The sequence below is a fragment of the Ictidomys tridecemlineatus genome, chromosome 2, assembly GCF_052094955.1.
Source record: "Ictidomys tridecemlineatus isolate mIctTri1 chromosome 2, mIctTri1.hap1, whole genome shotgun sequence".
Lineage (NCBI taxonomy): Eukaryota > Metazoa > Chordata > Mammalia > Rodentia > Sciuridae > Ictidomys > Ictidomys tridecemlineatus.
Window position 1 is genome coordinate 115143400 of NC_135478.1, and position 72089 is coordinate 115215488.

At 35.4% G+C, this 72089-nt stretch overlaps 1 long non-coding RNA gene and 1 pseudogene across 1 annotated transcript; both read left to right on the forward strand.

Annotated features, from left to right (window-relative positions):
• The first annotated feature begins 28989 nt into the window (after positions 1-28989).
• On the forward strand, positions 28990-31776 carry LOC144375308 (MAP/microtubule affinity-regulating kinase 3 pseudogene; annotated as a pseudogene).
• A 4791-nt stretch (positions 31777-36567) lies between these two features.
• On the forward strand, positions 36568-41182 carry LOC144375309 (uncharacterized). Its single transcript, XR_013434989.1, has 3 exons — positions 36568-37755; positions 39302-39369; positions 40400-41182. It is a non-coding gene; the product is annotated as an uncharacterized LOC144375309 (long non-coding RNA).
• Positions 41183-72089: the final 30907 nt, after the last annotated feature.

A 72089-nucleotide genomic window follows, 5' to 3' on the forward strand; every position in this document is an offset into this window, starting at 1 on the left:
CTCATTGTAGTTTTAATTTTAATTTTTCTGATAATTATTGATATTGAGCATTTTTTAGATATATTTGTGGACCACTGATATGTTTAGAGAAATGTCTATACAGAGCTTTAATCAGTTTTTGTATAGAATTATTTGGCATGCTGAGTTTGAGTTCCTTATGTATTCTATAAAATTAATTTCTCATCAGATATATAATTTACAAATATTTTCTCTCATTCTGCAGGTTCTTCCTTTACTGTTGATGGTATCCTTTGCTGTGCATGAGCTTCTTAGTTTAATATGATCCCATTTGTATGTTTTTACTTTTACTGCCTATGCTTTTGGAATTCTAGCCAAAAAATCATTGCCCATAGCAATGCCCTGAATTTTTCCCCTATATTTTCCTATAGTAATTTTATGGTTTCAGGTCTTTCATTTAAGTTTTTGATCTATTTTATGTTGACTTTTGTGTATGGCAGGAGAAGGGATCTATTTTCATTTTTCTGCATGTGTGTATTCAGTTTTGCTTTCTTTTGTTCTTTCAATGTGCCAGAGGAGATTAAAATATGGAAAGCTATTATTAGTTATACAACCAGAGGGCATATCATCATCATCATCATCTTCTTCTTCTTCTTCTTCTTCTTCTTCTTCTTCTTCTTCTTCTTCTTCTTCTTTTAGATATCTATGTTTTGATTCATATAGCATGGAATTTTTGAGGGCAGATCACTTCTTTTCTGGTACAGCATGTTATCAGAAAATGCTGTGTACTGCACAAATGAGAAACTATGATTAGTACCTAGAAATAGGGCAAATCTGGTCCTAAGAGCCAGGATCAGAATCAGTGTCAAAAAAAGGTGTTTTGAGTGATTTTTAGCTCTTTATCTCTCTAGAAATCTCCATTAGCTCTTCAACCTACCACTTGATTTGGATAATGAATTTCCCTCTGATTTTATTTAAAATATTATGCATATGCAGCCTCAAAACAACTCAGCTAGCCACTCTTTTCATTCTGACCGCTTCTCTAAGCTTTTTCTAGAGATAAATATGTATGAGGATAGAAGTGATGACAGAGTTCAATAGGCAAGACCGTGTTCTGAAACTCAAGTTGGAGATTAGATTTGGGCTTGGGGGAGATCACCCTATCTAAAAGGAGAACAAATACAAGGTTTTGATATGAGATAATTTATTTCTAGGTCAGGTGAGGGACCTGAGGAACTATTCTCAGATGAGGCCTGGAGCCAAAAGAAATTTCAAGGAGGCTAAGTTATAGGCTTTGGTATATGAGAATATGTGCCATGATGAGAGGAAACTATGAAAAATGACTTCACATTTTCTGGTCTATAAAGGAAGTCATTTGTGGAAGAGAAAGGAGAATCCAACTATAAACATGTAGAGGTCTCAGTGGTCTTCTCTTATTTTAGATGGATATTGTTTAGATAGTTTTAAATGTGGGTTGAAATTTATGTCAGAGATTATAGTTGGAGGCACATATTTAAATATAGTTGAAAGGTAATACTCTTTTCTTTATCTTCTTTCCTACAACCATATTTCCAATTATTTGTTCCTTTGACAAACACAATGTGGGTTGGGATTTTTGCCATTACTTTTAGTTCAAACTAGTGTAGCATCTTAACATTAACGATGCATCTCTTTCCTAAGTCTTGTACACCTGGACAGGCATATGCCCGCAGATGATTCAAGGAAGCATAGGCTATAGTATTCTTTCTGCCCCAATAAGTTCTTTCAAAACCTCATGGCAAGTTTGACTAGTTCTAGAAATTTGAGGGCAAAATACCTGGAAAAAAACTTTCTTTTTTCTTTCAAAGGAAAAAAAACAAATCAAAATAAATATTTTTTTGTACATTGTATGTACAAAAAAGCAACCACATAAATAAAATGTTTTTATGATTTTTTTTAGCAGGAATGTATGCTGTCATCCAGAATATATTTAATATTTTCTGGGAGTCTATATATAAATGGTAAAAACCATTTGTTTATTTTTTTCCAGAAAATATGATGACCTTTATTTTGATCTCTAGAAAAAGAATGGTAGGGAAATCATTAAAAAATAGATAAAAATCCAAATATACAGCAAAATACATACTAACCAATAAATTTAAGGTGATTTTTAGGTAGAGTGCGGAACATAACATGTAAGGTGGAGTAACCTAGTAGAGGGTTTCAGGATGGTGGGTTTGAGTTGGAAGGGGTAGTCAATAAATGAGTGAATTTAAATTGAGAACTGAAAGACAAGAATGCACTAGCAATGTGAGGACATGGTGTCAGCATTCCAGGGACAGAGAAAAGAAAGTACTAAGACTCCAAGGTAGAGACACATTTGTCAATTCAAGGAACATAAAGAAGGACAATGTGGCTAAAGTTTAGAAGGAGGAAAAAAAAGGACGGAGATGTGGTTGGACAAGTAGCTGGAGAAAAGACAGATAGGATCTGTGGGCTATGAAAGCCATGATTATATTCCCAATGCAGTGGGAATTTATGTAGAAGAGTAAGATATTATGTTAATTCTCATTAATTACCCTTTTAGCAACAATGTTGTTTTCATCATGCATGAATCTATGTTTCCATTTGAAAAAGTTAAATAGCTTTTATGTTCTAGGATTTTTGTGTTAGAATATCCTAACATATGGTCAAAAATATATACACTGTAGTGTATTAATAGTATGTAAAAAATATAATAGGTTCACATTGTTCCTCATAGTCAATACAAGCTTGTGCTTCATTTCATGTTTTGTTGACCCAGTGAGATTGTGTGGGAGATTGTTCACCTTTGCCAGGCAGAGCCGTAACATAAAGACAGAGACAGGTCAAGATAAACATGCTATCATTGAGTGATGTGTTCTTGACTAATCTCTCTCACACATACAAAGTCATAAAATGGGTGTTTTAAAAACTATGACCTGCACCCCAATGTGAATTAAAATATGCTTTTTAAAACTGGCACTGGAAACCTGTAGGACTATTTTAAGGGTTGGGAAAATAGTTCAGTATTTTCATTTGATTTCCCTTCAGTTAAATGGACTTTAAAATGATTTCCACAAATGATTTGGCAAGGCCTTCTATTTAACAATCAAAAACATTCTGCCCATAGCAAAACAGTTTTTCCTTCTATGTTGGATTGGAGCTGACATCTTCCAATGTGAATTTTGGGACTAATGCTTTTCCATTCAAAAAACAAACTGTGCTGAGACTGTGTTCTGTTTGGAAGCATAGAGGATTTTGCATGTTTGGGGCTATGATGGGGGCATATGGGGTTCTTGATTCTTGAAGGTTCTACACCAAAGCCTCTTTGAACGGGAAGGTGTTTGAGTGGGAAAACTGATCTTCTCAGAGACAGGAAATTATGCAGCTCAAATCCCAGGAGCTGTGTTTCTGGAGGTTCCCTGCTTGAACCTGAGATGAAAGGGTTAAAAGAAAAAATGACCATGTTTTAGCATCTTACTCTATTCCCAGAAATGAACTCTAAATGGAACTCTGACCATTGAGAATACAATTAGTCAAGAAATACATTGTAAGTAATGCTTCTTAAACTTGATCTTCTAAATTAGTTGTTTTATATATATTTGTACATGTATATCTTCATACATATGCATATGTATAGTCAATTCCTGTTATTTGTGATAGTTATGTTCTATAAAATTGCCAGAAATACTGGATTAGTGAATGTTGAACCATTGTGCTGGGGAGGTTCTAACCCGTTTCTGATTAAGACGTGTTCATCAAATGATCAATACCGGACCTTGTTTTACATGCTTTTCTGTTTAGATAGCATATTTAATATTATTTAGTGATTCATTATTACTGAATTCAGAGCCAGCAGCATTAAATTCATGATTGAATGAAACATGTCTGGCACATGTAGTTCTCTCTAAGGTACTTCACAGCCTTCTTGCCCCTAGGAACTGTACCTAGCACTTCAGAACTATTTTTGGAGCCTATTTTAAAAAGCAGAATCACCAAAAAGAGTCCCTAAATGAACAAAAAATGTAGCACTAAAAAGACCATGATAAAAGACACTTATTTACACCAGGAGGGCTAAAACTAGAAGGCAAAGCATGGTATTGTTCAACATTTGCTGAAAACACACCTGTGGGGACAGACAATTTTTTTGACTCTGCACATGTCTATTAATGATGGTGTAAGTCCTCCTCATGTTGCTTTTCCAGTTAAATTATATATTAGGGAGTAGGTAAATTCACAAATACTGATTCTAGGAGTAGTGAGAATTGATTGTGTATACGAATACATATACATACAAATATAAGTTTCACTACTGTATTCAGTTTACCATTAGTTCTAGTAGGAAAAAATACTCATTTTATGCTTTCTCTGAATTATTTTCTAAGAGTGATATAATGAGAAAGATTGTTGTAAAAGTATGTTCTGAATACATTTTTATTTTTTGCTTTGAAACTGACATTTTATTCTTTATAATCAAAGTGAAAAGCATCAAATGATCTATGGAAGAATAGCCATAAAGTGTCAGTTCCCATCTGCAAATGTACAAAGCAAGCCAGCCTTTTTTTCCCCCCTGATAACCTGGGAGAATAATTCAGAAATATATCAAGTAGATTTTTCAGCAGAAACTTGGAACATATTGATTTTCAACCCCACTCATATAATTGAAATATAACACCATTGAAGACAGCTTGTTTTTTAACTTAGTGGTTATTTTCCCTCTTAAAATACGAATATGATTTCATTCTCTATAAATCAATAAAAACTTGAGTTGTTTTTTTAAATGTTTTTTATAAAGGAAATTACATCATAATAGTAGTCTTCAGATAAATAAGAACTACCCATTCCCTAATGTCAGCATATAAACCACAAATTGAATATCGAGATCTTAAACTGTTATTTTCATTTAATTTAAGTTATGGAAAAAGTTTAGAATGATCTAACACCCCGCACAAAAAAATAATAATAATAATAAAAATAAACCCAGAAAATGATATGCTTAATTATGTCTTATCAGTACAACTCATGAGAAAATTCTTAGGTAGAAATACGTTTGTAGAAATGTGATTTTTGACTTGAATATTTGTAAATTAACATCAACAAAGACAACCATATAATTATCACAGTATGGAGTATTTTTAGAATAAAAGGGGATCCTAAAATAATTAAACATATATTAGCTTTATATTAATTGACAAATTGTGTTATTTTGGTGAATCTATATAGTAATTCTTTAAAAAATTGTGCTGAAAACAAATTTTTAAATAATATTTATGCATGAAGGCAATGCAAAATAATTTTCATATAGCTTATCTTAATTTTAGAAATAACAGAGTAGAAAATTTATTCTTGGTCCATATTGAAGAACTTGAATCATTTTTAAAAAATCATATTCCTCTTTAACATCGTGTCACTGGTATTTTTCCAAAGAATATATTTCTTATTGCAGTATGGCATTATTAGTATTAGTTTTCCATGAAATTATGTTCAGTATTATTTTTCTAAAAATATTTGACTCTGCTCTAGATAGTCTTAATGGAGAAAATATTTTCTCTGTAGATGTTGGTTACCTGGAAAGTTCAGGGCACATTCTTGCTAATTAGAAAACACTTTCATTTGTAATTTTTAAAATGAAAATTTGAAAATAGTCCAGTCCAAATATTTTCATTGGTACTGATTTTTTAAATTTTAAATGTTTACTGAGCAACTTTGACAAATATTCTTATAAGAAAAATAAATTGGTTATTATTTATATTTCTTTTAACTTTTGCCAAATTTAGATGCTACAAAATTATAAAAGTATACATGTGTCCAGTTGAATATAGAAATTGTATTTTAATGACTCCTCTTTCATGCCAAGATACTTCTAAGAGAACTATAAAATTTCAGATTTTTGTAAACTTTGAGTTGTCATGATATATTTGCTGCAGTTTGTCCAATGTTTTTGTAGGAATAAATGTTGATGTCTTTCCCACTGAAAACTCAATTCTCAACAAATGCAGTAGATTGAAAGCTTTAACTGCTATATTTTAATACTCCTCTATAATTTGATTAAATTAATGCATAATAATAAATAATTTGATTAAAGATTTTCAACTAATTTTGAAACCAATGTATTAGAGATATAAAGGACTCATTTATAAGATATTTCATCTGAGTTATATGATAATTATGCTGATTTCCAAGATAATTCTTCAAAGTTACAAACATTTTAAAGTCTGATTGATGACAAGTAACATTGAGTGGAAGTGATTCTTTGCCACTCTGAAGAAATTATTTTAAATTCATCAACTGCTTTGTCACAAAATTTTGAGGCACACTCTTTGAAAATATACTAAAAACTGTAAATTTTGACAACTGGAACTTCTATTTAGATAGGATATTTCAACTTGTTTGAGCACAATTGTGAATTTTATGTGTACTGCAATTAACTCCAAGTATATTTCTGCCATTTTTACAAAAGAGTATTCTTCACCAAAAGTGTCCACAAAGTTACCTATTTTCAATGGAACTGGTGGCTTCTATCTATTTTGTCAAGTCCACTGGTCATACTCTGTCCTCCTCCTGCTTGAGTGTTCAAGTGTTTGAACACAACTGAACAACCTGTCCACTTTCACCTCATACTACCTGTGCAAATTATGAAAACCTTATATTCCTCAGCATGTTCATTTGCAAAATAAAGATAACACTAATTTTTTGCTCAGATGTTGTGGTTATCCTCTTTAATTCTCACACTAATATTCTTTTAGAAATGATTTTGCTTATACTCTTGCCTCTCTAAAATCTATTTTATGAAAAGTAGAAGGCATATGTTTTTTAAAGTGTGTATCATGTCAGAACCACACTCCATCCTCCATTGCGTCATTTACTTGCCCCAAGAATGAAATATCTAGCCCCATTTCAGACTGTGGTCTCCTTCATTCATTATGCTACCATCACACTGATCTTTTTCTGCTAGGAATGTTTGCATTTTTTGCTGTATAACACACTTCTCCAAAATTTAGGGATTTAAAACAAAAAATTATCTTATGTTTGCAAGTTGGGATTTCCAGTAGAGCTTGGCTGAATGCTCCTTTTGTTGTGTATGGCATATTCAAATGGCCACTGCACTGGGGGCTCCAAAGTACCTTTTATGTTCAGGTCCCCCAGTGGATTGGCAGAAGGGCTGTAGTCACTGGGGCTTCTCTTTACTTGTCTCCCATATTCTCAGGCCCTCTTCTTATGGTCTCTCCAGAAGGAGTAATGAAGGTTACTTGTTAGAAAACCAAGCAGAAACTGCCAGTCCTCTGAGAGATTAACCTGGAACTGGCCCAGCCTCATCTCTAATATACTTTATTGGTCAAAGCAGTTGCAAGCCCATTTAGACTAAAGGGGAGGGTAAATAGATATCACCTCACAATGGGAACAAGGTCTAACAATTTGCCACCTTCTTTAATTTACAATAGAAGTATTCCAAGATCATTCCTGCTAAGTACGTTTCAGACTTGTCCCTGACTCCAGGACTCATGACCCCAAATCTTTCCGTGGCTGAATTCTCCAAATCTCAGCTCAATAATCACCTCCTCATTACAGAAAAAATTTTCTAACTTCCATGTCTAACTGTACTTCCCCTCAACATTATATGTTATACATAATCTGTTTTCTTTTCTTCTGAAAATACCTTATGATCTGCTGCCTTCCACTGGAACGTCAACCTCGTAAGAGCAGAAACTCTGTATTGCCAATCCTGTGGTTCTAGAGCCCAGAATGGTGCTTGACAGAATTTGTTCTGTAAAACTTTTCTGAGTGAATAAATTATTTATGAATATATAATCTGTCTATAGATGCTTATATATACATATATACCCATATTATATATGACATTCTTTTTATTTAAATCTATTTCCTATTGATTAAAGATAAAATGGACATAATAGGTGGGAAGGTAATACTTTTACAGTTATATAATGGTACATTTTTCTCTATTAACATATTGACATGAGATGGCTAGGATTGTGGCTCAGTGTCGTAGAGCGTTTGCTTGGCACTTGTGAGGCAGGAATATTGACAGGAATTTATTTGGATGACACTTGTGTCCAAAATTACTTCTTGCTTGTAAGGAAAGGAAGAGCTTTTGGGAAAATTATACAAATTTTAAGTGTCTTTTCAGAAGTAATGCTATAAATTTTAAAGTGTCTTAAAATTAATGTCACCTATACATACTGGTTTTCAAATTTTTCCTTGCTGTGTTAAAGAATACTTACTAGTATCAGGGAAAAAGCTAAGTTATTTAGTACAATAAGTAGTTCTAAAAAAGCAGTATGTACTAAATAAAAGACATGGGAAATGTGGCTTCATGTTTCTTCAATATTAACAAGCATCTGATGTTTTCTGAGAAAATAAATTTAGATTTTACAGAAATAATAAAATGCCGGGAAGGTGTTTTGAATTGCTTATTTTGTTATGCATTTGATTTCACCTTCCTTTTTTACACCCAACACATTCAAGACTTTCTAAACAACCAAGTAATAACTTTAAGTTTATAAATAGGAATGTATTCAAGACCAAAGACTAGTGAGTAGAGGATAAATCATCTTTTATTTTATAATATAGCCAAAGCTGTGGCAAATCACTAATCATTTATTAAAGAAATGAACTTGTTTTTTTTTTAATGATTTCCTCTAGAGGCTATTGCAGCTTTTTTTTTTTTTTTTTTTTTTTTTTTTTTTTAGAGAGAGTGAGAGAGAGAGGGGGACAGAGAGAGAGAGAGAATTTTAACATTTATTTATTTTTTCTTAGTTCTTGGCGGACACAACATCTTTGTTGGTATGTGGTGCTGCTGAGGATCGAACCCGGGCCGCACGCATGCTAGGCGAGCGCGCTACCGCTTGAGCCACATCCCCAGCCCCCTATTGCAGCTCTTATTCAACACTTATTCAATTTAAATGCTAATAATACACTGCCTTGCAAATGAGACTCTTAAACTTAGTTCAACTTACTAGATATTAATTTAGTTGAATAATTATTTACTACCTCATTTTGTTCACAGTGTTTTCTTTCACAGGTTTATGCTGGCTTATTAAAGTGAGATACTAAACCAGCCTTGATTGGAATCATATGCACAATTACATTAATGTATTTGAAGCTTTAATTAACTCTTAACCTCCAATTTTGTGAATTTTTTGATTCATATCATTTTTATTGTGACCTTCTCATTCAGCTCTTTTTCTTCCTTTATCTCCCCTTTTTACTTCATTGATAACTTGTCTTTTTGAGTAAGTTATCTTGATGTTTAACTTTAGAGTTAACATTAAACCTTCCATTTTTGGTGAGTCGGTCAGACAGATTTGAAATATGACATAAAACATTCCCCCAAAAGAGATGAGCTCATTAGTGTCATTCAAGTACATGCTAGACATATAGTCAGGAAACAGTTTCTTTTGGCTTAATGAGAAAAATAACCTGGCACTTGGTTTTAAGTAAAGTAAAATTTGCAGGATAACATCTCCATAAATGCTGTACTAGTTGGCTGAGGAAAATATAACGTGTGTTAAAACATTTCTGTTTTTAGATCCAGGTTAGCAAAATGTTTTTGCAATTAGACATAAATGGGCTCCATTTTTCTATAATTAATTTGCTTGCACATTATAAAATTATTGAAACTAAAAGTCATTTCTAGTAAAATCATAAATTTAATAGAAAGTGTGACCACAATGGTGCAAAATTCTTATTGCCTGGGAAAGAGGAAAGAAAGAACTAATATTTTGAGCACATACTATGAACAAACACTGAGATAAATAATTTCTAACATATCAATAATATTATTTTATTTACTACAACATTGGAATTAGCAGTTCATAGTTCATATAAAGAAATGTCAAGTAACTTGCCTAAACCCCAGAAGTGGGAATTAGCCAAGGGAAATCTTAAGCTTTAGTCTCCTCAGTTCTAAAGTTGGGGAATTTTCTTATAAAACCAGATACTTCCTATTTACTTTATATATGATGCACTCTTTTATTATACTGTGCATGATTGTTCATGCAATTACTTATCATGGATTATATCAGAAATTCAGGTGAGTTTCATGTAAGAATAAATTATGAATTTTTTTTAAAGATAAGAGAGAATTTTTAATATTTAATTTTCAGTTTTTGGTGGACACAACATCTTGATTTTATGTGCTGCTGAGGATTGAACCTAGTGCCCCATGCATGCCAGGTAAGCACGTTACCGCTTGAGCCGTATCCCCAGCCCATGAATTTTTTAATGCAGGTATGATAGTATTCTTCAAAGTTATTTCTATAGTGCTCAGAAATTAAGGGCAATTTTACAATGGTACTGAAAAAACTGTAAAAATGATACTAAATTGCAGAGAAACAATTATCAATTTGCATGTTGTAGTATTGTACAGAGAACCTGAAATTAGTTTTTAAGCTGAAGGAAACTATTTCTCTTAATATAGAAAATAACATAGCTCATGTCTAAGTAGCATTTGCTAAATCATGAGCTTAGGCAAGATGATTCAAGAAAAGTATAAAATTCTGCAAAAGATTCTTCTAGCTAAAGCTGAGTTCTTCTAAGTACTGGGTCAGCCAGGTCTTGGACAGACTTTTCTGCTCTTGAGTTAATTGATATGAGGTAATTGATTTCCTAGCCAGAAGCCAAGATTATTTCCAAGATAGAACAAAGGCTTATGGTCTCTTTCAAACTAATTTAAATCAGGGTTATAACTTTCCAGTGCACTAAAGATTGCAAGCTTTGTGTTTTTAAGCTAGGTCTGTAACTATCCTCATATATATACCTAAAATACTCACATCTTTCCTGTATCTCAGTATCATCATCTCTAAAACACTACATTTCTCTAAGCAACATCTTTCTGATCTTTAAAACTATTGAATGTAAAATTGCTGAGGAAGCCATTTGGGATAATTGCATAAAAATGAAAAATAGGGAGGAGAAGAGGAGAGAGGGGGAAGAGAGAAGGGGAGAATGTAACAGGTATGTATCAAGAGAGATTTAAATATGAAACTAGGGATTTTTCTATCAAACAAGGATTTACATATTGCACAAAAAATGTTGTCTTTCTATGAATTTAGAATATTTTGCTGTTTTTCGCAGTCATCATCAGAATACAAATTAATTGGATTACATGGCTTAAAATTCATTAAAAATATTGGGAGCAGGAGGCAGGGAATGTGGAATTCTGTTATAGGAGTAGGACCTGGTATTAATCAAAACCCTGATTTTTTTCAACTCAACTTCACAGACAAGTCCTAAATAATTCTCTTTATTCTCTAGGTTAGATTGAACCCTGACCCAGAGAGTTGCCCTAATCCAATTGGGATAAAATATAAATGCAACCTGGGCTTTGAAGGACACTTTGTAAGCACAAAGGCATGTTGTGTTTGAAGCATCAGGACCAGAAATTACTTGAATCTGATTTTCAGGTGTACAAGAGGCCAATGTAATATGAGGATTACAAGAAATGGAAAATGTGAGATGTGCTGCAGAATCTTGGATGGACTTGAGCATGTGATGGATGTATGGAGAAGAACAGCCAAGGAGCTGTTAAGTGAGGACTGGAGCCACAGCCCAAATCTTGGCAGTCAAGGGAAAACATCAGCAGATTTGGAAAAGATTAAACAAATCACAATAAAAAGGTAACTCTGGGGATGAGGTTTCACAGATAACCAGTGATAAGCTGGATTACACAGGTTCTGAAGATCTAAAGAATATAAAGGAAAATATCAGAAAATCTGTTATTTAAATATAATATAAATAATAAATTTGTCTTTTAAAATTATAATTTTCTATTTAGAAGAGACTTCACCATTTTCCTACTAAGAATCATTTTTCTTGGTTCATGCTTGTCTACTAAAATAAAATGAACTCTTTCATAAGCACTATAAGCCTTCTAGGTATACTCTGTTTAACTACTACTCCACCCATTCTTTATTTTTCTTGAGAGAGAGATTTTTAATATTTATTTTCTTTTAGTTTTTGGCAGACACAACATCTTTGTTTGTATGTGGTGCTGAGGATTGAACCCTGGCCGAACGCATGCCAGGTGAGCGCGCTACCGCTTTAGCCACATCCCCAGCCCCTCCACCCACTCTCCATCATCTTTCACAATATTTTCTGTAAAAAACCTGCCTTTGTCAATCACCTCCCTGTCCTCCCTTGCTTACAGAATTTCCTTTATTTTTAATTTTGCTTTATTTTTGTCTAAATACTACTCCCTACTTGAGATTTCTTGCATAAACTCTTCCTTGATTCTTGCAAAAGATATCACCTTACCTCTTTTGTTCAATTGCAAGACTATAGTTTCTGATTGTAGCAGCTTAGGAGTGATCTCCTTACATTTCCTACTGACAGACTTGTACAGCTGTCAGTTTCTCCAAATGGCCTATATTTTGCTTAAAACATAAATTGTCTTGTTTATCTCTGCATTCTCAAATGCTTAACAAGCATGTCTCTCTAATTCTGCTTCAGTTGATGTGGAAGGCTTTTGGTTTAGGAGATGACAATTTAAATTAAAAAAACAAGAGCCTCTGGTTACTATTATGGCTTTGATTTGTCATCCTGTAATCTCAGCATGTGGTAAAGTATTAAGCATGCATGGTGATACCAATGTTTCCAAAACCTTAGAAGACAGAATGAGGCATATGTGTAATTTAAAAAACTTATCTCAGTCTTTTTCTTGATATTTTCTTTAATAAAAATGGTCATTCTAAACATCAAAAGAGCTGAAAATACAGGTTGACAGTGTTATACCTGTGTCCATTTCTACCTTGATCATGAATTTTGAAAAGATATTAATCTTTTCAAGATTCAATTTCCTAAGCTAATGATTAAAGGTGTCACAGCTCAGTTTTACACTCCCATGATTCTATTGCATTCAAACTAATATAAATAGTAATTTAAGATTTATATTCATCTTCTTGGTTTTTATGTTGTATATGTATTCATGTTTAACAGACATCCCAGTTCAAAGGGGCTTGGTGAGGAAGAGTCATGGCCTAGACACTGGAGGCTGACAGTTAGGCACCACCTAATAATCAAAGAACAATGATCATCTCTCAGCCCTCAAAGCACTGACTAAAATGATGTTTGAGGTACCCAAGGTGGGTGAGGGAAAATGCTTTGGGCTGGCATTGAGGGAAGCCTAGTTGTTCCATATCTTAGCTCAGGCTGCAGTAACAAATACCGTCGAATGGGTGGCCTAAATGACAGATATTTACTTATCACAATTCTAGAGGCCTGGAGTCCCAAGATCAAGGTTCTAGTGAGTTAGGTTCCTGAAAGAGCCTCTCCTCTTGACATGGCTTCCCTCTTGTTGTGTCCTCACAGGGAGGGGGCACATTCAAGACCTCATCTAAACCTAGTTTATTAATCAGCTTTGTGTGCTATGACTAAAATACAGAAAAAAAAAAACTTAAAGGAAGAAAAGTTTATTTTGGCTCATGATTTCAGAGGTCATGGTCAGCGAGTTCCACTGTTCTGGGCCTGAGGAAAGGAAGAACATCATGGCAGAAGGGCATGCAACAAACAAACAAAACAAATACTCTCTGCTCATGGCAGCCAGAAAGGAGGCAAATACACAGTGACCTCTTTCTTCCAGCCATACCCCGCCTGCCTGGTTATCACCCAATAGTCCATTTACATCATTAATCTATCAAATGGATTATTTCACTGATGAGGTTATAGCCTTCCCAACCCTATTATTTCCTAAAAACCTCACTTCTAGACCTTGCTTCATTGAAGACGGTGCTTTTGATACATGAACTTTTGGGGGAAACTCTCCATATTCAAATCATAAAACCCAATGACTTCCCAGACTCCCAATTTACACTGAGTTACCATTACATTGAGGGTAAGGGCTTCAACATATGAATTTGGGAAAAAGCACAAACATTCCATCATAATATTCCATGATTACTTCCTTCAGATGAATGTAATAATCCTAGGCTATAATTAAGACAAATAAAAGCCAAGCCACTGAAGATGTTTCCTGGGAAGTGTAGAGCTGCTGTCTGTCACATAGACACAGTGAAGATGGCTAAAGCAAGTACATTCTTTACTGGGTCAGTCCCTAACTATACTGGAGTTGGTTGCTTGAGGACAGGAATCAGTGAATCAACACACTAGGTAGGAACATGAAGGCAAACCGTGATCCTAAAATTCCCGATTCACCTTCTCCACTTGAACCAGAAAGGGACAAGAAGAAAGTGGCCCATGTCTTAAACAGGTGTGCAGCATCAGTGAGCAAAGCAAAAAAATAAAAACAAACAAAAAACCCTTATTTTGTTAATTTTTTAATCTACTCATTGGACTTTTCCTCTAGCTTCATTAATTTTTTGTTAGTGTTTAGAGAAAATGAATGATAAAACACCATAAAGATGATTTTAAAGATGCTTCCAGCTTTAATTTTCTTTATTTTCAAAATACAAATATAACAATAGGAGTGAAAATAGAACAGGTAGACTTCTGTTAACATAATTAAATTTTCTACAGCTCTGAAATTTGTCTTTAGGAAAGGGAAGATTAATGAAAGGTGAAGTTAAAGTCAGGCTGTGTGCAAAAGAGAAATCCTTTATAAATTTCATTCTTATAGCTTATAGTACTTTATTTTTATATTCAGCAATATATTTGTATTTAGAATATGAATTTTAAAAAGCTATTTTTTCAAAAAAGAAAATCTCTGATTTATGTCTTTGGAACATGAAAGACAACTCTGGAGGAGAAAAGCCTGAATGATATACCTTGCTTATGGTGTGGATGCTCCTAAAACTTAAGAAAAATAATCAGACTTCTAGGAGATTAAAGACTTAAGAAATGCCCACTTCCCCCCATAACAATATAATGTCATTGTTTTTATTCCTGGTCCCAAGTTTAGCTTGATTTATGACTTACCATTTGTTAAAGACTTTGGATGTCCTGCCTGGACTCCCAGAAGTTGTTTCCGTTTTTCTATAGTCAGCATGTAAAATGTTATTTAAAGCCTATATTTTGCTGTTAAATATTACCCAGTGGTTTCTGTTCTACTAAGGTCAAATTTTAACCCAACTCCTTAGTCTTCCAGACCTGGAAACCTTTTATCAAGCTCTATTTCTGTTTCCTCCTCCTGAAAAAGTTGTTCTGCAGACAGAGGTTTGGCATCTGTCTACCTTCCTCACATATTATATATTACTTATGGAACCTCTGGAAACCTGAAGTGCCTGGTAGATGGAAAGCAAGGGATGGATGAGAACCCCTGCATGTCTGCACTGGATATTTAATGTTTCTCTGTTCATGAAGTGAAAATGTAGAAATGGAGGCTTGAAATCAGATATTTTAAAAGGAGTTAATATAATGCATTTTAAATGTTCAGTGAATTCATTGCTGAACTTCAGAATCAACTTTGAAACTTGTTCTATAGTGCATTTCAATGCATTTTTGGAATGATCAGATTTATTTTCTGGTGATCCTAATTATTTTTTCTAGTTATGATATGATCCTTTATTTTTAGTCACATTAGGTCAAAATTCAGTTAATTATTGCTTATGTTGGCCATGTCCACTTCAGTGTGTGATTATATCATGTTCTGTGTACTGCATTGCTGACATGGTTTGGTAACCTGAGGGTAGGCACTGGAAAAACCAATCATGTCTATAATTGAAAGAAATATTAAAAATTATTTCAAAGGTTATATGCAGTTTTAAAAAGTACAATACTATTTTAATGCTTCCTATTTTCAATAAGCTTTGCTATACTTACATTTTATTTATCTTCAGAATCCTCTACATGAAAAAATAACTTAATGTTGCTATGAGTCTTATTTTAGGGGGAAGAAAAAATTTACAGATAAGTAATTCTGTTTTTCTGTTTCCTTTTTCTCCAGGCCACTACCTACTCAAGAGTATAGGTAATACTGAAATCTTCACCTCTTTTTCTGATTTATTATGATTATTTACACTGTTACAGTAGAAACATGATTAGTAATATGACTAAATAAAAAACATTTCTGGCTTAATTTTCACATGTATAAAAATAATACCAGTGGATTGTGTGAATATGTGTACCATTTTGTAATAATCTTAAACTGTAATTTATACCCAATTTTAGTACTGTTTTCTTATTTTTCTCTTGTTTCAATTGTGCCAATTCAAGCTTGTGTGAATTACTGTAAACCTTATTTGGGGTCACTCAGATTTGCTGTTTTCAAATTTATATATTCCAACTATTTTGTTTTAGATTTGTTTATTCAGTTATCTTTATTATATCTTCTTCCTTTCCTCATATATGTTCTATAGCTTCCTGCATTTTTCTTAATAATAACAACAATATGGGTATGGATTTGATTCTGAGAAAAACTTTGACCCTATATCCCTATTATATATAAAGCTTTTAAGTTGTTTTTTTTCTAAATAACCTAAAACTGCAGCATTATTTCTTATTTCTTCCAAAACTCCTTTGGATAAATTTATCTTTATTTTTGAAAATTTATTTTGTTAGTACTTCATAGTTCATTGTACTTTTTAAAAAAATTGTTCTCTATACTGTCATTCCATTTTTACTGATATTTCTTGTATTTCTGAATTTTTTCCCCAATTTTAATACTATGTTGTAAGCAAATTAATAGATTTTATGTGTAACACTATTTTGAAAACTTCATCCTTCTTTTTCTTTTTTTTTATTAGCTACACATGACATTACAATGATCTTGGCAATTCATATATTTGAATCAATTGGGGTATAATTTCTCATTTTTCTGATCATCCTTATTTTTCTAAATTATTATTATTAACTATTCTTCTTGAGGTTATTTTGTTCATTGCATATTTTCTTCCTGGTTAGCCTCATTTTCAAACAACTTACTTTACATATGGCTATTTTTTAATTTATTTTTTAAATACATGACAGTGGAATGCATTATTCTTATTACACATATAGAGCACAATATTTTCATATCTCTCTTTGTATATTAAGTATGTTCACACCATTTCATGTCTTCATACATGTACCTTGGATAATGATATCTATCAAATTCCACGATCATTTCTAACCCCCTGCTTCTCTCTTCCCCTCCCACCCCTCTGTTCTATCTAGAGTTCCTCTATTCCTCCAAAAAAACCCCACCAAATGCCTAATGTATTCTCTGATATAAGGTGATTGACCCATAATGGGAGAGGGAGGGGGAGCATAGAAGGAATAAATGTGGCTATTTTAAAAATCTTATTTTAAGATTTTGTTTTGTTTTTGATTTTGTTTTGTTCTGGTGGATTCAAGGAAAGAGTCTTTGTGTTTTGGTAGAAAAATTAAAACGTTTGTTCATGATGTGCTAACAGATTTATTGGGTTTTTTATTTTTTAAATTACAAATAATAATTGTGTATATTTATGAGGTGCAATGTGATGTTTCACTACCTGAAGATCTTTGAGGAATATTTTCAGCATGTGTCCATTGGTAGAATATTTCCTTAATTCTTACATATCTGATGTTTCTCTTTTGCTTTAGAAATGAAAAATAGAATTTCTTAGTAAAAAAGAAAAAAAGATTATTCATTAATAAAATTTTCCACTGAAAACTCTAGTCTTTGGTATATCAATTTCAATTTTTATGAAATGAAGAAAAAACATGAAGCAGGCTTTATTTTTTAAAAAATTTAATTATTTTTACTGGCTCATAAAAATATAAAATTATACATATTAGTGGGGTACTATTTAATATGTTGATAAAGATATGCATTATATAATGTTTAGATCAGATTTAAAAATATCTGTCACCTTAAACATTATTTTTTTATGGGGAAAACATTCAAAATCTCTTCCAATGCATGTTCTTAGCATTTTTGTCAAAGATCAGTTGATGATTACAGCTTTCTAGTATATCTATGTATATCTTGTGTGTGTGTATATGTGCATTTCATGTGTATGTATTTAAATTGTTGTAGATGGACACAATACATTTATTTTATTTATTTATTTTTATGTGGTGCAGTGCTGAGGATTGAAATATGTGCCTCACATGTGCTAGGCAAGTACTTTACCACTAAGCTACAGCCCCAGCCCCTTCACAGTATATTTTGGAGTTAGGTAGTATTATGTCTACTACTTTGCTCTTCTTTCTCAATATTGCCTTGGTTAGTTAGGATGCTTCTGTTCCATACAATTTTTAGGATTATTTTTTCTAGTATCTTGAAGAATGTCATTGGTATTTTGATATTTCATTGAATCTGTGAATTGCTTTAGGTAATATGGACATTTTAATGGTATTGATTCTTCTAGTCCATGAACATGAGATATGTTTTCATTTTTTGTATTTTTAAATTTTCTTTCATCATTATTTTATAATTTTCATTGTAGAGATCTCTCACCTCATTAAAGTTTCCTTTTGTTATCATTTTTACAGCCGTTATAAATGGGATTGTTTTCTTGATTCCTATTCCATATCATTTGCTTTTGGTATTAAGTAAAACTACTGATTTTGTATTGTGCAACTTTGATGAATTCATTTATTATTTCTAATAAGTTTTTTTGGTGGATTCTTCAGGGTTTTATATACATAAGATCAGCTCATCTGCAAACAGTGATAATAAAACTTCATTTTTGCTAATTTGGATAAAATTCCCCCCAAATAACTAACAGTTTGCATTTTTCTGGTGACTGAATTTCTTATGTTCCTAGAAGTAATAAAATTCACTGGATTAAAAGACCTAAAACCTTTGAGTCCTAACTCTATGTTAGTGAATCAAATCATTCTCCTCTCATTTTATACTAAAGAAAACAAACACAAGTCAAAAGGGAGGAAAATGCATAATTAAGCCAAATTACATATAGTCAGGTGATATTTAGTACAAGCCTAAAAGTGTATTAATTTAGACCAATAAGAGTGATAACAGAGAAGAAGAAAGAAGCAAAACGTGAATTTTGGTACATGACTTATTTGTACGATATTGAGTACAAAAGGTATTAAATCTCATGTGTTGAGATGTATGCCTGGTACCAAATATATAAACTTTTCCTCTTGAAATTAATGCAGTCAAAAGAGAAACACCCACAATACTCAAAACAATTTTTTTTAAAAAAAAATGTCTTGTCAGAATGATAACCAGGGTTATTCCCCAAAGGAAAGACCATGGTCAGTTCTGAACTGGAAGGTCATTGGTCTCAAGGACACTTCCAATATATCTGAAGTTTATGCAGAAGTTTCACTCCTTAAATGAAATATTGCTCTGATGAAGTTCAAAACTTCAAAAATGAAACCAGGAATGTTTGTTCTTTACTGATTTAATTAATACAATACCATCACTGAGGAATTGGGTTACACAAATAGAGAATATGTTTTCTTTTTTTGTTGAAAACAAATTGTACCCAAGTTTCAAAAGGCAGAGAGAGCACTAGTGTTCACCATATGAAACCACAAATAAAATAATGAAAAAGTTTGTTTTGCAGTAACTTTTTGCTGGATTTATTTTTATTATAAAAATTTGACAATTATAAGAAAACATTTATTGGAACTATTGGTACAAGGAGAAAATGTCTCAGTTATGTGAACTTGTATAAACCAAAAGATGGGAATACTGATTGACACATTCCATCCTCTTCAAAGTGTGGATGGAATTATATAAATGATGGTCAAATTAAAACTTTAAGTTTGTGTTATTCAGTTTTTCATTGCTGTGTCTATAGTAACTGACAAGAACAATTTAAAAGAGAAGAAGTTTATTTTGACTCATGGTTTCAGTGCATTGACTACATGGGGCTGAGGCAGAACATCATGGCAGAAGGGTTTGACAGAAGAAATCTTATCAGCCAGGGCAGCTGGCAAACAGAGAGGCAGTGGGAAGAAGGGTCCAGGGGCAGATATAGTCCCCAAAGACATGCCCCCCAGGACCTACTTCCTCAAGCCATGCCTCACCCCTTGATAATTTTCACCATGATCCAGTAAATCCATTCACATTATAAATCCATCAGATAGATTAATCCACTAATGAAGTCAGAGTCCTCATGGTTATATCATTGCCTAAAAGATCCATCTCTGAATCTTTCTGCCTTGGGGACCATATTTCAACAAATGAGCTTTTTGTGGGGGGCATTCTAGATCCAAAAGATAATTAAGTTACTCTTTTTTTTCCTCATAAGTATCATGCCCAATTAATTTTTAGTGCTGAGTAATATTCCATTGTGTACAAATGCCACTTTTTTTTTATCCATTCATTTATTGATGGACATCTAGGTTGGTTCCACATTCTAGCTATTGTGAATTGTGCTGCTATGAACACTAATATAGCTCTATCCCTATAGTATTCTCTTTTTAAGTCTTTTGGGAATATTCTGAGAAGGGGAATAGCTGGGTCAAATGGTAGTTTCATTCCCAGCTTTCCAAGGAATCTCCATATTGCTTTCCAAATTGACTGCACCAATTTGCAGTCCCACCAGCAATGTACAAGTGTACCCTTTTCCCCACATCCTGGCCAGCACTTGTTGTTTGACTTCATAATGGCTGCCAATCTTACTGGAGTGAGATGGTATCCTAGGGTGGTTTTAATTTGCATTTCTCTGACTGCTAGAGATGGTGAACATTTTTTCGTGTTTTTGTTGATTGATTGTATGTCCTTCTCTGAGAAGTGTCTGTTCAGATCCTGGGCCCATTTGTTGATTGGGTTATTTGTTTTCTTATTGTTTAATTTTTTGAGTTCTTTGTATACTCTGGATATTAGGGCTCTATCTGAAGTGTGAGGAGTAAAAATTTGTTCCCAGGATGTAGGCTCCCTATTTACCTCTCTTATTGTTTCTTTTGATGAGAAAAAACTTTTTAGTTTGAGTAAGTCCCATTTGTTAATTCTTGATTTTAACTCTTGTTCTATGGGTGTCCTATTAAGGAATTTGGAGCCTGACCCCACGAGATGGAGATTAGAGCCAACTTTTTCTTCTATCAGACGCAGAGTTTCTGGTTTGATCCCTAGCTCCTTGATCCATTTTGAGTTAACTTTTGTGCATGGCGAAAAAAAGGGATTCAGTTTCACTTTATTGCATATGAATTTCCAGTTTTCCCAGCACCATTTGTTGAAGGTGCTATCCTTTCTCCATTGCATGCTTTTAGCACCTTTGTCTAATATAAGAAAGTTGTAATTTTGTGGATTGGTCTCTGTGTCCTCTATTCTGTACCATTGGTCTACCTGCCTTTAATTTCTTTTGTCTGTCTAATTGCTCTGGCCAGTGTTTTGAGAACTATGTTGAATAGAAGTGGTGAGAGAGGTCATCCCTGTCTTGTTCTAGATTTTAGAGGGAATGCCTTCAATTTTTCTCTGTTTAGAATGATGCTAGCCTGACGCTTAGCATAGATAGCTTTTACAATGTTGAGGTGAGTTCCTGTTATCTCTAGTTTTTCTAGAGTTTTGAACATAAAGGGATGCTGTACTTTGTCAAATGCTTTTTCTGTGTCTATCGAGATGATCATATGGTTCTTATCTTTAAGCCTATTGATGTGGTAAATAATATTTATTGATTTCCATATATTGAACCAGCCTTGCATCCCAGGTATGAATCCTATTTGATCATGGTGCACAATCTTTTTGATGTGTTTTTGCATCCTATTTTCAAGAATTTTATTGAGGATTTTTGCATCTAAGTTCATTAGAGATATTGGTCTGTAGTTTTCTTTCTTGGAAATGTCTTTGTCTAGTTTCGGAATCAGGGTGTTGTTGGCCTCATAGAATGAGTTTGGAAGAGCTCCCTCTTTTTCTATTTCCTAAAATAACTTGAAAAGTATTGGTATTAGTTCTTCTTTAAAGGTTTTGTAAAACTCTGCTGTATATCCATCCGGTCCTGGGCTTTTCTTGGTTGGTAGTCTTGTGATGGTTTCTTCTATTTCCTCCATTGATATTGGTCTGTTTAAGTTGTGTACACACAACTGACTCAATCTGGGCAAATCATATGACTAAAGAAATTTATCGATGTCTTCACTATCTTCTATTTTATTGGAAAATAAAATTTCAAAATTATTTCTATTTACCTTCTATATTTCTGTGGTTTCTGTTGTGATATTGCCTTTTTCATCCCATATGTTAGTAATTTGAGTTCTCTCTCTTCTTCTCTTCGTTAGCATGGCTAAAGGTCTGTTGATCTTATTTATTTTTTCGAAGAACCCACTTTTAGTTTTATCAATTTTTTCAATTGTTTCTTTTGTTTCAATTTCATTGATTTCAGCTCTGATTTTAATTATTTCTTGCCTTCTACTACATTTGCTGTTGTTTTGCTCTTCTTTTTCTAGGGTTTTGAGATGAAGTGTGAGATCATTTATTTGTTGTTTTTTCTTTTTTTGAGGAATAAACTCCAAGCAATGAATTTCTCTCTTAAAACTGCTTTCATTGTGTCCCATAGATTCCGATATGTTGTGTCTCTATTTTCATTTATCTCTAAGAATTTTTTGATTTCCTCCTTTATATCTTCTGTAACATAATGTTCATTCTCCAAGTAATGTAAGATTTTTCCTTTCTTGTTCTATCATTGGTTTCCAGTTTCATTCCATTATGATCAGATAAGATGCATGGTTTTATCTTCACACCTTTATAATTTCTAAGAGTTGCCCTATGGCATAATATAAGGTCTATTTTTGAGAAGGATCCATTTGCTGCTGAGAAAAAAAGTATATACGCTTGATGATGGTTCATACATTTTATATATGTCGGTTAAGTCTAGGTTATTGTCTTATTGAGTTCTATAGTTTCTGTATTCAACTTTTGTTTAGAATATCTGTCCAATGGTAAGAGAGGTGTGTTAAAGTCACCCATAATTATTGACTCTTGAATTGAGGTGTTTGTTTTATGAATGTAGCAGCACCATTGTTTGGTGCATAAATATTGATAATTGTTATGTCTTGTTGGTGAATGATTCCCTTTAACAGTATATAGTGTCCTTCTTTATCCCTTTTGATTAACTTAGGCTTGAAGTCAATTTTATTCAGTTTGAGGATAGCCACCAATGCTTGCTTCTGAGGACCATGTGAATGGTATGATTTTTTTTCCGAACCTTTCACCTTCAGCCTGTGCATGTCTTTTCCTATCAGATGAGTCTCCTGGAGGCAGCATATTGTTGGGTCTGTTTTTTTTAATCCAGGTTACCAGGCTATGTCGCTTTATTGGTGAGTTTAAACCATTAACATTTAGGGTTACTATTGATATATGGTTTGTACTTCCCATCATGATTGTTTATTTATTTATTCATTTTTAATTTGGTTTGTTTTTCTCTGTTTGATTAGTTTTTTTCTCCCCCATTTACTGATTTGCCCAAAATGCTTTGCAGTACTGGTTTTCTGGCTGCAAATTCTTTTATCGTGTGTTTCTCTTGAAAGATTTTTATTTTATTGTCAAACCTGAAGCTTAATTTTGCTAGATACAATATTCTTGGTTGGTACCCATTATCTTTCAGCATTTGAAATACATGTTTCCAGGATCTTCTCGCTTTCAGTGTCTGTGATGAGAAATCAGCCAATAACCTAATTGGTTTACCCCTGAATGCAATCTACCTCCTTTCTCTTGTAGCTTTTAACATTCTCTCCTTCTTCTGTATGTTGGATATCTTTATAATAATGTGTCTTGGAGTTGGTCTATTGTGGTCTGTAAGCTTCTAGGATTTGGACATCCATTTCATTTTTCATGTCTGGAAAGTTTTCTAAAATTATTTCATTCAGTAGATTGCTCATTCCTTTGGCTTGGACCTCTATACCTTCCTCTATCCCAATGACTCTTAAGTTGATTTTTTTATGATATCCCATATCTCTTGGATGTTTTGCTCATGGTTTCTTACCAGCCTTTCAGAGTTGACTAGACTCTTTTCAAGACGATATATTTTGTCTTCATTGTCTGATGTTCTGACTTCTACTTGATATACTCTACTAGCAATACTCTCATTTGAGATTTTAATTTGGTTTATACTTTCCTTCATTTCTAGGATTATTGTTTGATTCTTTTTTATAAACTCTATCTCCCGGTAGAGTTGTTGATTTGCTTCTTGAATTTGTTTATGTAATTCGTTGTTGAGGTGTTCTTTCATTGTTTCGATTTGCTGTCTAATGACCTCTTTAAGATTCCATTCCATCTGTGTCAGGTATGCCTTGAGTTCTTTATCTGACCATTTTTCTGATGCCTCTAGGTGCTCCTGTAGATTTAGGCTGTCCTGCATTGTTTGTAATCCTTTTTTCCCCTTGTTTTTTCATGATGCTCCTCTTATTTTCTGGCTCTGTTTGACTGCTGTGTTACTATTTACTCCTATAAATTTGTTTTGGTTTTGTATATCTCCGGGATCTCTCCTTTGTGATGGGAGACAATGTCTAGAGATGTTGGGTTTTATTGTACTTTAAAGCAAATGCATTCATTTCATAAATGACATACAGATTCTGATGGCATATAACGATCAACGGTTTGGTCTTAGGACTTTATGTTTGGGTCGGGTGATATGATGGTATGGGTGTTGGTATATCTTAGCAACCTTGGAAGATTGCTCTACTGAAGTGGGATATTAACAGGAGAATGGACTGGAGTATTTGGGGGTAGCTAGGGACTTGGGAGTACTCTAGACCGCCTCGGAACATTCACCTATATGCATTTAGTAAATTACGCATAATTGAAGTTGTAATGCTTGGGGGAAAGGTAGGGGAAGCAGAAGGAAGAAGTCATTAGAGAGAGAGAGAGAGAGAGAGAGAGAGAGAGAGAGAGAGAGAGAGAGAGAAAATAGGAAGAATAAAGGAAAAGGGGAAAAAATTAAAAGTTGAAAACAAACAAACAAACATAAATGCAGTCTTAAGAGTTTCTTCCAGTAAGTGGAGCTGTGCGCTCTGGGCCAAACTTTTGCCCTCAAGAGGAAAGAAACAATCCCTGTGAGACAGCTTCTCCACCCCAGCTGGGTGGCTCACCAATCCTGGTCATGCAGGGCCATTCTTGGTCACCACCGGCCCCCCCCATCCCCTCCACCCATGCTTCTGCAGCCCGCCAGGCCCCACTCACTGGTGCCGTTCTCCACAGATCTAGCTACAATCTTGGCCTACAGCCCCCTGGGTGCCCTATTCTCTTGAAAGACTGGGCACTCTCTCTATTTGCTATTCACCCAGACCCCAAGGTTGTGGAGCAGTAGAGCTGGGGGCCATTGGCTTATTTTGCCTAATTCCCTCAGGTAGCCACGCCCCCAGGAGCTTGTGAAAAAGGCCTCGGCTGTCAGCGCTGTGGTCGCCAATTTCACTGTGGAGGGATCCATCCCCCAAACTCTGATGACATCAGTTCTCTGCCATGGTGGACCCTGGTTTCCTTGCCAGCGTGTCTGATGAGAAGGGTGGGTCTGGTCTGTATCTCCTAAATCCTACCTCAGCTCTCAGTCCGCTGGATCATGGAGGCTCTGTTGGTACCACTCATAGGATCCTCCAAAGCTCCAAAGTTTTGTTTCTCTACTCTGCTCAAGGGTCTCTGTAGCACTAAGTTGCGGTGGGTTGGTGGCGGATCGCGAATCAACCAGCCAGTAACTCCACGTGCCAGGTGGCCTGGATTCACCCTTACCTGAGCACACTGTGGCCTCTGAGACACTCAAACTGCTCGCTTAGGTACCACCTCAGCCCAACATTGCGAGCAGACAGCATCCAGACATTCTGAAGTCTCTCTTTGCCAACATAGCTGACGAGGTCATGGGATTGCTCCTTCCGCACACACCGCCATGTTCCAACTGCGAACATTTATTTTTAATTAGAAAGTTACAGATTCTGTTATTCTGTGCTGTGATAGTAACATATCACAGGAACTTATATTTTACTGTTCAGGAAGCTGAGAGTCCAAGATCCATGAGACAGCATTTGGTGATAACATTCTTGCCGGGTCATCCCATGGCAGAGGGTATAAAAGGGTAAGGGGGCACTAACTTACCCTGTTATGAAATCCTATTCCCACCGTAACAGCATAATCCACTTATGAGGGCAGAGCCTCATCACCTCAACAAACTTACCTCATAATATTCTTTCAGTGACATTAAATTCCAACGTGACTTTTGGAAAGGACACAGAATCAAATCATAACAGCCTTATTGACATGAAATAAAGATTATAGTTTTATATCATCTACATTTGGCCTACTGTAAAAAGAATCATAAACAGAGATAACATGTTACCACATTTTGCATGGTGAAAACATTAGATGAAGAGAGGCACTTTGAAGAGAAGGGAGACCTATAAAAATACTTGGCTAAAATATATACACATTTTTAAATAAAAATTTGAATTTAAGATAGTCTTTATACTAATTCTCACTGAGTTTAACAGGTATATCACTAATTGTAGAAAGATTGTTTTCCTGATTAAAAATATAATATGCTGAAAAGAGTCAACTGAGAAAATCAATATAGGCAAATATTAATTATAAAATTTAAGCATGACCAGGATTGTGGGAAATGCACTGAAATTTTTAAATGAGATCTTCTTTAAAAATATATTCTTCAGAAAAAAAACATCTCTGACATGAGATTAAGGAACACATGAGGTTAAGAATCTGATTAAAGAACATGGATGTATACAAAGAGCTATCATTCTTCCTCCAAGAGTTTATAGCCAATATAAAGATTTTATCTTATTTAAAGACACTTTGGTACTCATGAACTTGTGGAATTTTAATTGGCATAAAATATTTTATCTAAAATGAGTTTTTGACTAGAACCATTGTAGTAAATAAAACCATTACTTGTTTTAAGTGAAACTGTTGTTTTACTAGAATCATTACTTTTTAACTATACCATTGTATAGGCATAGTGAGAAAATAAAGCTAATCATCAGCCCATATAAAATGTTCCAAATAATATATAATTTTATTGTTGACTACTTCTTATGCCCCCCTTTTTTAATTCTCAAAATGTTTCACTTTAAATCTTAAATTATATGGTCACAACATAAAATTTAGACAAATAGTCTAAGTTTTTCAGTGGGTGTTTAATACTAAACCACAAATCCAAAAAAAACCCAAACCAAAACAAAACAATGTGTCAGACCTCTATTGAGAGCTGATGGAAGCTAATGGAAGGCCCATAAGGCTTGAAATCTTACATTTATTGATGTTGATAGAGGTGAACATGAGTCACTGAGAACAGGTTAAAGTATTCACAGTATCAGCCACTTAATGGGGGAGAATATTTAATAGTTATTGTACAAATCTGGTAGACTCAAGTGATACCTGTCTACTAATTGCAAATAGTATGTATTTTGAATTTGTTGTAGCATCTTGATATGGTTGAAGCTCGGTCCAATAAGGAGGACACGGTTTTGAGAAAAAAGAAAATGAAGGCTTATTGCTTTGCCAACAAAGGAGAAACACAGGAGACTTCTGTCCCAAAGGCTGTGATTCTGCCTATCAGCAGGAACAGGGGGCTTACAAAGAGGTGATTCAAAGGCTACATTCTACATGTTCTCTGTGTGGAGTTGTAAGTCACTTGTTAATTTGGGAGAATCATTTCTGAGATCTTCTGGTACCATCCCCAAAGTCTAGATTACTTCCTTCCTTTGGTGGGTGTGAACTCTGAGAGAAATCTGCCTGTAATGGGGAAAAAAAGATAATCCTGTTCCCCCTGAAATTAGGAAGGAGCAATGAGAGAAGAAGAGAAAAAACATATCTACTTAAAAAAGGATATACAGGGGCAGAGCACCAAGAGCTCTATTCAAAACACAAGGTGGACCACTGTTACATTGACACCAGTTGTGTGTAGCACTATTAGAATAAAATGTGTGAAAGCACTCAATATGGACAAGAAGACTGCTATTAACAAGGAAATGCTGCATTGATGTGCACGTGCCCACACACACATACACACACAGACACACATACACACACACACACACACACACACACACACACACTCTTCTGGTAATTAAGAATACAAAGCAATGGTAGACCATTTATTCCACAAGTATTTGATGAGTACAAACCGTATGCCATGCCCATTTTTGAATATTTTGTATTTGTTCAAAAAATGACTTAATTTCCCAAAATAATACCATAGGGTAAGATATAAAATTTCAGCAGATGGAGTGCGGCTGCACTTGAAATTGCATCCGGGTTTATTTTGAGAATGACTTGTAAGTCTTAAGTGGCCACATGTGTGATGCACTTTATTTTGTTTCTTTACTGATATTAAAAAGCCTACATGTTCAATACCGGAAGTAAATTAATAATCTCCTTGAAAGATACAGGTATTTGGCAGAAATGCAAGACAACTTTTACAAAGAAGAGAGGTGAAGCTAGTATTTGCATATTGCGGCCCCTACAATGATTGAATAAAGGAGTTTTGAAGACTTTTGGAAGACACTAGGGAAAAAAAGCAGATGAGCAATTCACAAGAGCCTGGGTCCCTGACCTGTTACCAAACACCTTGGGCCTTGTGCCTGATGGCCATGCAATAATGAGGAGAAGGTTTTGAGATGGAGGTAAAAGGAGGTTTGTTGCTTTGCCAGCAAAGGGGAAACACAGGGGACTCCTGTGCCAGAAGATTTGATTCTGCCCATCAGGGAAAACAGAGGGTTTTTAAGGAGACTATTCAAAGGCTCCACTCCAGGTGTGCCCTGACCAGGGGTTCCCAGGTGCATCCTGATGGTGTGTTAGGATTAACTAGTTTATCTGGGAGATCATCACTTCCTAGTTCTTCTGGTGACTTCTCCTTCCTGTGGAGAACAGATAACTCAAGGTAATCTTGTTCCCTGCCCCCAGGTTAGGGAGGGAGACAGGGAGAAGGGGGAAAGAAAAACACTTCCCTTTTAAAATAAGCAGCCAGGGTTATATTCCAAAGGTAAAGTGGACCACTCTTACATCCCCAGTGCTTCCACCAATCAACTTCACCATCCAAATTGAATTGTCAAGTGTGTTTATGTCCAGCTGAATATTTCTGGAAAAAAAATAGTTTTCTTTTTCATCAGGCCTTGACCCACAAACTGTCAAGTTCCATAGACAGAGTAAGCGCCTGGGTCCTTGGTCCACTTAGGGTGCATATGACCCCTCTTTATGCAGTCAGTACCTTTATGACTGCATTGATTGCCTAGGAGATAACAGAATGAGAATCCTAGAAATGAGTGGACCTAGAACCACTCCTCATTTGCCTTTTGGCCTTTGGTGTTCCCAGAGCGAGTTTTTGAACTGGGCACGCTATTTGTTGGTAAAAGGCAGTTGTGGCTATTTTTTTTCCCCAACCCATCTCCAACTCTCTCCTTGTTTCCCCCCACCCCCTGTCCTTGCTTAGCCCTCACCTATCCTAAATTTTCCAGTGACACCCAGACCCACCGATCATCAACATGGGTCAAACCATGCAGCCATGGCATGGAGCTAGACGGGCAGAAGACACCTCCCAGACCGGGCACTCTGGAGCACAGCGCCCGAAATCCACAGCTCCCTCTGCAGGCAAAAAGAATCGCATTGGAGATTATAGAGTCGTGAAAACCCTGGGCAAGGGGACCTTCGCCAAAGTCATGCTGGCCCGTCACGTTGTCACAGGTAGAGAAGTGGCAATCAAGATCATCGATAAGAGACATCTGAAGCCACTAGTCCTCCAAAAGATGTACAGAGAGGTGAGAATCCTCAAGATGTTAGACCACCCACACATCGTGAAGCTCTATGAAGCTCTGGACTGCGAAAAAGCACTCTGTTTGGTCCTGGAGTACGCCAGTGGAGGGGGACTTTTGGAATATCTGGCCAAGAAAAAAAGACTGCAGGAAGAGGAGGCAAGATCTATATTCCGGCAGATCGTGTCTGCAGTGCAATATTGTCACCAAATGCAGGTCGCCCACCGAGACCTGAAGGCGGACAATCTGTTATTAGACGCCCACATGAACATCAAGCTAGCCGATTTTGGACTCAGCAACGAGTTTACACTTGGGTGTAAACTCGACACGTTTTGCGGCAGTCCGTCCTACGCAGCTCCAGAGCTCTTCCAGCAAATAGAGTACGATGGCCCCAAAATCGATGTGTGGAGTCTTGGCGTGGTTCTCTACACCCTAGTCACCGGGTCGCATCCTTTTGTTGGGCGCAATGTGAGACAACTTAGAGACAGAGTGCTACAGGGTAGATACCGAATCCCTCTGTACATTTCAACAGACTGTGAAAATCTGCTGAAACGCTTGCTGGTGCTCAATCCAACTAAGCGAAGCACCCTAGCCGAAATTATGGGAGACAGGTGGATCAACAGAGGCCTTGATGTCCTCCAACCCTTTGTTGGTCCAGAGGTGGCCGTCTCCCACAGAAACATCTCTTTGGCTAAGGTGCAGCCAAGCAGGGTCCTGAGAAAGAGCACCAGCTGGCCTCCTCAACGCAAAGTGCAGCAAAGCGTTTCCACTCGCAAGCAGACACAGTCCCTGGACCATGCTGGAACTGGGCCATATCCGACCAGCACTGCCCACAGTCACCTCAGAGAACATCCAATGGCCTCCCAGAAATCCGGCGGCAGTGCTGTGGGAGGAAAGGGAATTTCTCCAGCCAGGCCCGTACCTGGGATCACCACCAGTCCCAAGGAGCTGGAGACTCCCGAATTCAAGAAAATGCCTGCTGCCTACCAGAGCAGCACACCATCTGGAGGGAGGACACTGTGGAGTAAGTACATTTGCCGCAAAACAAGCAAAGCAGACACACGTTCAGTGAGCCGGAATGGTCAGAACAACAGCACCTCCCCTCCTCAGAGCCCTCCAGCGACCTCAACCCACAGTGTCCCAAGTACCTCCACCCGGGGCTGCCTCTGCTTCCCCAGAGCCAGTGCCCTTCGTCGAATGTTCCACCGCTAGCCCCGGGAATGCCAAACTGCAACACACGAAGGTCCTCTTGCCTCACCCAGCTGCTTCCATCCAGCTGAAGAATTGCCCCAGACTCAAAGAGGCACCACTGGAGCTTTCACTGAGTTAACATCAAAACTCACAAGAAGGCCTCCAGCTGAGTCTGAGAAGACCCTGAGATATAAGGGCTCAAGTCATCATGTCTCTGCTGAGCAGAGAAAGGAGAACCAACAAGCAAAACCTCGCTCCCTGCACTTCACCTGGAGAATGAACATCACTAGTGCCATGGATCCCAGTGACATCATGAGGGAAATCCGCAAGGTGCTGGATGCCAACAACTGCCACTACATGCACAAGACGCCCTTTCTGCTCTTCTGCATGCATGGAGATGGGTACACCGAGAAAGTGGTGCAGTGGGAGATGGAGGTATGTAAACTTCCCAGACTCTCTCTCAATAGGGTCCACTTCAAGCCAATTTCAGGGAAATCAAAGGCATACAAAAACATGGCTTCCAAAATTGCCAGTGAGCTCCAACTGGAACCCAGTCATTAGAGCCAAAATGAAGCAGCAACTTGAAGTCTTTTCCTCAACACTGATGGACATATAGAACAACATTTTGGCAATTTTGGGGAGCAGTGACTAAATTAGGGTTTTCTTTCATTGTCCCAGGAGGTGATGCCCCTCCTGGGAATTCTTGATGCAAGGCGCTGGTCAAGACTGCCCAGTTACTTGGGTTAAGACCTGTTCCACATAGGGAGGTATTCAGTTCTTGAACTTGTGGTTCAGGTGACAGGGCTCAGCGGTGGAACGTTATGGGCACAAGCTGCTACTCATAATTGGACTGGTCATACATATGACCTTGGTTTTGATGGCTTTGCCCAAATTTTCTCACAAAAAAATCGTTTAAGTATGAAACTTATATAACAAACGTGTTGAGCTGGCTCGTAGTCATTGCACTCTACTGGAGTGCAATATACACCCAGTTCCAGCTTTTTCTCCCCTTGGATTTCTGTCCTTTCTCATCCCCCATGGCCCCTCATCTGGTTTCCTCAATCAACCACCCTGCAGGTGGCAGCAGATGGGACCCAAACAGGCTATTACACTGTGGAGTGCAAAAATGATCACAAGCCTTCTCAGTGTGATCAATGAAAGGGGTCTTGGGAGAAAGTCTGTGCAAAGCACGCCAAACAGGGTCATAAATAGGGGCAACCCGATTATGATGACCAGCTTGCTTTGATAAACTTCTAACTCCCACACCTGGCATCCAAACCTCATGGTCAAGAAGTGAAGAACTCCATGAGTGTCACAGAACCTCTGTTTGAACAGATGGTTCCCATAGCAACTGGGACGTCTCAAGGGGCGCTTTCCCACTGAGAGTTCCCAAGACAGCCTTTGGCTTTGTCACAGAACATTTCAAAAACACTAATCTGCTGCTTCCGACAGGCATTGTCATTTCCATCTTCCATCTTCCACATTATGACCTGAAAATCTGAGGTGACGAACGCCACACCTGGGAGTGGAAGCAGGTCTTTACTATGAATGCCCTAAAGTCATTAGACACTGAAAAAGAAAAAAAAGAGAGAAAGTCACATTTGAGACATGCCAATTCCTAACAGTACAGTGCTCCATCAATGGCTTTCATTTCAGAGGTACTCCATCTCTCCTTACATGCTCTCCATTGAATGTTCTCAAGACAGCCATTGCTTCTGTCACAGAACATTTCAAGAACCCTAATCCATTACTGCTTCAGACAGGCATTTATTTTCATTTCCGTCTTCCAACTTCTACATTATGAGAGTAAACTCTGAGGAATAGAATACCTCCACTGGAAGTAGAAGCTTCCCATACTATGAATGCCCTAAAGTCATGGAAAACTGAAAAAGATAGAAACACCCTCTTGAGACATGCAAATTCCTAACAGATCAGTGCTCCATAAGTGGCTTTCAGTTCAGAGGTAATCCATCTCTCTTGATACACTCTCCAGTTAATGTGCTCAAAAGAGCCATTGCCTCTGTCAGAGAACATTTCAAGAACCCTAATCCAGTTGCTGCTTCAGAAGTCATTGTCGATCCCGCCTTCCATCTTCTACTTCATCACTGTAAAATCTGAGGAATAGAACACCACGCCTGGAAGTGGGAACTGCCTCTACTATGAAAGACCTAAATTCATGGAACCCCGAAATAGAAAGAAAGATGCACTTGAGACCTGCAAATACTTAACAGTTCAGTGCTCCATTACTGTATTTCTGTTCAGAGGTAATCCATCTCTCTTCACATGCTCTCCATGGGATGTGCCCAAGACAGCCATTGTCTCTCTCACAACATTTCAAGAACCCTAATCCAGTTGCTGCTTCACACAGTCATTGTCATTTCCATCTTCCATCTTCTACATCATGACCTGAAAATCTGAGAACACCACAACACCTGGGAGAGGAAGCTGGCGTTTACTATGAATGCCCTAAAGTCATGGGACACCAAAAAAGAAAGACCCACTTGAGACCTGCAAATTCCTAACACTACAGTGCTCCATCAATGGCTTGCAGTTCAGAGGTAATCCATCTCTCTTCACATGCTCTCCATGGGATGTGCCCAGGACAGCCATTGCCTCTGTCACTGAACATTTCTAGAACTCTAATGCCATTGCTGCTTCAGACAGGCATTGTTGTTTCCATCTTCCATCTTCCACATCATGACAATAATATCTGAGGAAAAGAACACCACGACTGGGAGTGGAAGCTGCACTTTATTATGAAAGCCCTAAAATCATGGGACACCAGAAAAGTAAGAAATAAAGAGCCATTTAAGACCTGCAAATTCCTAACACTACATTGCTGCATTAAACGCTTTCATTTCAGAGGTAATCCATCTCTCCTAACATGCTCTCCATTGAATGTGCCCAAGACAGCCATTGCCTCTGTCACAGAACATTTCTAGAACTCTAATGCAATCGCTGCTTCAGACAGGCATTGTTGTTTCCATCTTCCATCTTCTACATTATGACAGTGAAATCTGAGGAAAAGAACACCAAGACTGGGAGTGGAAGCTGGCCTGTACTGTGAATGCCCTAAAGAATGGGATACCGAAAAAGAAAGACCCATTTGAGACCTGCAAATTCCTAACACTACAGTGCTCCATCAATGGCTTACAGTTCAGAGGTAATCCATCTCTCCTAACATGCTCTCCATGGGATGTGCCCAGGACAGCCATTGCCTCTGTCACTGAACATTTCAAGAACCCTAATCCATTACTGCTTCAGACAGGCATTGTCACTTCCATCTTCCAACTTCTACATTATGACAGTAAAATCTGAGGAATAGAATAACTCCACTGGAAGTGGAAGCTTCCCAAACTATGAATGCCCTAAAATCATGGAACACTGAAAAAGAAAGAAAGACCCACTTGAGACATGAAAATTCTTAACAGGTCAGTGCTCCATAAGTGGCTTTCAGTTCAGAGGTAATCCATCTCTCCGGATACACTCTCCATTTAATGTGCTCAAGAGAGCCATTGCCTCTGTCACAGAACTTTTCAAGAACCCCAATCCAGTTGCTGCTTCAGAAGTCATTGCCGATTCCGCCTTCCATCTTCTACTTCATCACTGTAAAATCTGAGGAATAGAACACCACACCTTGGAGTGAAGCTGGACTCTCCTATGAATGCCCTAAAGTTATGCGACCCGGAAAACAAAAGAAAGAAAGACCTGCTTGAGACATGTAATTTTCTACAGTTCAACGCTCCATCAATGGCTTTCACATCAGAGGTAATCCGTCTCTCCTAACTTGCTCTCCCTTTAATGTGCCCCAGACAGCCATTGCCTCTGTCACAGAACATTTCTAGAACTCTAATGCAATTGCTGCTTCAGACAGGCATTGTTGTTTCCATCTTCCATCTTCTACATCATGACAGTAACATCTGGGAAAAAGAACACCACACCTGGGAGTGGAAGCTGGCCTCTACTCTGAATGCCCTAAAGTCATGGGACCGGAAAAAGAAAGAAAGATAGACCCATTTGAGACCTGCAAATTCCTAACACTACAGTCTTCCATCAATGGCTTTCAGTTCAGGGGTAATCCATCTCTATTCACATGCTCTCCGTGGGATGTGCTCAAGACAGCCATTGCCTCTGTCACAGAACATTTCAAGAACCCTAATCCAGTTGCTGTTTCAGAAGTCATTGTCGTTTCCATCTTGTATCTTCTACATTATGACCTGAAAATCTGAGGAAAAGAACACCACACCTGGGAGTGGAAGCTGGCCTTTACCTAAAAGTCATGGGATCCTGAAAAAGAAAGTAGGACCCATTTGAGACCTGAAAATACCTAACAGTTCAGTGCTCCATCAGTGGCTTTCAGTTTAGAGGTAATATGTCTCTTCTAACATTCCCTCCATTTCATGTTCCCAAGATAGCCATTGCCTCTGTCACAGAAGATTTCAAGAACACTAACCCAGCTGCTGCTTCAAACAGTCATTGTCATTTCCATCTTGCATCTTCTAGAGCATGACAGTGAAATTTGGGGGAAAATACTCCCAACCTGGGAGTGCATGCTGGCCTGTACTCTGAATGCCCTGAAGTCATGGAACCCCTAGAAGAAAGAAAGACCCATTGGAGACCTGCCAATTCCTAACAGTTCAGTGCACCTTCATTGGCTGTCACTTCTGAGGTCATACATCTCTACAAACATGCTCTTCATTTAATGTTTCCAAGACAACCATTGACTCTGTCACAGAACTTCTCAGAACGCTAATCCAGTTGCTGCTCCACACAGGCATTGTCCTTTCCTTCTTCCCCTTCTACATCATGACGCTGAAATCTGAGGAAAAGAACACCATGCCTGGGAGTGGATGCTGGCCTTTACTATGAAAGACCTAAGTCAGAGAAAAAAAAAAAAGACCTACTTGAGACTTGCCAATTCCTAACTCTCAGTGCTCTGTAATTGGCTATCACTTCTAAGGTAATCTGTCTTTCTTAACATGCTCTCCATTTCCTGTTCCCAAGATAGCATTGCCTCTGTCACCGAACATTTCAAGAACCCTAATCCACTTGCTCCTTCAGACAGGCATTGTTGTTTCCATCTTGCATCTCCTACATCATGACAGTGAAATCTGAGGAAAAGAACACCAAGCCTGGGAGTGGAAGCTGGCCTGTACTGTGAATGCCCTAAACTCATGAGACCCTGAAAAAGAGTGAAGGACCCCTGTGAGACATACAATTCCCAACCGTTCATTGCTGCAAAAATGGCTTTCATTTCAGAGGTAATCCTTCTCTCTTAATATGCTCTCATTTACTATTCCCAAGACAGCCATTGCCTCTGTAAGAGAACATTTCAAGGACACTAATCTGGTTTCTATTTCAGACTGGCATTGTCTTTTCCTTCTTCCCCATCTTTTACAACATGACAGTGAAATCTGAGGTAAATAACACCACACCTGGGAGTGGAAGCTGGCCTGTACTATAAATGCCCTAAAGTCATGGGACCGGAAAAAGAAAGAAAGTCCTACTTGAGCCATGCAAATTCCTAACAGTTCAGTGCTCCATCAATGGTTTTCAGTTCAGAGGTAATCCATCTCTCCTAACATGTTCTCCATTTAATGTTTCCAAGACAGCCATTGCCTCTGTAACAGAACATATCAAGAACCCCAATCCACAACACATGGAGTGCATGTGACCTTCAGCGATGTTTCTCACTCAATGTATTTTGAGTGATCCTTTCACAAGTGTACCGGTCTCCCTTGATTTCGTTAGGAACACAATAGTGCATCTTAAAGGTATGTTCTTTCTGATTGACACAATCTCTGTTCACACACATTCATACCATTGTCATGACTGCAGCCAAGCACTGTGATGATTTGGTAGGTATATTTTAAACTTTAGGTGACATAGCATATAAGATTTGTATCATTTTGTTCCTAAGTTCTTATATTTGAACATTAAATAGTACTCATAATTTTATTTTTTGTTCCAACAATCATAAACACTCATTTTTTAATTCTCTGCTTTATAACATACAGATATTAGCACTTTTGACTCTTCCTCTGAGTTCTTTCAACTTCTGTTATTTGTATTTTATTTTTTACATTGTCAAGATTGGACAATTATCTAGTATATATTACATGGAAAGGGAAATCCATTAAATCTTAAATTAAGAATATTTCCATTCTGTGTATGTCATGATGGTTAAAAAAATAGACCAACAAAGTTTCATGCATAATAACAATAGTCTTTCAGAACCGGAACATTTCGTCACTAAAACTCTCCTGTGAAGAAACCTCAGAATATTCAATATGAGATGCACATATGTCCCTAAGAGATGCACACTGACACTGAGGCCAATCAGGTCAATCAAGTCAAGACAGCCAATCTTATTGGCTACCCATGTCAGGTAGGTGGTCTGACCTTATTTTCTATTAAACTCATGTTTCCACTGACTTCTTCGTGTACACACAGGTGTTCATGCTCTGCCTACGTGAATTTATAGAGCCCACATGCAATTCAGGTGTTGCTTGCTTCTTTAATCTTGTAAATGAGGAAAACTACTCACAATACTTATGATACTCTGATTTTGTAATTCCATTTCACTGAGTAGTGTCTTTTTCCCCTTTCTTTTCTTTCCCTTTTGGTACTGGAGATTGATCCCAGGTGTGATTTACCACAGGACTATTTCCTCAGCCTTTTACTTTTTATTTTTCAGACAGGGTCTCACTAAGTTGTGAAGGTTAGCTTTGAACTTGTGATCCTTCTGTCTTGGTCTCCCAAGTGGCTGGGATTACAGGTGTGAGCCGCTGTACCTGGCATTTCATTTTATTTCACTGGCTCAGTGGTTTGTTTTACAATTACTCCCCTTTTCCTCATCCATATTTGCCTTCAGTATATAATCTTTCCTTCACTTTGTCCCATTTCATCTAATGCAGTTTCATTGAACAAAGTAGGGTCATGATAAGAACAAAAGTTCCAAGAGGTGTGTGGTGCACAACTATCCTAACAGCTACTCAGGAGACTGAAGCAGGAGGATCAGAAGTTGGAGGCCAGCCTCAGCAATTTAAAGAGACCCTGACTCAGAAAATGAAAAAGGTTGGTGATGTAGCTCAGTGGTAGAGTGCTCCTGAGTTTCACCCCTAGAACCTAAAAAGTAAAAAAAATAATAGAGAAAACACAAGAATTTCTCTTGGGAAATCACAGAAACCCTAAGTTCCACATGTTAAAAACTAAATTCATCAACCAGAATCCAGCCTGTCTTCCCTATTTGAGGACACCCAATGCCAAGACCAAAAACCCAGAAGGCTTCCTACTTCCCTTCTTTTGGTCTCTGTCCTTCCTGCTGCAAAGTCTTATCTGCTGGGCCTCATAAAGACCAGTTGGATTGGGGCAGTTTGGTCTGTCCTCACTTCTGGTACCTCTCTTTGGTCCCAATGAAATTTTGAATTCTCTTACTGAAGAACTGTTTTCTCTTCACTGTTCTCCTTGCATACAGTCTTGCTCAGCTTCACACCCTCTTCCACCTGCAGTCAGAACAGTCTGTTTTATATTCAGATCCAGCAAAAATCAGTTTTTTGCTTGAAAGCCTTATTGCCTTCTCATTATGTATGTAGACGATAATGCCTCAAATCCCTGACATGCTTTTTGTGGCCTTTCATTGTCTAGATTCTGTTTATGTCGTCAGCATAGTATCATAACACCCCTTCTCTAACTCTTACTTCAGTCACACTGAATGATTCCTGAGCCTCTAACATGACCTTTGTATTTGGCCCTTAGGTTTTTGCGTAATGCGTCCCCCTTTCTGGAACATCTTTTCATCACTCTCCTCTCCTGGCCAACTTGTATATCTAGGTTCCCTACAGATGACAAACCCTTCCTGAACATCCTCTTAATTATCTTTCCAAAGATAATGTTGTAGTTACTCTCAGAACACCTATATCATGCTGACATGATCTCTATATCTATTTTACCTTGAACTGTGCATTTCTCACAGAGATTATCTTATTTGCTGCTTATCCTCAACACCTGTTACAGATAGGGACATTGCCTTGTATCTGTTTGCTAAGTGGATGAAGGACAAGTCCTTTGTCATAGATTCCTTGATTCTCAGAATAATTGCAGTAGAGCAGATGACTATCTCATAGGATGATATAAGTATCATTTTTTTAAAAAGGAATGATGAAATACATAACATCTTTGAGCTGCTCTTAGGGTTTAGAGAGAAGTACATTCACTGCCATTGAGCCTTTGGAAGTAGACATTATGACATCAGCTTGGTCTAACCCTTTTCAAGCTACCAGTCTTCATCTATCACTTTCAAGAATTTCCACATGACTAAAAAAAAAAAAAAACTCTTTTCTATATGCTTTAATTCTCCAGTTGCCTCAATTGGAGAAAAAATATTGTTTCTTGTATTTTGGGCAGTATACATGATGATCTTCATAGTTATTCTAAGGCATGTTACATTAGGATAAACTTGTTTCAACTAAATTTAAATCCAAAAACTCATTTCTTTTCTCTCAGAAATCTATTTGAAATGTTTCTGCAATCCAGTTATTAAAAAAAAATCTTTCCAAATGGGAATATTGTCCTCTAATGCCCTAATTAACCTCTACAAACTGTATTTGTATTCCTTCTGCAGTGATTTCAAAATCTCCATGGTTTCTGGAATGTTTATATATCACTGGGAGAGCTGGGTTCTACTGAAAGGTTTGGATTTATTGTCTAAGTTTTGCTTATCCAATTCTTCCATGGTACTATATCCATTGTTAAAAGCAAATATTTTCTTTTCTGTACTTTATTCTTTGTTCTTTAAGATTTGTTCTACTTGTTTTCTAATAGCAAATCATTACTGTTTGAGGGAATTTTGGTTGAATTTCCCACATTTAAAAATTACTCTGAAAATCATATTGTCAGAGTAAAATTTGGCATAGAAATCAGCACAATAAGACTTTTAACATCTATAAGTCCTGCTCCTTCATTTGTTACATCAACTCTGACTGACCACAAGAATAATGGATGTCCAATTGCTTTCTCTTGAAACCCCAGCTACACACACCAGCCTCAGGTCTAGTGGCAGGAAGAAGCTGGGCCTGGGAAAACTCCCTTCCCAAACCCACACTCAACCTAAATCGTTTTACTTTTATTTGCTGTATATGTTGAACAGCTGAGTAAAGACTTCATTTGGGAAAAAAACTTAATGGAAAACTTTGCTACGAAGTATTTTAAGATCTTCTACCTTAGAGCCTGGGTAAGTCTTAGAGAAGATAGATAGAATATAAAGCTCCCTAAGGGCACCAATCCTTTTGGTTTTATCTCCAATAGGGCCTATTGGATGTATACTTGGCTAGCTTATCAACATTGTGCATCATACTCAGAATCTCTAGGACAATTCCCATATATTATAAATGGACCCAAGGCTCATGCATTGCAGTAATTGTCCAGTGTGTGCCTTTGAAACCTCTGTCAAACCTAAGGCTGAGGAAGGCTGGTTTTCTTCATTGAGCATTCTGAATGATTGTGTGTGTGTGTGTGTGTGTGTGTGTGAGAGAGAGAGAGAGAGAGAGAGAGAGAGAGAGAGAGAGAGAGAGAGAGAGATAAGCTCAAAGAAGCCTGACTTGGAGATTATTCTGTTTATCTGTACATTTTTAATATCCACTAAAATTTTTAGTTATCTAAAATATGCAAGTACATGGCAGAAGCTAATCAGACCTTTTGTATTTCTGTTTCTTTCCAACAGTGCTCCTGCAGTGTTGTCACTTGAGGAGGACATTGCTTCGATTGCATATGACCATCATCTCTTCTCCAGTCTAGAATTAGTGGTACTATTTCTTTTGGCGAAATGGCCTTGCTGTACTGTATGGATTCTAGGGAAAGGGTATCAATACAGCCCTCTGGAAACTCATGGACACTGAGTCACATGACCCTGTTAGCCAAACAAAACTACTACTATGGGATTTGTACTTCATTTAGAAAGAAATAAGTGCTCTTCTCTTAGACTAGTGAAATGAGGTGAGCCTGAATAATTGCAGACCCTTCTTCGTCACCTGTAGGCTTGCTCAGCTTTCACCTGTGTGATAGAAGGATTGATTTATATATGCTCATGCTAGTGTGCTTAGGTGGCAAGGAGTCTATCTCCCTGGCAGGATGCCTGTAGCATGACTCTACCCAGGAAAAAGGCAGTTTCTACAGAGAATTTTATTTTGAGATGTTTTCAGTTTTAGTTTTCACATTTCCAAACACTGTCATCTCTTCTTGCTTAAGGAAAAGTTTGGAAACTAAAAGTAAAGTTTTATGACAGATTGCTCAGCAATCTGTCTTGTGGTTGGGATAAAAACAAACATGTATTTAGTAGTTTTTTTTTACCTTTTAACACTCTCTTGTTTGCAATATACACATTATTCCAGTATGCAATCTGCAAATGTTCACTGTAAAATATATGCTTTTCCTGTAACCTGTTTTCTTGTACTGATGACATGGTCTATCTTATCAGCTTCTGCATTAAAAAGAATTAAACCAATGATCCATTTAAGTCATTATTAATTATGCTACCTCCATATTTCTTCTCCTGTGAAAATATGAGCATGACTATCCTTAAAGTGGAATTCATTTTCTTTTGTAATTCTATAAGTTAGTTTCTATCTTCACAAATAATGTGTACTAGACAGACTCCTTTTCACTCCCTGACAAGTAGAGTGGAAAAGATAAACTGGAATTAAGGATCACAATAAAGTCTCTGCTATCACTTTGGTCCTTATTGCTCAACTGAGTCCTACTCCTCTTAGTACTTAAAAGAGTTCTATGGTTGAAAACAAAGCATCATTTTATCAGAGGACATTTCACTAATAATACAAATGAGCAAAGTTTGAAAATTTCTTTATTCTAATTTATTTTTATTCTTAGTACTTTGAATTGAACACAGAGCCTTTTCCTGGGTAGGCAAGCATTTTACCAGCCAGCTACATACATCCCAAGTCCTGAGAGTTTCTTTATTCTAAAGACACAATGGAAATACATAATTCCAATGTATAACTTCCCTAAATTTTATTTGCTTCTCTGTTGTTACAAGGGTAAACTTTCATAACCACACTACCTGTGGCTACAAAACCTGGATTGCACTTTATTCTGAATTGCTCCACCCCTGCAATAATTGTCTACCTGCCAGCCCAAGGGATACTACTGAAAGCTGGAGCTAAAATGCATATTTAAGTCATATGTCAAAGGATTTTAGATTTATATGTGACATTGAAATCTATATTTCAGCTTTTGCCTGTGATCTAGATTGAGAATTTGAAACATTTCTCTCCTATTGGCAAAGATTTCCCTGGGGAATTTATTTATCTTTTGCTTGTTTGTATTAGGTGTATCAATCACAAACAATTATGCTTATAGTTTAGCAAATAATTTATCTTCTTATTATAAGTTGATGTAACACATGTTTGGAACAGAGTTCTGAAGGTATTGTAATGTCCAAAAATGCTTGTAAATTATTTCCCTTGTTAATTTTTCCATGCAAATATTTATTAAGTATACTTACGTAAGAGAAACAACAATCAAAAAAAAAAAGTACACATTCATAAATACCGTGTTCAACCCCATGGGCTGCAGGGGTTTTTCAGTCCCAAAGAAAGAACTTTGAGGATTCAACAGACAGGGGTTGGATATTTTATGACTCACGTGCTCCTTGGTGGTGGCAAGCCAGGATACAATAGAGGGCTGCAGGGCATGTACAAGCAGGGGAATATATGGGATAGGCTGCTTGCTCACTGCAGAGGTGAAGTTTTTCAGAAGTTTCATGAGTACATTCTTCTACTTTATAACCAAGGTCACTCTGCTTTATTCCTCACCTGAAGATTAGAGAGAAAGGAAGCAGCCAGTTGCTCCTCTCCATTTTCTTCCTTCTCACATTCTTTGGAGTCCTTACCTCACTGCCAGGAACAATACCTTCCCAGGTACTGACTAGTGTTTCCCCCACACAGAGATAGGAACTACAGGTAAAGGAAGAGCCGGCTCCTCACAATAAGAATAAGGATTCTTGCCAGATGTGGTGGCCTATACCTGTAATGTCAGCAATTGAGGTTAAAGCAGGAGGATCTCAAGTTCAAGGCCAGACTAGGAAGGAGGTCCTGTCTCAAAATCTAAAAAACCAAAAAACAAGAACAACAACAAAAACTGGGAATACAGCTCAGTGGCCATTTGCCCCTGGGTTCACCCACAGGACTAGGGAAAAAAAATTAGGGATGCTCACAAATCATGTAATTAAACGAAGAAATAATAAATCTTTTTTAAAAAGTATATATTTTGATTTTCAATTGACACAGCTAATTGTACATACTTATGAGACACAGGTGATATTTCAAGGTGTGTATAAAAATGTGTCATAATCAATTTAATTGGCATAGCACCTCAGATATTTATCTATTTCTGTGCTTGGAATATTCAAAATTTTCTATTAGTTTTTTTAAATATTTAATTGCTGTCAAACATAGTTATTTCACTATGCTGTAGAACATTAGAAGATACTCTTCTCATCCAACTGCACCCCTATACTTCTCATCAACCCTTCTTCTTCTACTTTCTTCCCAGGCTCTGATTACCACAGTTCTAATCTCCAAGGAAGTAAACATCTTATCTTTGACGCCCAATATTAGAATGAGGGTGTGGTTATTGAAAACTTAACTGCTGTATATTTTGAGGTACTCACATGTTACGGCAATGTAAATATCCACAAATTCATTAAATACTTCAAGGTTAAATGGAGTGGCTACAGAAGAATTCCTCCCCCACACAAACACACACCCAACAAGATGCCTAGTTTTCATTAACAAATAAGAACTACTCAAATATCATTATCAAATACTCTTACCAGTACTATACATTGCTTATTTAAAAGTCATTGCAGTCCTATAATTATCATTATGATCACATACATTGTGTTCAAAGTGTATAGATTTTTCTAGCTCTCTAGACAAATATGCAGAGCAGCATTTAGGTTACACGATGAAAATTTCTTGAAGGTACAAAACACAGTAAAATGTGAACAAATACCAAGAATATTTTTAGCTTTGGATAAGAAAATTTTGAATTGAGAGAAAAAGGCAATAGTATTAAACTCTATATTATTTTCTGAAGTGAAGACATCTCTGTGTTCTAAATGCATCTTACTAGGCAAAAAAAAAAAAAAAGGTTTGATCTAGTCCATTAACTACATTAATAATAATAAAAAAACTCTGCTTATCAGATAACCTATCTGATAACTTCATGGTTCATTAAAATTATGTGAGAAGCTTATCTGCAATATGGTTTTGAGGTTCTTTAACATATTCTTTATGGGGAAAAATGCAACATTTTTTCCCAGTGAATTCAAAACCATTTATTCTATGTAATTCCACATCAGGTTTTACCTTTGGCTTTTGCTGAGAGGACTTATTGTGCCTGGGGGCGTGGGCAATTTACAGAGGTCAAATTTACCTTTGTTCATTCAAACTGTCCTTCCCAATCTCTTTCCAGTTTTGGGGTGTTATGGTTGTGAAGATGGAAAATGCATCTCCACTTCTCCACTTCCTTGAGTCAGGAGCTGAATACCCTTATTTATATCTTCCATCCACTTTTCTCCTAAAACTCAAAACTCCCATTTCATTGGTATATTGGCTTTAAGGAGTTTTTGAGGAAACATGGTGATAAAAAGTGAATGTTTGAAAGTTTCACTTTCCATGGTTGTTTTCAGCATATGAGAATATATGTAATCTCAAGTCAGCCTCTAAATAGAGCCATCAGAATGAGAAGTACAGAGACTCCATGGTTAAAGGGAGCATGGGAGAAGGGTTCTTGGTTTGTCCTGATATTTGCCTGTGTGTGTGTGTCTGTGTGTGTGTGTGTGTGTGTGTGTGTGTGTGTGTGTGTATTGGAGACAGTTTGGTAGGTGACTCCAGAGTTGTGGTACTCTGTTCCAAGGTGATGGTGGGTAGGTGTCCACTTGGGAGGGAACATGGATGCTCAACCTCCTGAGATTGAGACTTGGAAGCATTCCCCTTAGAGAGGGGTGGGCAGGGCCTGCTGTAACTCTCAATCTTAGCTTTTTCCCCTCTTTTAGTTTTCTCTCCTGATGCAGTTACAAAGATGCCCACTCACATACTGATGTTGCTACTCCCAGAGCTGGAAATGCTGCACTGGTTTTCTTTGGAGTGTGAGATATTCTAGGTTACTTAGTGTTTCTTCCATACCATGTTTTATAGCTTTATTTGATAAAACTAATTTAAATCCTCTTATACTTAGATAAAAGTAACTTCTATTAAAGCTAAAATAACATGAAATCATAGGTACCACAAGATCGGGTCCTCTCATGAAATATTGGAACATACATGAGTAATTGAAATTTTGAGACACAGAGAACATTTGGTATCATTGATGGAGAAGTCAGGTAGCTCAAGAACAGTCTTCTGAATCAGGCCTTGTAATTTGGAAGGATCTTCTGTAAGTCATTGTTAATAAGTAGAAGAAACTGAAGGGCTAAATGAATGGAGATGAATCAGAAGAGGCCAACATTTCCCAGGCCTTTTGATGCTTATTTTACTCACTTTAACTTTATCTATGGAGGGACATGATTAATAGGTGGTCTGTGACATTTCCTCAAGCTCCAGAAACACTTGAGGAATTGATGCAGAATTGAATCCTCCTGTGACAAATTCACAGAATGACAGAAGGACATCACATCCATAATAATGGCACAAGCCTAGGGAGCATCTTTGCCTCATCCTTGGAATAGCTAATTAGGCAAAGTGTACTTTGCCAAATTGGCATAATGATGAGAAATGTCTCTACCAAGGCAGTAGCCATGTACCCTGAGGGGGCAATGTGAATCGAAGGCATAAAGACAGGGTACTGTCATGCACCCTAAGGGAACAGGGAGGAAACTGAATGGATGGCTTCCTTCAGCTGAGGTGGTCTGTGCACACCAAGCCTTGTCTCTCCTGATGAAGTGTGTTTGGGGCTCCTAGGAGGTTGTGGATCTCTGTATGAGGTGGCTTCTACTGGCTTATTCATAAAGTTGAATGATCGAGTGCTTAGAGGAGCCTGTTGTTTCTGTTGACTCTGATGATTGACCAAAACTAATTCTGTGGATTGAACAGTGACTGTTTCAATGCATTTCATTGAATTTACTATCCAGGATTTTTCAAATTTTAAATTTATTTAAAGATTATTTTTCAAACAAGCATTTGAGTGATGGCAAGCTTCTCAATAATGTTTAGGTGAAAAGGTGGCTTCCACATCTCCCATTCAAAGAAGCCTGATGGCTGAATTATTGTGATACAGCATCTAACCTATTGTAATAAAAACCTCTCTCTTCTGTAGATCAGTTTTCCCACTGAGAATAGAACATCAAGTGAAGCACAACATAATGTACTGACATTTATCAAACTGGATGGGGAAAGTTTCAAACATTGGTTTTTACCATGACCAAGTTTAAAAAAGAAATGACATTTTTAAATGGAAAAATTATCTTTAATTTTATTTACTCTGGGAATCCTGGGGTGTATATTTTTTAAATAATATTCTATGAATCTGCACTTGTCTTTTCACCATTTTTTTGCAGGTAAAGTGATAAAGTGGGACATTTTGAGGGAAACTTTGACTAATTCAGAGAGCAAAATATTGCTGAAATATGTGTTTTGAGAAACCTAGGGCTTCATAAGAAAATTACAAGGTTGTGGCATGAACTAGGTCTTTTCTGTGCTGCTCCCATCACCTTACATGTCTTCTGTCATTTGTCTTCAGGAATCAATATAAATAAGCTGAAAGACAAGTGTCTTTACAGTATATATCACATAGCCTGGAGATAACAGTTATCAGAGTAGAAACATTTTCAAGATCAGAGCCTTCAAGGTCTGTAGATGTGTTTTTCTTTGTTTGTTTGGTTTTTTAAGTACCAGAATAATTTTATCTTTAAAAACTCGGTTCTTAATTTATATTAATGGCATTTTAGGAATTATTATAGGAAAAAGTGTTTTTAAAGACATCTAAAAGGTTTTATTTTTCCTCTTACATTTTTAGTAAGAGCTGAGCACGGTGGTGCATGGCTATAATCCCTAACTCTGCCTTTGAAGCTGAGTTAGGAGGATTTCAAGTTCAAAGCCAGTCTCAGCAAAAGCAGGGTGCTAAGTAACTCAGTGAAACTCTGTCTCTAAATAAAATACACAATAGGGCTGGAGATGGTGGTTCAGTGGTCCAGTTCCCCTGAGTTCAATCCCTAGTACCCCCCAAAAAATGTTTTGGTAAGGGGTTTTTAAGAATGTGCTATAATAAGCATACAGATTACTCTTTATTGAAATGTAATTCAAATACTTCATACATGAATTTCTTTTCATAGTGAGAGGTACCAAAATGGGTACACAGTTAAGGTTCTTTTACTTGTCTACTTTATGAACATCATTTTGATAATGTTGTCTCTGGGGTCAGTAAGAGGTTACATAGAAGTCAAAATGCCACAGATAAGCTCTTTATGATAATTTAAAATGGACACATTTTAATTTTGACACTATAGAAAATAATATCCCCTCCTGCCTTTGGGGGGCTCAGTTGGTGTCCAACTGTCACTGTTTACATCTGCTATTTTTGCAACAAAGAACTGCCTGAACCCTAAGGAAATGTTTCTTTTTGAAAAGAATTAAAGTCATCCACCATGAAAATATTATCATTTAATTTGTGAAGCAAGTCTGTGATAAGAATTTGAATAATAAAAGATAAATTTTATATTTACAATGTCTCTTGATCAAATTACCTATGGGTAGATATCAATGAGGATTTGTTACACATTTCCTTTCTCTCTCTCTCTTATTAACTTAGCCCTATTTTTCTTTCTTATTTTATCTTTCTATTTTTCTTCTTCAACTTTCTTTATGACAAGTCTATAGATATTTCGCTTCTCATCCTGAGTCAAAATTTTAGAGATGTGCTGAAATTGAAGGTGGTTAGAAGAAACACAAAAGCTGGAGTAAAGGGGAAGTTATTAGCCATGACAAGATGCACCCACCGCTGGTTTTAGAGCTGGACTAGATTTAGCTTTACCATGAGGTTACCTATATCTGGAGTACATGTAACTCCAGTCTGAAAGTTAGTTTAGTCTCTTCATCTATAGAATCAGCTGTGATGACCTGAAGAAAACTTGTAGGACATACACAAGGAAGCTGAAAGGAAGATGCCTTCAGGCCCCAGGGTGGTCTCAGGAGGTGGTGGGAGAAATCTTCCTGTTGTCCCTGCTGGCCATTTGGTGTACTAGTCACTGTGCCTGGTCTTGACATCATCAATTCTCAAGTTGACAACATGTGGGAAATGATAGGTGAGTTGAACTGAAATGTGTTTCTGAGCAGAAGCTTATTTCAGAAATTAAAGACTGGGATTTGTTCTCTACAACAGAGCGCAGCTGAGCATGCTTCCTACTATGGTTTTTTTCAGTCACCATAAGCTACTACTTACTCTTTCTCTATGGCAATGTAAATCACCACTACACATCACTGGAGATTGAACCCAGGGGCACTTGTACCACTAAGCTACATCCTCAGCCCTTTTTTATTTTGAGACAGCTTCTCATTAAGTTCCTTAGGGCCTCACTAATTTGTTGAGGCTGGCCTCAAATTTGTGATACTCCTGCTTCAACTTTCAAAGTTGCAGGGATTAAAGTATGTCCCATTACACTGGCTTATAAAATTCATTATATTACTTGATAAATATTTTATTTTCAGTATGTCCTTGAGCACAAATACATTGAAAAAAATGCATGTGGATATTAAAAGTTAAGGGCTAAATTTCTGGAAGTCAAGAAAATTGATGATTGTGTAGCTTGTCTACCAGTATTTATATTCACCGTGGGGCTTGAATTGATGATACTCCTGATCACATGACAACCAGAAAACATGGATACTCTAAACAAACATTGGTACCTCCTCAAAATGTTAGACATTTTTAAACATAAAGGTATTGGTTTAATGCATGCAGTTCCAGAATGTGAATTTATGCATTCATTCTTGAGATATATCATTTCATTGAGCTCTAATAAGTTGTCCTGTACTAATCTCATTTTTGTTTCTGAATTTTATGACCACATGTATTCCTGTTATTGCATTTGATTTCATCAATAAAGGAATAGCTTCATGTTTAAAAGATGTTTGAAATGTGATGGTTTCGTAACAATGGCATTCAACTAAGGATCAGTCAAAACAGAAGAAATCAAATTTAGAAATTGTCTCATAATGATTTATATTTTTACTTTCAAGACATGAACACAAATACATCTAGAATTTCACTCTGTTAAGATGAGACATGTATTATTAATTATAGTCTTCAAAATTGGCATGCTGAGTGGAGTGAGATGAAATCTTGATTTGCATTTCTCTAATTGCTAGAGATGTTGAACAGCTATATATTTGTTGATCGATTGCATTTCTTTTTCTGTAAAGTGTCTGTTCAGTTCCTTTGCCCATTTACTGATTGGATGATGATGATGATGATGATGATGATGATGATGATGATGATGATGATTTTTGGTGTTAAATTTTTTGAGATCTTGTTATGTCCTGGAGAGTAATGCTGTATCTGAGGCACATGTGGTGAAGATAGTCTCTCATTCTATAGGCTCTCTTTTCACTTTATTGATTGTTTCCTTTGTTGAGAAGAAGCTTTCTAGTTTGAATCCATCCCGTTTATTGATTCTTGATTTTACTTCTTACACTTTAGGAGTTTTGTTAAGGAAATCAATTCCTAATTCTACGTGGTAAAGATGTAGGGCTACTTTTTCTTCTTTTAGGCATAGGGTCTCTGTTCTAGTGCCTGAGTCTTTGATCCACTTTGAGTTGAATTTTGTGCAGGGTGAGATATAGGTGTTTACATATGGAGTTCCAGTTTTCCCAGCATCATTTGTTGAACAGGCTATCTTTTCTCCAATGAATGTTTTTGGTGCCTTTGTCTAGAACAAGATAACTCTATTTATGTGAGTTTTTCTCTGTGTCTTCTATTCTGTACCGCTGGTCTCCATGTCTGTTTTGGTGCCAATACCATGCCACTTTTGTTACTATGGCTCTGTAGTACAGTTTAAGTTCTGGTATTGTGGTGCCTCCTACTTCAATTTTCTTGCTAAGGATTGCTTTGTCTATTCTGGGTCTCTTATTTTTCTAAACAAATTTCACAATTTTTTTTCTATTTTATAAGAAATGTCTTTGGGATTTTAATAGAAAGTGCATTAAATCTGTGTAATGCTTTTGGTAGTGTGGCCATTTTGACAATATTAATTCTGCCTATCCCAAAGCATGGGAGATCTTTTCATCTTCTAAGGTCTTCTTCAATTTTTTTCTTTAGCAGTCTATAGTTTTTATTGTAGAAGTCTTGGCAAGGATGTGGGGGGAAAGGTACACTCATATATTGCTGGTGGAACTGTGAATTAGTGCAGCCATTAGGGAAAGCAGTATGGAGATTTCTCAGAAAACTTGGAGTGGAAGCACCATTTGACCCAGCTATCCCATTCCTTGGTTTATACCCAGAGGACTTAAAATTAGCAAACTACCGTGACACAGCCACATCAATGTTGATAGTAGCTCAATTCACAATAGCCAAACTGTGGAACCTAGATTCCCTTCAGCAGATGAATGGATGAAGAAAATGTGTAGTAATGATGGTGGAATGAGTTAGATATCATTACCTTAAGTACACATTTGAGGACATGAAATGTGTGCAAATACTTTGTGTACAATCAGTGACTTGAAAAATTGTGTTTCATATGTGTAATATGAAATGAAATGCATTCTGCCATCATGTGTAACCAATTAGAATGAATAAATAATTTAATAAAAAATAACATGTGTATATATACAATAAAATATTACTCAGCCTTAGAGGAATGAAATGATGTCATTTGCAGGTAAATGGATGGAGCTGCAGAATAAATAAGCCAATCCAAAAAACCAAAGGCTGAAGGTTTTCTCTGACATGTGAATGCTAACTCACAATAAGGAGATGGGGGCTAGGGAAGAATAGATGTACTTGAGTTTACACAGAGGGAAGGGAAAGGAAAGGAGTGGACATGGTGTAAGAAGGGTAATAGAATGAATTGGATATAATTACTGTATGTGCATATATGATTACATGAATGTCATGATACTACTTTGTGTACAAGCAGAAGAGTAAGAAGTTGTACTCCATTTATGTAGGATGGATCAAAATTTATTCTACAGTCATGTATAACTATTAGAGCAAATAAGAAAAGATGAGATGTTTGAGAATATTATGATTGCTTTATAAATTTGGTGAAAACATTTAAGATTTCAGATAAATTTAGTTGTTATTGTGATAGTGATAAGGAGGCCCATTTTGGTGGGCTGTGCCATAATGGTAAAAGCAATTTTCTTGCTAAATGAAGAAATCGATTATCAGACATGAACTTGACATTGGCATTTCTGAACACGTAGCTCATAACTACATCCAAATAAATTGCAATAGTCAACCCATGAAATTAATAGATGTGAAAAATATCAAATACTTTGATATTTAAATAAAGTACTTAAAGTATTAAAAATTCTTCAGCACAGCAGAACTATGCTTTTTATTTTCATTTTGATTTTGTCAGATTTTAGTAATATTTGAGACTTACAAAAACTTTGTGAATCCTCTTTGAAAATAGTATCAAATATTTTGGAACTGAGCCTGCAAGTCATTATTACGTTTTGCCTAAAACCAGTTGAAAATCTTAAATCAAAATATTTAATCAGTTGAATGTTTAAAAAGGTCATCTTTTGAATCTTTTTAGCAAATTTGGATTATTGAACACTAAGCTTACAAACAAAACCTCTACCTACAAAATTCAAGGGACCAATTCAACTAATGAATGATATGTGCCTAGGAACTCTAGTCTTAATTTGGAAATTCTGAAATTGTTGTTTGGAATCTTGATTGTGAAAAAACTTGTAATGGACTTTATTTATTTATTTATTTATTTATTTATTGGTTTCTCAAAACATTACAATGATCTTGACATATCATATTTCATACATTTGATTCAAGTGGGGTATGAATTCTTATTTTTACCACGTATACAGATTGCAGAATCGCATTTGTTATACATGCACATTTATGCATACTGCCATACTAGTGTCTGTTGTATTCTTCTACCTTTCCTATCCGTATCCCCCTCCCGTCCCCTCCCGTCTCCTCCCCTCCCATCTTCTCTCTCTACCCCATCTACTGTAATTCATTTCTCTCTCTTTTTATTTTTTCCCCTTTCTCCTCACATCCTCTTCTATATAATTTTGTATAACAATGAGGGCCTCCTTCCATCTTCCATGAAATTCCCCTTCTCTCTCCCTTTCCCTCTCACCTCTTGTCCCTGCTTAATGGTGATCTTCTTCTCATGTTCTTCCTCCCTGGTCTGTTTTGAGTTGCCCTCCTTATATCAAAGAAGACATTCGGCATTTGTTTTTTAGGGATTGGCTAACTTCACTCAGCATAATCTGCTCTAATGCCATCCATTTCCCTGAAAATGTCATGATTTTGTTAATTTTTTTTAGTGCTGAGTAATATTCCATTGTGTACAAATGCCACATTTTTTTTTAATCCATCTATTGACGGACATCTAGGTTGGTTCCACATTCTAGCTATTGTGAATTTTCTTGCTATGAACATTGATGTAGCTGTATCCCTATAGTATGCTCTTTCTAGGTCTTTGGGGAATAGTCCGAGAAGGGCAATAGCTGGGTGGAATGGTGGTTCTATTCCCAGCTTTCCAAGGAATGTCCATACTGCTTTCCAAATTGGCCACACCAATTTGCAGTCTCACCAGCAATGTACAAGTGTACCCTTTTCCCCACAGCCTTGCCAGCACTTGTTGTTTGACTTCATAATGGCTGCCAATCTTACTGGAGTGAGATGGTATCTTAGAGCGGTTTTAATTTGCATTTCTCTGATTTCTAGAGATGGTGAGCATTTTTTTATGTACTTGTTGATTGATTGTATATCCTTCTCTGAGAAGTGTCTGTTCAGATCCTTGGCCCGTTGGTTAATTGGGTTATTTGTTTACTTATTGTTTAATTTTTTGAGTTCTTTGTATACTCTGGATATTAGGGCTCTATCTGAAGTGTGAGGAGTAAAGATTTGTTCCCAGGATGTAGGCTCCCTATTTACCTCTCTTATTGTTTCTCTTGCTGAGAAAAAACTTTTTAGTTTGAGTAAGTCCCATTTGTTGATTCTTGATTTTAACTCTTGTGCTATGGGTGTCCTATTAAGGAATTTGGAGCCCAACCCCACGAGATGGAGATTAGAGCCAACTTTTCCTGTACCATTTTATCTTACAGTTGTGGTCTGCTTAAGGAAGGGGCATAATGACACTTCTTTACCTGTGACTCACCAAGTTGAGATTCATAATCCAAACAGATTCATAATCAAAACACTGGCAAAACATCTTTTAGGTTTGGTTTGCACTCTGGAAGTGTTGCTCATGCAAGTTCTCTCTGTGCTGGTCATTAATATCATGGCTACAATTTTAAGTTATAACCCATCTCTAAAATAGTGATTTAATTTATGACATTATTATAAATACAACAGAATACATTCATACAACATGACTGATCCATTTTATAGAACCAATAAGTATGCATTAATTACTATTAAATTTTAGGTATAATTATAGATAGAGTAACAAATATGTTTAAAATATGTTTATAAAAAATAAACATAGAGTGAGGTTCTGATATAAATTTATAACTCTTCCATTTCAGAATTGGCAAAATCTCTGTTTCAGTATAATGGTGAATTTTGTTTTCTTTCTTGAATGATTGCAGCTTTGCTTCTTTGTTCTTCTCAGTTTGGTCAATACTCTAGTTTGTATCTCACAATATTTTTTCCTTCTCATGGCTGTGCTGACATCATTTCTTTCTTCCTTTTTTTTTTTTTTTTTTTTTTTTTTGTACCAGGAATTGAGCTCAGGGATGCTTAACCACTGAAATACATCCCCAGGCTTTTTTTTTTTTTTTTTTTTTTTTACTTTGAGACAAGGCCTCACTAAGTTGCTGAGGCTGCTTTGAACTTGCAATCCTCCAGCCTCACCCTCCCCAGTCATTAGGATTTCAGGCACGCACCACCACATCTAACTCTTTTTATTTTTTTTTCTAGTTTTATTGAGGTATACTTGACTCCCAAAAGTTATGTATATTTTTACATGGTGCTGGGATGGAATTCAGAGTATTGTACATGCTAAGCACACAGTCTACCCCTGAGTTCCACTTAGAACCACTTATTTATCTTGCATAAGTGAAATTTTGTACCCTGTGATTATCTTCCTATTTTCTCTTTTTCCTGTCCTTTAATTTTTCTCCTCCCCCCCTTTTTTTTATTTATCTAGCTCTCATAGTCTGGTAAGTCATTGAGTATCCATTTTGTGACCACTGTTTATAGAGTTCACCCACAGTAAAGGAAAGATTCTAAAGGTCTGAGGGAGAGAAAAGGTGAGAAAAGAATGAAATATTTATTTCAGACATGCCCAATAGATGAACAAATTTAATTATACATGATTACCTAATTATGAATCTTTTAATGGCTGTTTTTGTCACATTTTGGATTAATCTCAACTAAAATTTTGTTTTAAAAAAATAGGAAATATATAGAAAAAATAAAACCAAAGTTTTGGGAAATTCTCGTATTTTTAAAAGTTATCTACATAAATATTTGTTTTCTTACAATGTAAATAAAATAGATTTTTGTTTTGTACACACTATGATTTTGTTTATTGAACAAACATAGCAATGAAAACGTTTATACATCAGAAGGTTGTATTTATTTCCCTAAATTGACTCCATCAAGCCCTGTCCTGTATTTATGTGGAGGCAAATAACTCTTGAAATATGTAAAGTTCAATCAATAGGGAATTTAAAAATACCCAAGGTAGATAAATGCTAACATTTATTATATATCTGACATGCACATGGTTAACATTTTTAAAACATGAATTTATTAAAACAAATCCTCAGGGCTGGGATTGTGGCTCAGTGGTAGAGCATGCGCCTAGCATGTGCGGGGCCCTGTGTTCTATTCTCAGCACCACATAAAAATAAATGAATGGAATAAAGGTATTGTGTCCAACTACAACTAAAAAAATAAATATTAAAAAAGGAAAAGAACAACACTTATTAGCCCAAAGCAAAGTTAGAAATATTTTTAAGATCTTTAGAGATGATGAAAATCATGCTTTGTTCTTTGTGATACATATTGTCTTTAGAAAAACAAGCAAATACAGTGTTATTTATGCAGGAAAGAGGAGGTGACAGGAACAGCACAACTACCTAGCTGGTATTTTTCTTAGAGTTGATCCTAGAAATAGACAAAAAATTCAGTTTCCACCAGAGGAAATGGTGCAACTTTATACAAAATACAATGTTACATTGGTTTCCATTTTCTACCAGTTCTACCATTTCTGGTTTTCTATACTATACTCCATTCATGATATATATTAAGGGTACTAAAAACACAATCTTGTATTTCACTTATGGGTTATCTCATTTACACAAAAAATACTAATTCCTTAATCTGATATTTTAAATGCCAAATCAGTCCTTACTGATAGAATCCTTGGCTAATGTAAAAAAGTTGCTTCATAAATTCATACAAAGTACTTTTATTTTCCATTGCAATGTAATTTTACACAAAAAGGATGATGTATTTAATCTTTTGTGCATTCCACTGGTCATTACACAGCTATGTGTCTGTTTTCATCTTATTTTGATTCTCAATTATTAAATATCTACAAGATTAAAATTTTAAAACATGCTTTGTTTTTTGTCTACACAAAATATGCTTTTTTTGCTTTAAAATTAGTCATGTATTTTTAATAATAATCAATTTTTAAAAGAATATTTTGTTCATATTTAAGTCATGTACCATAACTTTTTTATGTTCAGAGAATAATCAGCTGCAAAATGAACCATTGAAATGAGAATAAAGTATACCCCCAATTTTTAAATTTATGCATTATAATTATACACAGTAGTGGAATTATGATATATTGGCTTATGCACATAAAATAATTTGGTCACTTTCATTGCCCATTACATCCTCTTTTCCTTCTCTTATCCCTCCCTATATTCCCCAAACTCTATTGGTTTCCTACTAAATAAAATAAGCCAGACTTAGAAAGTAAAGTGTCATGTTATTTTGGAAGATAGAAAAAAGAGGGAAAAAATGAATTTTCATGAAAAAAAGCATACCAAATATTTTAAGGCAAATTCTAATATCACATATGCTAAAATGTGAAAAACCTGCATTTTAAAAATTTAGCAAATATTCTATATTTATGCTTAAGGAATTTTAACAATTGAGTTGTATTGAGTAGGCAAAATCTCTGGAGACGGACTTTCATTTTTTTAGGTGTGTTGATTCTGCAATTCTAATGGCAGTCACCAAATATCTTTAAACTCAATAGTTTGAGTGCCTCTTGTGAAAAGATCAGCAAATAATCTAGACTGCTGCTTTTACTTTTCTAACATAACAAATATTTTTGTTGCTAACCAAAAGAAATTTCAAGCCAAATTGAGTGCTCTGCAGGGCCCTCTATTTCCTCTCCACGGTAAAGGGAATATTACACTTGCAATCTTGATTTTGTGCAACTGTTGAATCTTCCAAGTCATTGACTACCCCCCTCCCAAAAAAATCTGTTAAACATTTTAAACATGGCTTTTAGGATTTTACTAATTCTGAGAATTCTGAATATTGGAAAGTACCCTTGCTCTCTATCTCAGTCTACCAAACAAGGGACATGAAAACCTTTTCACAATCTTTTTAAGTCCTATTTCCTTCTTGATAAAGAATAAATATAAAATAGGATGCAGACCTTTCTGCCACCCAGCTCAAAGACTTGGTACCTTCTCAGAAAATCATGTATTTATCAGTTGTCTTTCTTAACCTTTAATTTCTACAATTCTATAATAGAATATGATTCCAAATATTATATTACCCTGAATATTACCTTAGAATCAAATATCTGTGAAGGATGGGCTCTGGGGTAACAACTCTCTTGCCAGTATCTAATGCTATTCTGGTAACTAGAAAAAGCTTAATAAATATTTGTAGAATCAATGAATGAAAAAAAATTTTTTTTCGATGACTCAAACCCTTTTAATATTTTGAATGTAAGCAGAAAAGCATGTGAGAAAGAAGAAATGATGGCAAATAGTGGTAGTAATTTATAACTTAGAAATCTTCTCAGTAACTCATTCTGTGACATTATGACACTGTCATTGCTATCATTTTCATATTTCAAATGCTGATTTTATTTCTTTTAGTATCTAATGACACTTTATATTTTCCACATGGTTTGTAGATATTTTCTTCTCATCCTTATCCCTCTGGACTTTGTTTAACAAAGCAATCTCATCAGGACGAATACAAATTAGGATGGGTCTTGTACAAGTTTCCCTCTCTCTACAGGTAGAATTAGAAGCAAGTTCATTTTCCTCTGTAACTATAACAGGGTGCAATGTTCTAACAGTGCTTCTTAGCCTGTGAAACTTAGTGGCCCTTTACTCCCATTTCTTTTCCACTATCTCCTTTCAGTCCCGACTCAGTTTTGAGGCTTAGTGTTAAAAAGAATCATCTGAACCACTTTAAATGCCTGCTGCATATCTGCAAGAATTTGGCTCCTTCTCTTCTGGTAATAGAAGATCCAGTTCTTCTGTCAGCACCTACTGTTCTTTAGACAGTATGCTAAGTAGAAGAATTAGCAAAGCTCCTTCTTATAAGGAGCTCTAAAGAGATTTCTAAACAACCATAACATACAGTGGAAAGTGGTATCACAAAAGAGTCAGAAAAAAATGCTATGGGAGTTCCCAGATGGAAGAAAGGATGCTTTGCTAGGTGATTATTGGTGTGATGATGTTGAACTAAAAGTATGGAAAAGATGCAGATGCTTAAAATGGAAGAGGAAGAGAATTTCAGCCTTCATAATGTAGTATGAGGAAAAAGATCAACTCTTCCATTTTGTTGGAGTCTATTAAGTTAACTAAGTATAACTATTTTAAATATTGTCAGTATTAGGTGACTTAGGCCACTAATTAAACTTTTTTCTCAACTTCAATCTCACTGTCTGTACTTGCTTTCTGATACTGGAAGTCTGTCCCTAAATTCTGCCAATAGTGGGTGCAAGGTCAGTCTCTAAGCCTGGAAGAGGGAGAAGGAACTTTCCTGGGTGCTTACTTTCTAGCTACTTGCCATTCCTAAGAGCCACATCCTAGTATGTGGCAATTCCTTCAGAGGCTATAGCAGAATCCAGTTTGCAATTTGTTCCATACCCCAGAACTGGTCTTATCCTTTTATCTTAGAGTTAGGAGATAGTTGATGTTCAACTCTGACTTCCCAGTCACAGGCACATAGGCTCTTCTCTGGCCTTAGAGACATAATTTTGCCTAAGCTTGTCAGCTGACTTCACATACACTGCCAGGTGTCCCAGGGCCACTCCTTAGACCTGTTACCTTTGTTCCCCCAGGGAGTAGTAGGTACGACCTACTCCTAGTTGCTACCTCTATGACTTTTTGCTGTTCTTTCTTTTAATCTCTCAGCTAACTAAATAATAGCCTAATTATAAGTTATGTCAATAATGATGTAGTTTCTGTCTTCTGACTAAATACTGTCTGATGCAATGAATGAATTATATATAAACTGCAATATTGGTGAAAATCCCTGCATCGTAAAAATGTTCTTCAAAGTTCCAACACTATGAATAAATTTTTATTTATTTCTGTAATTTAAAAATGTTAGAACATATCAAGGAAATGAAAGCACAGGTCCTTATAATGGTTCAATATTTATTAAAATTCATAGTTTATAAAATTTATTCCTTCTATCATTCTTCTGGAATTGGAAATGTATTAATTTTCCAAAGAAGAATATTAGAAAAGAGCACAGCAGGCTCTGATTAATCATTTTAAATTGTGTTCAATTTTTTTTCACAAATCTTCCTCTATCCTCCTTCAACTTTACCACCACATCCCTTGTTTAAGTTATTGCTTGAATCTTGTTGTCTTTGGGTGGACATATACATTCAACTAGCAATAGACCAAATGGAGGAGAGTCACCCTTATTTCATGTTCCCAACTCTATCACTGCACTGGAGGTGTCTAGGTGGTGAGCAGATCTGCCCATAGGACTGCCTAGAACAGAAACTACACATATGCTTTGGAGATTTTTTTTCTGGGTCAAAGTTTTTCCCACATAATTTACATATGTATTCTTAATTATACATTTCAATTGCTATGTGCTGTTAACTCTAGCTTGATCTAGACTGAAAAAAAATTGAACTCAACAAAGAACTCATTTGCTATATTTCAGTCTTTCAAAATGATCTAAATAAATGTTTTCAAAGCTGGAAAAACTTATGATGATTTACTTATGCATTCTTTATTTTGTTTAGTCTCCTTAGACAAGCCAAAGACACTGACATTTGTGTTGCTAAAAGCTCTCAATGTTTAACAAGTTGCTTCTAATTGTTTCTCTGAACAGAAGCAGGGAAAGGCATGCCATTCATAGGTATTTAGGCTAATTAAAAAACAGGAATAATTTCTGAAAATGCTGCATAATTAAATATGATAGAACATTTGTATTTCTGTTTTTAGAAGAAATGCTTTCAGTTTTTCTCTTTAGTATGATGTTGGCCTTGGATTTGTCATATATAGACTTTAGAATGTTGAGGTAAGTTTCTTTGGAAGTGCTTGATTGGAAAATATACTCATTGATTCAGGAGACAGATGAGAAAAAATGTAAAAGCATTAATAACCTGTCTTATTAAATAAGATTCTTTTATCAATCTGAAAGTATTAATATCATCTAATAATTCTGTCCTTCTAACAAAAGCACTTTATATCTTTAAATAAAGTACTAATTTCGAGATAACTTAAGCCTTATGATATGGGGGCAGAGATATTTGCAGAAAAATTTCCATTACAGAGAGTTTCAGAGAGATAGAAAAGAGGCCATTTGTATAGAATAAACAGGTAGGTTAACAACTATTAAATTAGTACACCAAGTCCTGAAATTCCATTAACTGTTATTTATTGGGATGATGCTTCTTGGCCAACACTATCTTTGTAAAGGAATATAGTCTCTAATGGTGATGCTCTGTGACACGAAGCTGTTCCAGGAAGTCTGCAGTGAATGGTTTGGAATGAATTAATGAATTTATGTGTATGTTATCCATTTCTCCTGAGGCAAAATTAAGTTTCATAAATCTTATTTTCCTGATGACACCTCTCTGATATAATTTAGCATTGATGATTGAAACTTTTTGTAGACTTCACAGATTAGTCTTCCAATTTTCAAATAAGTTTATACAAACATAGAAATAATCATGCCAAATGAGAAACACTAATGATTCTTTGCTTTCAGAAGAAAATATTTTAAATTATTTACATAATCATGATGGATTCAAGTTATATTTTTGTGGTTAAAACTTTCAAGAGATTTTTCCAAAAAGAATAGCCAAAACATGATTAGCAATATTCCAGAAAATTATCTTAAAACATTTATGTGTTTTAAAATATACAGTTATATGTTTTAAAATACCATTTAACCATGAGAACATGTTCTAGTAAATTTGTCTCCAGGTGATTTTGTATGGTGACCTCATGGAATATATTTACAAAAACTAAAATGGCTACAATGTTACTAGGCAATATAACCTTATGGAAGCACTGCTACAAATGTGGACTACCATTGACTAATAATGATGCTATATGGTGCATGACTGTATAAAAAATGCTGTTATTATAATTTTCCATGGTTTGCTGAAATCCAAGAACATACTAATTATTAGTAATATAGTCTATGCTATATAATTTTCTTCAGTTAGTAAAAAAATAATACAAGAACCAGACTTTATTTTACCTTTAGAGGTTTTATGATGAAAAAAAGTAAAAGTAATCATCTTCATACAGGTTTTCCTTGAAATGTTTTTGTTAAAGGAGGCAAATAGATCCCATAAACTATGATTTCTGGCATATTAAGGTCAACAAAAGAAATGACAGATTCTGGATATGTTGATAATTGCTAAGCTTTTAAAACTTTAACTTCGTAGATAATCTAGAAATAAACAAATTATTCCAGCTTGGCACAGCCAACGGGTAACAACAACACTGCAAACAGAGATTGTTGCATGGGTACAAAAAATAGGAGCCATGGCACAGTCACTCATGGAAAGCATATGGAAATGCGGAGAAAGGTTTATCCTCAAATAAACAAATCACAGCAAAAGAAAAAGAGGATGCCTTTAGAAAAATGTATCGGTGGTAAAGCTTTATTAAGTACAAGAAAAGACTGGAGATTTAAGTGTTAATCTAAAACAGTCTTTAGTGTTAAGTGGACAGAAATATCCCTCATGAAAAGTGCCTCATATATGTTCACTCTTTGCCAAATATTGTTTTAAATGCTTTACGTTGAAGCCTCATAACTTCTTTTTAAAATTTTTTCTTTTCCTTTTTTCTTTGTATTTAAAAGTGACAGTAGAATCTATTTTGATATATTTATATAAACATGGAACATATCTTATTCTAATTAGGGTCCTATTCTTGCAAATGTATACAATGTTGAGATTTACCGTGGTGTATATATACACAGGAAATATATGTCAGATTCATTCTAATGCCTTTCCTATTCCTATCCTCCGCCCCTTTCCTTCATTCCCCTTTGTCTAGTCTACTGAATTTGATCTCCCACCCCCGCCCCTTTGAGGGTTAGCATCCACATATGAGAGAGGACATTCGATATTTGTTTTTTTGGGGATTGGCTTATTTGGGGGGATTGGCTTAGTGTGGTAGTCTACAGATTCATCTACTTACCAGCAAATGTCATAAGGTCACTCTTCTTTATGGCTGAGTAAAATTCCATTTTGTATACATACCACAAATACCACAATTTCTTTGTTTATCCATCTGTTGATGGGTATCTAGGTTAGTTCCATAGCTTAGCTATTGTGAATTGTGCTGCTATGAACATTGATGTCCCTGTATTATGCTGGTTTTAACTCCTTTGGATATATACCAAGGAGTGGTCTAACTGGTTGAATGGTGGTTCCATTCCAATTTTTTGAAGAATCTCCATACTACTTTCAAATGTGGTTGCACTAATTTGCAGTCCCACTAACAAGTATGAGTGTACGCTTTTCCCCACATCCTTACCAACATGGATTGTTACTTATTTTCTTGATAATTGCCATACTGATTGGAATGAGGTGATTGTGAGTGTAGTTTTTATTTGCATTTCTCTCACAGCTAGAGATGTTGAACATTTTTTCATATATTTGTTGACTGTTCATATTTCTTCTCTTGAGAAGTGTCTGTTTAGTTCCTCTGCCTATTTATTGATTGAGCTGTTTTCTTGTTAATTTTTTTTTAGTTCTTTCCATATCCTGGAAATTAATGTCTTAACGTGTGGGTAGCAAAGATTTTCTCCCATTCCATAGGCTCTCTCATCACACTCTTGACTATGAAGAAGTTTTTTAGTTTGATGCCATCCTATTTATTAATTATTGATTTTTACTTCTTTTTCTTCTGGTAGGTGCTGGGTTTCTGGTCTAATACTTAGATCTTTGACCCACTTTGAGTTGAGTTTTGTGCAGGTTGAGAGGGGTTATATTCATTCCACCACATGTGAATTTCCAGTTTTCCCATACACCACCATTTGTGTATGTTTTGGCGCCTTTGTCTAGTATGAGATAACTGTATTTGTGCGGGTTTGTCTCAGTGTCTTCTATTCTATTCCATTTATCTTCATGCCTGTTCTGGTGCCAATCCTATGCTGTTTTGGTTACTATAGCTCTGTTTCATCTATCTATCTATCTATCTATCTATCTATCTATTATCTATCTATCTATCTATCTATCTATCTATCTATCTATCTATCTATCTATCTATCTATATGTGGTGCTGTGAATCTAACCCAGGGCCTCATACATGCCAGGCAAGCCCTCTACTACTGAGCCAAAACTCTAGCCCCATGGTATAATTTAAGTCTTACAAAGTCAGTGCACTCTTCCAATGACACTTGGCCTGCTGAATTATTTGTACTTCAGATATTTTACATTTATTACTGGTCAAACTAGGTCCCATTTGAGTCTTTAGTGAACAAAACCACTGATGTTATAAAATCAATACTAAGTTACTGCTATTTAAAAATCCTTAACATTTTAATATGGAAATTTATTGATCCTAACATCTTCAATTAAAAAAAAAATTAAAAAACAAGCAAATTCCAATCACACATTGTGTCCAGAAGGATTGGCAAGTTTTGACAACCAACATTAAAGTTGCCCACAATTCATAAGTTTGGCATTTTGCAGAAAATATAAAATTTCTACTGTTTTATTCCACTTCTTTTGGCAAAATGCAGCTTCCATTCTTTAAAGCAATTATCTTTGCAAATGTTGCTTGCAAAAGGCATGTAGAAATTAATAGCAATGACACACAGGCTACATTGTTCACATAACTGAAGTGACTGTGGTGGAATTGTTACTATTAACAAGTATATTTTTAAAAAGTTTAACCACATGCAGGCAGCTAGATTTTTCAACTTTATCCTTTCATGCCTGTCAAAGTTCACTTTACAAAAATCTACAAATAAATAGACCTGAATTAAATAATTTTTAAAGACACTCTAGTACCATCAAAGTATGAATATATTCTTTACAAGAGAACTATAAATATATTAAAGAAAAATTATTTTGAAAGTGAATTTACATCTGTGTGAGCACTTTTTTCTTAATTATTTTATTGCAATGAATATATTTAACATGAATTTTTATTTTAATCCTTTGTAACTGTCTAGTTAAGTGGCATTAATTACATTCAAATGTTTTATAACCAACATCACTATATACACCTAAAAGTGTTTTTATCATCCCCACCAAAACATCCATACCCATTGAACAATAAGTTCCTTCCCTACCCCAAGTCCTGGGAATCCTTTCTCTACTTTCTGTCTCTATAAATTTGCCTATTCTATTTTCCTCATGTAAGTGGGATCATCTAAGAATTGTGCTTCTCTTTTACTATGAACAGTGATAAACAAATAAATTAGTTCTTGCTTTTCAATTGCTTTGGGTATATACCTAGGAGTAGAACTGCTAAACAGATGACAATTTTTGTTCAATTTTGAGAGAGCCTCTTACTATTTTTCTTAGCAGCTACACCATGTTACATTCCCATTCACAATGCTCAGGGATCCAAGATTTTTTTATACTCTCATCAGCACTTGTCATTTTCCATTTTTTAAAAAACATTATTGTTATTCTAGTAGGTCTGAAGCGGTATCTTATGGGTTTTATTTGCATTTCACTAATTACTGATAATGTTGAGCATCTTTTCATGTGCATATTGGCCATTTGTAATCTTCTTTGAAGAAAGGTCTATCAAGTCTGCTGCCCATTTTTAAGCTGGATTGTTTGGTATTTTATTGCTCTGGTGATTGTAGTTGTTGAGTATATAAGTTCTCTATATATTATGAATTTCAATTTTTATTGAAATTTATTGCAAAATTTATTGCAAATATTTTCTTGCATTCAATAAGCTGACATTTTGCCTTCTTGATAGTATCCTTTGATGTACAAGAGTTTTTAATTTTGAAAAAGTCCAATTTATTTATTTTTGCTCTCTGTGCGATTGGTGTTATATCCATGAAGCTTTTGCAAAATTCGAAGTCATGTTGTTTTTCTCCAGTGATTTCTTCTAAGAGTTCACTAGTAATTTTTGTATATGGTATAAATTTTTGCATATGGGTATCCGATTCCCCCAATATCATCTGTTGAAAAGACAATCCTTTCCCCATTGAGTAGACTTAGCACCTTGTCAAAATCAATTTACCATATGTATGAGGGTTAGCATAAAGCTAGGCTTGCTATTCTATTCCACTGGTTTATGTGCATGCTCATATCATACTATTTTACTAGCTGTAGCTTTGTAGCAATTTTCAAAGTTAAGAAATGTAAGTCCTCCAGTTTCCTTTTTCTTTTTTAAGATGTGGTCTGAGGAACACTTTGCAAATTCATATCAACTTGAGGATTGGCTGGCTTTCCATTTCTATGAAAAAAAGAATTTTGGTAGGCCTTGCATTCAATCTGTACATCACTGTGGACAATATTGACTTCTTAACTATGTATTTTTTCCTATCCATGCACATAGATGTCTTTCTATACATTTTATTCTTCAGATTCTTCAGCAATTATTTTGTAGTTTTTAGTGTACCCATCTTTTATCTCCTTGGTTAGATTTATTCCTAAGTGTTTAATCCTTTTAGGTGCTGTTGTAAATACAGTTGCTTTTTCTGATTTGCTTTTTAGATTGTTCATTGGTGCTATAAAGAAATAAATTTTTTTGTGTTAATCTTGTACCCTGCAACTTTGATGAATTCATTTGTTAGCTCTAATGTGTGCATGTAAGCACACACATGTTCACATGTGTAAATTCTTTAAGGTTGTTTCTGTATAAGATCTTATCCTTTGTAATCACTGATCTGTTCTGCAAGCCTGGGGTTTCTTCATTTCTGGAATATCATATAAATGGAATAATAGCATATAATCTTTTGTGATTGGATTTTTTATTTCACATAATGTCCTTGAAATCTAAGTTCTTATAAATGTTGGTGGTTCATTCCTTTTAATTAGTGAATTTTTATTGCATGATTATACCACAGTCTATTTACTCATTCATATATGGAAGAATATTTTCCTTGTTTTCAGTGTTTTGATATTACAGGTAAACCTGAAATATTTAATCAAGTGTAGGTTTTCATATGAATATAAGTATAATTGCTAGGTTATATGAGATGTGTATGTTTAGCCATATAAGAAACTGCAAAACAGATGTCCAGAGTATATGTATTATTTTATATCCTCAGTAGCAATATATGCAAGATCCAGTTGCCCCTTTGTACTTCATATAGCTATTATTTCTATTTTAGCTACTGTAGTTGGGGAGCATTAGAACCTCAAAATGGCTTGAATTTATAGTTCTCTATGGCTAATGATATTGATCATCTTTTCATGTGCTGATTTGTCATTATTTTTTTCTCTTTGATGAAGGGTCTGTTAAAGTATTTTGACATTTTCTAATTGGATTGTTTAGTTTTCTACCATTTAATTTAAAGAGTTCCTCATATAAGCCCTTTGTCAGATATACAAATTTGTAGATATTTTCTCTATGACTTGTCTTTTAATAGTTTTTAGAGATCTTTCAGAAAGAAAAAAAGGTTTTTCTTTTTTTTGGATAAATTCTTTTGTTTGGATAAAGTTTATTTTTTTTTCTTTTCTTGTGTATAATTCTTTAGTTGTTTAAGGACAGTGATGTTTATATCTAAGAACACTATCTAGTCCCAAGTCATGAATATTTTCATCTGTGGGTTTTTTTCTATGTTTAATAGCTTTAATTTTTAAAGTGAGATCTATGCTCCATTTTAGGTTAATTTTTTACAGGGTATGAGATATACATCTAGTTTTATTTGTTTATTTTGATTTGGTTTTGCTTGTGGCATTCCAGTTGTTCTGACATGATTTGTTGGGAAGACTATCCTTTCTTCATTGAACTATTCTTGCATCTGTGTTAAAAATCAAAATTGGAGTACCTTTTCTGTTCCATTGATCTTTGTATCTATTCCATGCCATATCTCACATTGTTTGTTACTGTAACCAAATATAAATGGTATTGTTTTTACTTTGGGTCCCCAATTATTCCTTCATAGTATGTAGAAATACAATTAACCTTTGTGGACTGACTTTTATATCATGTGACCTGGATAAAATCACTCATTAGTTCTAGGAGGATTTTATATGTTTTGCATATTTTTTATAGCTTCCTTGGAATTTTACACATAATTATATCACCTGCATATCGGAGGTTTTCATTCTTTATTTCTAATCTTTATGTATTGGATTTCCTTTTTTTTGCCATACTAAACATATAAGGATTTCTAGTACTATGTTGAATTGCAGTGGTGACAATGAATGTCTTCTCTTTCACCAGATTTTAGGGGAAAATATTCAGTTTTACACCATTAAGTGTGATACTAGCTGTAGGTTGTGTTTTTAGATTCCCTTTATCTGATTAAAAATTTCCTTTAATTCCTGTTTAATTGAGGGTTTTTACTATGTATGAGTGTTGAATTTTGTCACGTTTTTCCTCCATCAGTTGCTTTTATTCTTTGGAAATTTATTTTTTAAAAATTTAGTGGTGATTACATTGATAGATTTTCAATTATCAAAGCAGCCTTATATTCTGCAATAATCGCCACTTAGTCATGTTGTATTATTTATTTAATATTTAGTGTGATTTACTAATGTTTTGTTTAGGATTTTGTGTTTATGCTCAAGAGAGATATGTTTATAGTTCTCTTTACTTGCTCTCTTTTAATTTAGTATTAGTATTAGGATAATGCTGACCACATAAATGTGTTGGGAAATGTTCTACCTTCTATTTTTGGGGGAAATGATTGTATAGAATTAATTTTATTTTTCTCTTAAATAAAATTTTTGTAGAATGCACCAGTACAACAATATGGACCTGGAGTTTTCTGATTTTGAAGGTTTTAACTAAAATTTGAATTTAATGTATACAGGATGAGTGTGTTTGGGTACTTTGCATTTTTTAAGAAATTGATCTTTTTAATCTCAATTGTTGAATTTGTGGGTATTGAGTTGTTTGCAGTACTTCCTAATTTCTAATATTTGCAGGGTCTAAAGAGATACTTCCTATTTATTTCCTGATATTACTGATTTTTGTCTTTCCCTTTTTTCTTTCCTTCTTTTTTGCTATTTATTCTTTTTTTAAAAGCAAACTTTTAGTTTATTGGTTTCTCTGTTGTTTTTTCTGGTTTCAATTTAACTGATTTAATTCTTACATTATCTTTCCCTCTGCTTTAAATTGATTTTGTTCTTCAGTTTTTAGTTTAATGAGGAGAAAGTCTACATTACATATTAGAAACATCCTTTTTGTGATCTAAGCACGTAGTTTCATAAATTTTTTTCAGTTTCCTACTTTAGCTTCATTTCATAGATTTTGATAGATTGAATTTTAATTTTTTATTCAGTTGAAAAAAAAATCTAGTTTTCTTTCAGATTTCCTCTTTGGCCCATGTATTGTTTAGAAGTATGTTCACTTATAAGTCTTCAGAAATTTTTTCTCATGCTTTTGTTCCACAGGCCTTTGAAACACTACTTCTTTTTACCCATTCTTTTTCTCTTTAAAATAAAGAGAGAAATTAAAAATGAATTATAAATGATTCTGTTAATAGACTGGATCACTTTGATTGGTTGATATTAAATTTGTATCATCTTTATTTTGCTCGTGAGACTATACCAGTAATTATTTTTATTTATTTATCTTTTATCTCAACATTTGCCATTTTGTTTATCCATCTTCCATGTATTTGATTAGACTCTCTTTTTTAATATGTCTTATATGGTTTTGATAGCTTATTAGAGGATTTTTATGAAAGCTGTTTTAACATCATTGTTATATAATTCCAACATCTGTGCCATCTCAGTATGAGTGTCCATTCATTGTCTTTCATTCTAGTTGAGATTTTTCTGGTTCTTGATACAATAAGTATTACATTTAGGATATGTTGAATATTTTGTTATGATTCTCTGAATCTTATTTAGTTTTTCTGTTTTATCAAGCAGTCAACCAGTTCTAAATCAGAGTACACTTTGTAGCCCATTTTGAGAGGTATTATGATTGGAGTGTCAATTTAGTTTTCTGGGTCTTTTCTGTGCTTTAGTGTCGTTGCTCTGTTTCTGTGCTACTGGGAATCCAATTTGAAATGTGAGTAATATTACACAGCATGGTTCAATTCTCAAATCATTTGATACGTTGATTTTGGTTAATTCCTTGCTCAGATTCTTCTCTCAATATTTCAAATGCACAGATTTAAAAGATCTGCTTCTTTATCTTTCTGTTCTCCATGATTCTGTTCCATTCTCTAGTTCAGAGGAGCTAGTGTATTGTGCCATCTGTTTGCTCTTGTTCACTCAACTACAGCTGAGATGTGAGACCTCCATGTCACTGTCCTCATAGAGGCCAGAGGATTGGCATGGCATGTGGTCACAGTACTGTAGGATAGATGTGGTCAGAAGGCTGCACCCTAAGGGCTTTCCAGCACCAGATGGTGAAGAGAGTTATCTCTGCTGTCAATACCGCAGGATGGGGATGGTTGACCAGATGTCACCTCCCATCTCCATGGCACCTAGAGGTAATGGGCATATTTGCAGAGCAGATTTCTGCAGAGCTGACTTCTTCCTGGTCCTTTGGCCAGAGAAAGAAAGAGGGCTTTTGCGTTTCTTAGGTCTTTTTGAAATGTGCCCATTGGTATTTCTGACTGTAGGATGCTCCAGTATTGTTCTTTGTTTTCTGAAATCTAATTAGTCAGCCTTGTTTCTTTCTATCTTTCACTGCTTTCTCATAGCTACTGTATACATTTTGTTATAATTAATGAGAGCAATAGGGTAGAAGGTGCTTATTCTATCTTGTTTGAACCATGAAACTATGTCTTTTTCCTACTTGTATTACTTTTCCTTTCACTGTCCAGTGCTTCTTTTCTTGACTAGTTGCTATTTTTCTTTAAGATTAAGTTGAAGTTCATATCCTAATAATGGCCTCCTGATGCTCCTAGGCCACTGCCTATGCTTGGTCTTGCCAGCAATATTATTCTTCTCTCTCATTTTATTTACCTCATTATTTGTTTGTGTGTCTGTTTTTCTGATAATTCTGTGAATTCCTTCAGGGAGCTGTACACTGTAACCTTAGTAACTAAGTTTCTGGCATTTGGTAGAAATTTAATAAAAACATTTTGAATAAATGAATAGGAGGAAGAAAAATCTATGCATCCATAGTTCCTCCAATTCAATAATTCAAATATTTCTAATTTTCTGACTGTTATATTCCAGATATCCTTCCTGGTACTGGGTAGATACAAAGGTGATGGTCACAAGAAATTCTCACTTTTATACAGCATAAATTTCTGGAGGGGAGATGAAAAATTACATTAAGTAGATCTATGAGCTTTATAATTCATAATGAAAGTTATCTGAACTAAAGAAATGAAGACAGGAAGGTAGGCTGGGAGAGGAGGTCACTTTAGATTGAATGTTGGGAAAATCCTACTGAGAAGGAGACATTTGAGTTGAGACAGAAATTTTTAAAAGGTACAACTAAAAACATTTTGGGATACAGTTTCAGGCAGAGGAAACAGTAAGTGCTAAGGATTGCATGACTTAGTTTAATTAGAGTTTGTCACACAGTTCCTGCTATCAGGCATATTGCCTTGATAGAATAAATTAATACTCTCTAAAGGTGTCAACATGTAGCTCCCAGGGCCACCAGAATAGTGTCTTCATACAGTAGGTGCTCATACCATAAGAAATTGCAAATGGAATTTTTTTAAACTAATTTAGAAACTCGTGTATTATTAGCTGTTTATTTCTTATGCCAAATTTCCTTAAATTATCTTGTTTCTGAATTTCATTACTATTATGAGATTATTTTACTGTTGTAATTTATGTACCCATCAGTATCCAGTGGTGCCTAAGCACACATTTTGGTCAGAGAGTTTTTTTTTTTATATTTCACTTATGCTTGGATATCTAACATCTAGGAAAATGATAACCCAATACAAGGTTTTTACTGAAGATAAGATGGCTGGACCATATAGCTTAATTTTACTGAACTGTATGTCCCTACAATTATAGGAAAATTAGTCCTTTCTACATTTTATATGTTCACAAATCCTCAAATACAGGTATAAGGCTTATTTCTACATATAAAATATTAACTCTGCTTTAACATGGTACTTTTAATGTTAAAGTTACTTTGAAGATGTGTTGACTTTCTTCAGAGCATATAATACATTCTGTGTTAATAAAATTGAAATTATTTCTACTCTCCTCCAAAATTTCTATTATTCTGATATTGATTTTTTAATTGTTTTCTTTATTTTTAAAAAGCTGCTTAACAAATAACTGAAATAATACTGTCCTAAATGTCATTTTTATAACAAAGAAAAGATTGTTACCACACTTAGTATTGTTAAGTTTTATTTTTTGAAATCTTCATTGTTTATCAGAATTTAAAATAAATTTCCCTCTTTTTCTTCTACTTAAAGTCTTTTCTATTGTTTATAATCACATAGACAGTGCATTATGCACTGACATTCCATTATGTAAGTGGAATTCTCAGAACGTTTTTGGCATGAGAGTGAGGTACAGTAGATCATGGACTTTGGAGTTGAAAATACTTGTGGTTGACTCCTAGATCTAGTTAACCTCTTACAGACTCACTGTATAGGGACTGTTTACTGTTCACCTGCAGAGTTGTTGAAAAAAGTATATTCCCCTGGATTGTTGAGATTGAAACATGATAATACTTTCCTGGTGGTGATGGCCAGAGAAAGATAGACCAGACAAAAATGGCACCTCAGCTTCAACCAATCTCAAAACACAATTCCTGCTTAATATTTATTCCTTGACCCTCTTTAAACATGAGAAAGAGTAGGGAAGAAGGCAGTACACACCAGACTGATTCCTATTCCATACCATTTTTTCCACTCTATTTTCTCATCTCCAAAAACAAAACAAAACAAAACAAACAAACAAACAAACTTAATCAGGAAGTGGGGATAGCAGATGTTCAGTCAATGTGACATTGGCATTCTAAAGTTGGATGTAGTTTCATTAAAGTGACTAGGAAATTCAAGAGTGAAAACTCAGTTGTGGTGTAATGATGGACTAGAAATAAAGCCCTTTCATGTTTGTAGAGTGGTATGATCTTTAAGAGTGAGGGCCCTGGAGGTGGAATGATGATAATGGGATTCTGACTCCATCACCTCCAAACTATGTTGCTTTGAGTCTTAGTTTTCTTCATTTGTAAAGATTGTTTCTTTATAGACATGCTGTGACTATTATAGAAACAGCATTGACAAATGTTAAGAACAGTGTAAGGCACACAGTCAGTCCTCAGTAAATCACAGGTCTGTCTAGCCATCTTCATTACCATCACCATCACCATCACTATCACCATTTTCATTCTGCTGAGTTCAGAATAGTTAATATAACTGTTTTATTTGTTGGGTGAGTCTAGAATTTAAGAAACTCTGGTATACAGCATTATAGATACTTTAAGCCCATAAAATGATAAAGTAAAATTTAAAAGATTTGGAAGATCCTGAAAAACCTTTATAATTACAATAGCTAATAACTTTGGACTTAGGAAAAAATCATAAGAGCAAGGAAAACTGTGGTGAAGAGCAACTGAAGATAATATTTAAAAATACAGAGCCCTGAATAAGGACTATGCCATTGAGAAACTGGCTTTTGCTAGAGTACAAAGTCTCATCCATACGAATATGCAGTGTAAAAGAATGTCAGATGGAATTTT